General features: G+C 41.6%; 5 protein-coding genes and 2 non-coding genes across 11 annotated transcripts; 5 read left to right on the top strand and 2 right to left on the bottom strand.

The window, feature by feature from the left end:
- Nucleotides 1–301: 301 nt before the first annotated feature.
- Nucleotides 302–3547, top strand: rpl37 (ribosomal protein L37). Its single transcript, XM_053411576.1, has 4 exons — nucleotides 302–381; nucleotides 1410–1545; nucleotides 1784–1868; nucleotides 3437–3547. Exons 1-4 carry the CDS (start codon nucleotides 379–381, stop codon nucleotides 3504–3506), a joined length of 294 nt encoding a protein of 97 aa, XP_053267551.1. The 5' UTR covers nucleotides 302–378; the 3' UTR covers nucleotides 3507–3547.
- LOC128425412 (small nucleolar RNA SNORD72) lies at nucleotides 1259–1338 on the top strand. Its single transcript, XR_008333124.1, has one exon. It is a non-coding gene; the product is annotated as a small nucleolar RNA SNORD72 (small nucleolar RNA).
- LOC128425410 (small nucleolar RNA SNORD72) lies at nucleotides 2271–2347 on the top strand. The gene has a single exon (XR_008333123.1). It is a non-coding gene; the product is annotated as a small nucleolar RNA SNORD72 (small nucleolar RNA).
- Nucleotides 3548–6852: 3305 nt separating the features above from the next.
- On the top strand, nucleotides 6853–22306 carry pdcl (phosducin-like). Its single transcript, XM_053411741.1, has 15 exons — nucleotides 6853–7098; nucleotides 7255–7338; nucleotides 9109–9225; nucleotides 10152–10292; nucleotides 10379–10522; nucleotides 11295–11476; nucleotides 12617–12700; nucleotides 12884–13130; nucleotides 14045–14331; nucleotides 15115–15262; nucleotides 16525–16850; nucleotides 19924–19936; nucleotides 20081–20263; nucleotides 20565–20746; nucleotides 20939–22306. The coding sequence occupies exons 1-15, from the start codon at nucleotides 7092–7094 to the stop codon at nucleotides 21500–21502; spliced, it is 2709 nt and encodes a 902-aa protein (XP_053267716.1). The 5' UTR covers nucleotides 6853–7091; the 3' UTR covers nucleotides 21503–22306.
- A 4298-nt stretch (nucleotides 22307–26604) lies between these two features.
- rpl28 (ribosomal protein L28) lies at nucleotides 26605–29160 on the bottom strand. The gene is made up of 5 exons (XM_053411092.1): nucleotides 29095–29160; nucleotides 28547–28634; nucleotides 27327–27450; nucleotides 26882–27000; nucleotides 26605–26742 (listed from the first exon to the last, which is right to left on the bottom strand). The coding sequence occupies exons 2-5, from the start codon at nucleotides 28625–28627 to the stop codon at nucleotides 26653–26655; spliced, it is 414 nt and encodes a 137-aa protein (XP_053267067.1). The 5' UTR covers nucleotides 28628–28634; nucleotides 29095–29160; the 3' UTR covers nucleotides 26605–26652.
- Nucleotides 29161–29374: 214 nt separating this feature from the next.
- On the top strand, nucleotides 29375–32501 carry LOC128424673 (uncharacterized). 2 transcript variants are annotated; one of them, XM_053411002.1, is made up of 6 exons: nucleotides 29375–29744; nucleotides 29833–29947; nucleotides 30653–30765; nucleotides 30919–31018; nucleotides 31258–31376; nucleotides 31561–32501. In XM_053411002.1, the coding sequence occupies exons 1-6, from the start codon at nucleotides 29660–29662 to the stop codon at nucleotides 31668–31670; spliced, it is 642 nt and encodes a 213-aa protein (XP_053266977.1). In that variant the 5' UTR covers nucleotides 29375–29659; the 3' UTR covers nucleotides 31671–32501. The 2 variants fall into 2 exon arrangements, with proteins under 2 accessions (XP_053266977.1, XP_053266976.1); XM_053411001.1 differs by having other exon boundaries at nucleotides 30650–30765.
- A 4674-nt stretch (nucleotides 32502–37175) lies between these two features.
- On the bottom strand, nucleotides 37176–54997 carry sec16a (SEC16 homolog A, endoplasmic reticulum export factor). 4 transcript variants are annotated; one of them, XM_053447646.1, is made up of 32 exons: nucleotides 54858–54963; nucleotides 50990–53346; nucleotides 49781–50392; nucleotides 49545–49693; nucleotides 49301–49389; nucleotides 49047–49170; nucleotides 48499–48697; nucleotides 47532–47715; nucleotides 47297–47439; nucleotides 46942–47003; nucleotides 46325–46463; nucleotides 45967–46209; nucleotides 45778–45875; nucleotides 45586–45667; nucleotides 45334–45451; nucleotides 45117–45228; nucleotides 44918–45023; nucleotides 44567–44707; nucleotides 44337–44450; nucleotides 43526–43724; nucleotides 42953–43413; nucleotides 42817–42861; nucleotides 42234–42401; nucleotides 42059–42145; nucleotides 41910–41966; nucleotides 41683–41797; nucleotides 41383–41520; nucleotides 41153–41235; nucleotides 40651–40722; nucleotides 40157–40216; nucleotides 38824–38892; nucleotides 37176–38689 (listed from the first exon to the last, which is right to left on the bottom strand). In XM_053447646.1, exons 2-32 carry the CDS (start codon nucleotides 53270–53272, stop codon nucleotides 38615–38617), a joined length of 6627 nt encoding a protein of 2208 aa, XP_053303621.1. In that variant the 5' UTR covers nucleotides 53273–53346; nucleotides 54858–54963; the 3' UTR covers nucleotides 37176–38614. The 4 variants fall into 4 exon arrangements, with proteins under 4 accessions (XP_053303621.1, XP_053303619.1, XP_053303618.1 ...); XM_053447644.1 differs by having other exon boundaries at nucleotides 49781–53346; nucleotides 54898–54997; XM_053447643.1 differs by having other exon boundaries at nucleotides 49781–53346.
- Nucleotides 54998–61003: the final 6006 nt, after the last annotated feature.

Raw genomic sequence — 61003 nt, 5'->3', positions numbered from 1 at the left:
AGGGCCGTTTCAATATAGGATATGTCTCTAGCTGATTATCAACTATATTTTTGCTGTGACATCAAGCCTTCTAAATAAGCTCATGGTCAGTTCACATTAAATTTACACACCAGAATTACATTTTTATATTTTCATATAATGTCTTGCGTTTTAGAATATATTCAATTCAATGTTTTACGTTATTTAAATATAAATAGATATAATGCTTTGAGTGGGAACTTTTAAAGTCGGTGCGTTGGGAAATTAAGTTAATAATCTTTTTCCTGTGCAAAACAGTATGGGGGCGCATTTGAGTGTTACACCGGAAACAGCACGGATTTGATTTCATGCGGTGCCTGCTCCTCTTCCGGTCTCTTTTCCCCCAGCCCTCGGACGAAAATGGTGAGAAGCAACGCTGTCACACAGAAATCTGCAAACATCAGCTCAATGGGCCGTTAAGATGACACCGACTCAGGATGTTTCTCTACTGGATAAATACCGTCTCTGTTCGGATGATCTATTTTAGAGCCGAAGCTCCATTTTATTAAGAAAATAACGCTGTTCGTGTCGCTTCCGTCTAGCATCTACAGGCTCTCGTTAGCATCGAGGCTCGGTTTACAAATTCAGTTTGATTCACCCGGGACACGAGCGGCTTACGTTTAGGTTACCCTAAATGCTTTTGGTTGTATTGGCAAACAGTCAAAACTACCTATTATTTATCCTGTGAAGTTTTAAGCAGGCTGTGAGACGTCTAACTAGTTAGCTCCTCCATAGCGGTTAGCACAACCAGCTAGTTTCTCAATGTGCTTCATTTAGGTGAATCTGTACAAAGTAAATAGACCTGTAAAGTCGTTGGTATATGTTTGAAGCCTGTGTTTCTAGTGTTCATACATTATAAAGTAATTCACTGTGATTGTACAAGTCAACACCTTTCATTGATAGCATTTTAAACATTGCTTTAGCAAAACAGGCTTAAACAAACTGATAAAGTTCAAATATAAGGACCAGTGACGCATGATAAACAAATCCATAGCAGCAACAACCATTGAGCGTATTACAGTGTGTAACCAGGTGAAGAGCTCTACCTGCTCTACTTTGTTCATTTAACATCCACATACATTAAAATATCTCCAGCCAGAAGCAGTTGTGTATTGTTTTTCAGTGATTATCTACACAACACCGAACTGTATTTGATAGATCTTCTGTGTGAAACATTATTTACTGTCACATGCGTATGACATCCCCTACATGCATCAAGTGGTTGTCAGTGATCCTCTGAGTCTTGTCAGTGATGTTCTCAAACACAAATGTCTGAACAAATGATTTTCTGTGATTCACACGTTGTAACTGAGACAAGACCGCCGGAGCTCTGAACCTGTGCTCAAGTCTTTAGAGTTGTCGTTGACCTGTGGCGTCTCTTTCTTATTCAGACGAAGGGGACATCTTCGTTCGGTAAGCGCCGCAACAAGACGCACACCCTGTGCCGTCGCTGTGGCGCCAAGGCCTATCACCTGCAGAAGTCCAGCTGCGGCAAGTGTGGCTACCCTGAGAAGCGCAAGAGAAAGTGTAAGTGTGGCTTTATGAATGAATGACTTGGAAAGAACATGCAGGAGAATTGCCTGAGTGCTTGTTTAGTGTATCTACGGTTGTATCCTCTGAAGAGTGCTTTTCTCTTATGTACTTTATGTACTGTTGACAGAAATGGACTTTGTTTGTCCACTGTCTGTATATTAGTGCGTTATTCACCTCTACATTGGTGTGACTGTCCAGGCTGATTTGATGTATTGAAATATTTGTTTTGCAGACAACTGGAGCGCTAAGGCCAAGAGGAGGAACACCACTGGTACCGGCCGTCTGAGACACATGAAGGTTGTGTACCGCAGGTTCAGGTACGATCCACTTGAAGATGCAGATTTAGATGTGCTGCCACTTAGGTGCTAACTCTGCTATGAAAGCGAGTTTGCTCTCCGCGTCTCTGTTATTGGACTCCATGTCTGAAAGGTGACGTGATACAAATGATTAAATGTATAGTGATGCTTATAATTAAGTTGTATAACACTTTCTTAGTAATTCATTTTTAACTGGCATCTTGATTTACAATCACCGGATTTGCTTTAATATGTATATTGACATATTCCGTGATGGAAATAGAAGCAAGTTGACTTAAAACCACTTTTTTATTTCCCATATAGACATTTTAATCAAAGAAATGCTAGATTTTATAACCACATTATCTCCATCGTGGCTTTTGTTGAGGTAACATTATGAGAACTCTGGAGACTTGTCAATGTTGCTTACCAATGATGGTTGAAAAAAATGTCTGAACAAATGAAATCTAATGATATCAGTATTTTCTCTGAGGTAAGCTTCATTCCAAGACTCAAACAGTGACATAGAACTGGAAACTGCTGTTGCTTGATTGTGCAGTTTTCAACACACTTTTTATTCAGTTTGGCAGGAAACATTGTTTTGTGTGTGTTGTGAGAATATAGATGAGATTTTGTTCCTTTGGTGCCTGTCCAGTCACAAAGTTTGGCTTCATTACAGTAAATAAGCTCCAACTCTTCATCCACATAAGTTTGACTGGCAGAGTTAGTTGCTCTTGGATCCACTTAAAGTGACAAACTGCCAACCAAATGTCTTAACTTTATAATATCTAAGTTAAAACTCTGTTCATATTCCAGTTATTTTTCTGAAGTAGGGCTTATAAAGACTCCCTGTTTAATTATAGTTCGTATAACTTCAATATCTTTTAGGCAGTCGTACTGTAGTTTTCACCATCAGAGCTTACTTACCTTCGGCTCAGTGAATAATGATAAACAAACTGAACGATTGTGCAACGAAGTTTATTAAAGTTTGGAAATCTGTGGATCACAGATGAAGCCAGGTGATGAATGTTATTTAACATAGAAGTACAGGTCTTTCAGGGCAGATGTTTGGACATGTTCTCTCACTGCTGTCATTTCATCTACCTGTGCCAGTTTCCAAGATTTAATCATTGAACCTCTTATCCTGCTTTTACAAGTCAAAATGCCAACTCATGGTTTAGATAGCATCTCAATTGAAATTACATCTTCTGTTTGCGCAATAACCACCAGTATAACCTCCCCACTACTTGTGCCAAAATGCCACAGACTTAACTTGATGTTTAGCCTTCTGTCCAAACAAAACTGGGAGAAATAAATATGCAGTATTAATCATCAGATCACAACAGGTGAGGTAACAAGTTATTTACCCGTTCAGATGGTAAACCAGTCTGTAAACAGGAGACTGGAATTATCAAGTTAATTTGTTTATAAATGTGACTAAAACCTGAGTAAATTGTCAAGCATTTTTGTGAAATAAAAACTACTGTGACTCTGACTTTTCACCAGAGTTGGACTACTTCTACTTCTTGTGTATCAAACCATGTATAATTATTCATTCTTTAAAATTGATCTCATTCTTTATTTTCCAGGAATGGTTTCAGGGAAGGAACCGTCCCCAAACCCAGACGTGCTGCAGTGGCCGCCTCCAGCTCATCCTAAAAGACACATTTTTGGTTAAATAAATGTGATGTACAACAACAGTTTTGTTCTTGTCTCTTGATCTTTCACCCTCACTGTCTTATCCAGTGATTAAGGCCACAGACAGAGGCCATGTTTAGTGTCAATTAAACATGGAGATTCAACTCACTTTCTTCATTTGTGCAAATCTCAAATGTAAAGTATTCGATGTTAGAAAAACAAAAAAGACTGAAATAAAGTGTTTACCGAAACATGGGCCTTTTTGTATTAATACCGGACATGTTTAAGTTCATATTTTTCCTATTTAACAAATCAAATGTTTTGCTTACTGAAAGTAAACGCTTAGCTTTTTTAGTAGTTTTGTGAAACAAACCTTTTAATGGATAAGTTAAGATTCAACTTACATTAGTTTAAAATGTATTATAAAAACCTCATCAAGAGCAAATCTAAAAAATGTCCTTACCGAACCCTCTTTAAACATTTGTTTAATATTCATGTTTTATATTTCTTAAAGGCCTTTAGAAAATGTCATGCCGTAATGAGACCTAATGACAGATGCCACACAATGCATTTCACACAACCATCAATATAAGTGCACTTAATGACCAAAGGTAATTGACTCATATCTTTTGTTCTGCAACTTAAGCAATGACTTATGTTTATCATCTCCCATGTTAGTGGAGAAATATTTTTAATATAACATCTTTTAAAATCCAGAGTAGAGTTCTGAACACAGATTTTGTAACAGTCTGGAGATAGTTCTAACAACTCATTGAGACTCGTGCATCCACGACACTCGCGTGTATTCACTGGATTTGAGTTGGATTCATTTGCCCCAACTTGTAACATGTAATACAGACAATCCTACAGGGCTGTGTTCCATCTCACTTAGAAGTGCAGCTGGGATAAATTGAATCTGTAACTTTAATGGCAGCGCACAGCTTCCAAACATCCTCAACAACAAAACAAGTCTAAATATTTATCAGGGGCCAAACAATACCGAGCTTTCTTAGATGAAGAGTGGAGGGAGGTCTGTTTACAAATGACTCGAACCTTAAAATGTTATGGTTGCAGCTGGAAAATGTCAGGAGTCGGTCACAGTGAAGAAAAGCAGCAGAGAAGCGCGGTGGAAAAGTTTGGGTGTTGGAGTTGTATCGAATTACCAATCACAGATTTTTGGCTAAGTTATTAAATCCGTATTTGGGAATTCAACATGTTTTCCAGGAAGTTTTCTCCTGTAATATATTCCATAGTGTCTTCCAGTGAAACTCATCTGTCGGAGGATCTGGTTGAGTCAGGCATGATTTGCAGCCTCACACTTCGGTGGAGGAGCGCGGCTCCAGTCACAGAAAACATTCCTCTTGGTTGTGCAGCAGGGTTCTCCCCCTACGCGGCCAATATACTCTGTGGATGTGATTCTGTAGATTTACGATGTTGTTCCAGCTCTAATACAGCTTATTGGTTTATTTTCTACAGTGTTGGAGGTTGCCATGGACAGTGTTTAAATAGAAATATTACAAAAAATAAATAAAGTGAGGCTTTGGCTTTTTAAGATATATATTTGATTCCAGTTTAGTGCACACCGGCACATAGGGTTACTCATTTTTGGGGCCCAATCACTGAAAGGCAGTGAGGCCCTATTGAAATTGTAAGGATTATTATTATTTTTCAGGCAAATTTAATTTAAATTTTTTTATTTAATTTGACATAGTTTAAGGTATTGTGCAATGAATAGGTGGTTAAAGTCCTGCTAAATTAAGGGGTTCAGTATCTTCCCACTGACACTTAGGCATGCAGATGTGGAAGATTGGGTATCGAACCCCTAACATCCTTGTTGGAGAACAACTGCTCTACACCCTAGGCCACACAGCCTGCTCATTCCCATGACAAACTAAGGAGATCAAGAAGATGGATAAAGTATTGTGTGTCTGTGTTTCTATGCTTTTTTCAAATTTACTACATATATTTGACAGCCTTACTTAAAAGCTATTTTTATATTTTTGGATTTTAGATTCTGGATGATTTAATATGCTTTAAACACCTATTATTAGAGAATAACCCAGTAGTTTCCAACCTTGGCTTCTGACGCATTAAAATAATCACAGTGTGGGACACATTGCATTTTTATTTTAAAGGTAAAATTATGAAAAAGGAATCAGATATCTTTGATCTTGTTTCCTGGTGTGACCAACATAACTAAATAAAAGTGGAAGAAACTTGTTATAGTGATAGAAATGTACAAATATTGGCAAGAAAATTGTGATTTCTTGAGCAAAACTTAAAATGTATGGAGAGAAAATAGATTCAAAATCGGCGCAGATGTGTTTTAAATGAAAGTAAAAAATTTAGATTTACAGTTGTGAACAATAATTTGTGTGTAACTTTGGGTACTCCCAAATGCATGTTGAGATCCACATTCAAATACCAAGCGATTTAAAACAGTTTTACAAATGCACACATGCACAAAAAAACATATAAAAAAACAAGTAATTAATGTCCACTGATTCCTGTGTACATATGTCAAAGGATATTTGTTATATTTGATCAAAAGTGTACAACTTTTACAATATTAAAGTTTACACAGTGTAATGTAACTTTCACTGGCTTTTTAAAGTCCAACGTTGGAGTTGATATCTGTTACATCCACACAGCCATAGCAGAGCTGCTCCACTCTGGCCCTGGTTGTGTTTTCCTTCTCTGTGAGGTGAGTGTCTTTTGTGGAGTGATACCGCTCAAACAAACATCACACTGGCCAAAGAAACAAGCAGGAAGCTCCACTACGGTTCTCACAGTTTGAGTGTGATGATCTGTTCAAAAGAAGGAAGTGCTTTTTTTCCATGATAGCAATGAGATTCTGGGGATGATCGGAATATCTCCACAAATATTGGGTGGACTTCAGCAGTTCTGTTTGGTTATTGTGGCAGTGACCCAGGTCCCTGAACCTGAAGCAGTGTAATGGAATTCAGTGAGGCGGATTAATACACTGCTCCAACATATTAAGGGAACACTTAAATGACGTAACAAGGTTCAATCATCCAAACCAAAATCATTAACCCATTGAGGGCTGGATTCACAGACAAATAGATAGATAGACAGACAGATAGATAGATAGCTAGATAGATAGCTAGCTAGATAGATAGATAGATAGATAGATAGATAGATAGATAGATAGATAGATAGATGGATGGATAGAATAAAACATTAGATCATGTGGTTGCAGTCCGACTCTGATTTAACATCCAACTATAAAGGCAGGGAAATCAGCAGTGCACAAACGGCAGTAATGCCTTTACACCGACAGGGGGCGATACAGAGCAGGGGATTTGGGTGAAGTCACCGTCCCAAATTCTCTTCACTGAGGGTGTGTGAGTGTGTGTGTCTGTCTGTGAGGGCAGGTGAAGGCGCAGTGCGACGGAGCTGCAGCACCCAGAGGCAGCAGACTTTTCCCCTGTTGGGTCTGTTTCTCTCACACTGACCATCTGAAAGCATCTGGATCTCCTCCTCTACAGCTGTGGACCTGTCTGCATCTCTCTCCTCCGGATTATCCCACTTTATCTCCAGTTTTCAGGAGTTGGGAATGAGATTCTCCTGAACTGCGGCACTGTAATGAGATGTGAGTAGAGGCCTGGTGGCTGCTGCTTTGCTCTATACATAAAAGTGTGTGCGTGTGTGTGTGTGTGTGTGTGTGTGTGTGTGTGTGTGTGTGTGTGTGTGTGCCTCTCTGCTCCCCTGAAACACTTGAACTGACTCCAAACTTTTCCCTCTGAAGCCTCTGTCCTAGGACCAGTTTGTGCCCTGCTGCTGCTGCTTCGGGAGCCTGCATGCCTGGGAGATGAGGTTACCTCCAGCACAGGTAGGTGAGAGCTGGACCCACGACTGTTGTACCTGCGTTGTGATAACGTCACGAATGCTGTAGTCTGGTCATTTAATGGCTCTTACAGCTGCCAGAGGTCTGCTGAAGGGAAACGCGTGCACGAATCAGTGTGCCTGCACGCCCGGGTTTTCATTATACCTGAGGTTTACTCAGGTCTTCCTCTGAGGACACTGGATTTAAGCTGCCCACCAAGCTATTAGACATTCCTGTAATCACAGACAGGTCCTGACAGGCCTGGTAACAATGACATGACTTCATCAGCAAGTAGGAGATACTAATGAAATGATGATGTATATGATGTCATATTTAACACATTATTTATCTTCTAAAACTGATCATGATAATGAAAAAAATCACTGCAGAGCCTCATTTTGTAGTTTTCAGTGAATATTAGCTTGTTTCACGTCTTCTTGCATCTTGATGAGGCACTGCAGAAAAGATCAGAAATCATGTTGATAGAAATCATGTTTAACATTCTTTATATCTTCTAAAACAGATCATAATATGGACAAAAAAACAGATCATAATATGGACAAAATATCATAATAGGGCCTAATTTTGTATTTGTTAATTCATATTAGCTTGTCCTAGGCCTTATTGTCTCTTGAGGAGGCACGACAGAAATGTATCTCTTCACTGCATTAAAGACCAGATTTCAATATGCCCCACTAGATTTGTCCTTGAGTTTACACGTGTTTCTTGTAATGGAGACCCTGAACCGACTTTTCCTGCCCGACCTGTGGAGACATCCAGCCTGACCTGTGCAGTCACACCACCCCCCCCCCCACCCCCTGCCCGTGTCACACCTCCTAGCTACATACTGTTCTGCCCTCAGGCCAAGAGATCGCACTCACTCGTGAACAAAAACCTGCTCACTTCTTCTTCCTCTTTTTTTTAACATTTTTGCATCTGATTTCTGTTTCTACGAGCTCCAGGTCCTCTGGTTTCTCACGGTGATATTGTGTAATTTTCCCAGTAAAGGCCCATCACTGGAGGATTTACGTTCCAGGCTTTTTGAGATAAACTTTTCCCATCAACTGTCGACTCACAGACGGTGATTAATCCCCCAATCTGAATCTGAAGCAATAACTTCCGTAACTTCATCTGACCCGGTGATATCAGATAGTATCAGTGTGGGATTCTCGAGTGTGCTGCTGGTAGACAGAAAGGCCTCCGGGCTGTGTACGGACATGTTTAACCATCTAGTAGAGTGTTTATAAATTCACTGCTGCAAAGCTTCTCATTGCTCATTTTTTCTACAAGCAGTTATCAGGGAACCTACTCCCTGAGCTGTTAATCTAAGGATAAAGGAATGTCTGATACAAACAGTCGTAACTCTCTCCGGGACCGCTTAGAGAAATCGTTTGGTAATATGTGGCAATAAACTCAACTCAAATGAACATCCCACAAAATTCCTTTCAGGTACCATGATATTTTAAAGTCCTTTTTTATTAGTTTTTTTTTTAATAAGTTCTGACAGTATTTCCCACAAAATTCCTGGAAAACTGAGAGGAAGAAGTGCACTAGGGGAATACAAATGGAATAACCTCACAGGCAGATGTTGTTTTAAATAATAGAAAGTCCTAAAGGATTTATCCGAGAAGAAGTGGTGATCCAATCCCAAAGAGATGTTAAGGTGGGCGGATAAACTACTGTCCAAGCCACAGTTATATTTTATGATAGTCAGCATAATGTTTGATCTCTTTTCCACTTTCTCTCACAGTGTCTTCCCCTCCTTGTTTTCCGCAGTGAACCCGTGCTGCTATTTCCCCTGCCAGCACTGGGGTGTGTGTGTCAGGTATGCTGAGGACAAATACGAGTGTGACTGCACCCGCACCGGCTTCCAAGGGGAAAACTGCACCGTCCGTGAGTGAGAGCAGCTTTTGGGGGAATTTGAAATATCCTCTCATTCCTTTGTGTGCGAGCTGGAAGGGGTCGGGGTTGTCGGACGATGACAGGGCTTTCATTTTTGTTGTTGTTAAAACAGGAAATAGTGCAACAGAGCCCGGCTCACCAGAGTCAGGGCTTCTTGTCTAGACCCAAATATTTGGAGAAAAAATTGGAGAAAAAACAGGAGCCACGGCCAGAAAGAGAGCAGCTGGAGGAGGGCTGCTGGTGCTAATCTTGCCGCTTCACTTCTCCTCAACAAGGAGAGCTCACACACAGCGGACATTTATCACATGTGACGTGTCTGGCTGAAAGTTATTCAGTTGCGTCACATTCACTGGGCATAAGGACAATAAACCATCACTTTGATTGTGAAAGATAGAGGGAGAGAGAAGCAACGTCAAACAGGTTAAGGGAAATGGGAATGGAGAATTAGTGGATGGTGATGGATTGATATTTAATCTCGTCTATTGATAGTTTTATGTTGTTTACTTTCTTGTGGTCAAATTGAGATATTTGTTGCTTGGAAAACGAAATGAGTCAGCAAATAATGATATATTATTATATACCCAGTAGAGTTCATACCTCCGCCAAGACCCAACAAGAATCTTAATTAAATTCACTAGATTTTTTATATATTTGGATCTGCACCAAATTACTCACAGTCATAAATATCAGTCCCCTAAACATGCCTGATGCCTGGTCCATTAATATACCCTTTTCAAAGCAGCCATTTCTTTCATTAAGGCTCTATCTTAATAGGGCAGAACCTTAATGCATGCACATGTTTACCTAGTATTTCATGTCATAATGGTCTGACTTTGTCAATGTCTAGTATAAACTCCCAGATACTCCTGATTTCTTATATTACAAAGAATGTTTTTTCCCATATCTATTCCCTGCAGCCGAGTTTTGGACCAGAGTGCGTCTGTTCATCAAGCCCAGCCCAGATGTGATGCATTATATTCTCACCCATTTCCATTGGCTCTGGGACATCATCAATAACACCTTCCTGCGGGAGGTCCTCATGCGGCTGGTCCTCACAGGTTGGGAGTCACTAAAAGAAAGTCATTCCGGGATCTCACAAATTCAAATTCATCTGATGAGCTGATTTATTTTTTTGTATGAACAGTCAGGGCCAACTTAATACCCAGCCCTCCTACCTTCAACTCAAAGTACGGCTACCTCAGCTGGGAATCCTACTATAACGTGAGCTACTACACTCGGCTGCTGCCCCCGGTACCAGAGGATTGTCCTACACCTATGGGGGTCAAAGGTTAGCCACTCAACATCATTGAATTTTACGTTAGAGTTTAATGTAAGAGCATTTATGCAACGCCACTTACCAATATAGTAGAAGTAGTAGTAGTAGTAGCTTTATTGTCAATTTCTTCACATGTTCAAGACATATATATTGTTGTTCTATTGTTGTATTTATATTGTTGTTTGTACAGTGCACCAACCACACCAAGGCAATTTCCTGTATGTGCAAATATACATGGCGATAAAAATAATTCTGATTCTGATTCTGATACAGGGAATCGATAGGACGTTTCCCACTCTCCCACGGTGAAACATATAAAGTGCACAGGCACAACAGATAAGATATGCTTATATCATGACCATAGACTGTATTTAAAGATGGACAAAGGCTCCTTAACATTTAAGCCAAAGCGTCTAGATCACTATCTGGTGGCTGACAGCTTCATGTTATTGGATGGGACATGAACTCAAGTCAAAGTAATCATCAAACAATATTTTCTCAAAGTATCTGCAATTTTAGGTAGTTCTTATCGCACTGACATTTCTTCAAGCGTTCATCTTTCTTGATAAGTTTTATTTGAATGTGTTGATATGATATAAAAACAGGGTGAAGCGTCATGATTACAATGCATGCAGATTATTGACCTTGAATGGTTCAGACGTGCAGTGGGATGTGTTCACTTTGTCCGCACTGTTTTCACAAACAGACTTTCTCGGTGTTATGACTAGAGGTGGGATGTCTGTGTGCCGTGTGCTGTGTGTGACGTTGTCCTGTCTCTCCTCAGGCAAGGCTTTGCTGCCTGACCCTGAGCTGCTGGTGGAGAAGCTGCTGAAGAGAAGGACGTTCAGACCCGACCCCCAGGGCTCCAACCTCATGTTCGCTTTCTTCGCACAGCACTTCACCCACCAGTTCTTTAAGACCTACAATCGCATGGGCCTGGGCTTCACTAAGGCTCTCTCACATGGGGTTAGTGCGGTTACAGCTTCTATCCTGCTAAATAATAACACAATTTACTTGATTAGCAGTCATCTTAATGGGGAGAAGGTAGTCAAAAGAAATTAAATAATAAAACAAAAGGACATGATACTGTTATGATTAGATAAAAACATAAAATAACAAAGTTGTGTTTTTATCTTCTGACTGAGGGGAAGCATGTAAGTTGTAAACATCAGTGGGCTGAGAATTGATTCTTGGAGCGCACCACAATTGCACTGACCACAACAGAACACAAATCTGCTAACACAACAAGACGAGGCACTTCTTGAGAGATACAAATGTGAAAGGTTTGAAGCAATCTTCTTAAAAGGAAGTACAAGTCATTTGCTCTCTGGTTTAAAGTTAAATGTGTGTGTCTTACAACTGGAAACAGATGCCTGGCTCAATCCAAACATTAAAAACACCTCTGGGATCCTCTAAAGTCCATAAATTAACATTTTATATAAAATGTGTTACGGTAAGAACCAGTTTATTCAGTTTTTTTATCTGATTTAACAAATAAGCTGTAACATGATCATTTATTAACTTTATAGGTGCTAGTAGGAAGATTTTGTGACAGGAAAGCTCCTCTGTTTTCAGTTGTCGAGCTTGTGCAAAGCCACATTACCGGCTGCTGGTGGTAGCTTCATATTTATAATGTTTTACAGTTATGTTAACCTTGACCTTACACTTAAATCAGCTCCAAAAGTTAATTATCTGGCGCTACCCTCTCCTGTAATATAAATACCACATTTGGTGAAAATACATCCATGCATTGCTGATTTATATTTTCTCTTACAGACAAAAATTTGCACATGGTCTGATAAGGGGTTATGGTTGCTTATGTGAGAATTATGGAAATGTTTTTTTCTAAATGGGGGTTAGGGTTAGTGTGGCCAATGCCAGAGGGGAAGCAGTTATTGACAGTTTATTGACATTTATTGAACAAAGTTAATTATTCATTGGGATTTCATGACAGTTTAAGTGAAAGTAGAATAAGCCTCACATAATTTGCCCCCCATGTTTTACACCTATGTTTTGTACATTTGTATTTATGCATTTAATGTCAATTTTTAATGAAACCAATTGTTTTTAATATGATTATTTTCTTTTTTTTGTCATGTGGTCCAGGTGGATGCAGGGCACATTTATGGAGACAATCTGAAGCGTCAACTGAAGCTCAGGCTTCATAAGGATGGAAAGCTCAAGTATCAGGTGAAAGAGAAAACATATCCAAAGACTTTAATTTCAATACGTTGAGCAGAAATAGGATTGATGTAAATGTGTTGACTTCTCAAATGTCATGTTCTAGGAATATAATCTCAGATGAAGGGGAAAGAATATTTTGCAATGAGGTGTTTTGTATAATTCATTAACATTATTATTTTCCCCCATTAGTTAATTGACGGCGAGCTATACCCTCCTACTGTAGCTGATGCACCAGTGAGGATGAGCTACCCCCCCGGGGTCCCCCCTGAGCATCAGATAGCTATTGGTCAGGAAGTGTTTGGACTCCTCCCTGGTTTGGGAATGTTTGCCACACTGTGGCTGAGAGAACATAACCGAGTCTGTGAAATCCTGAAGGCGGAACATCCCACCTGGGACGACGAGCAGCTGTTCCAGACCTCACGTCTCATCATCATTGGTGAGCTGGACATTATCTTAAAGGAATAGTTTGACATTCCGGGTAAAACTGTGTGTTGATTTGTTTTCTTGCTGAGTTACATAAGATCAGGGATACCACTCTCACATCTGCATGCTAAATTTAAGGCTACCTCCAGCACCTGATTAGCTTAGCTTAGCTGTCCAATGCTTATATAATCTGCAACCTCTATAGCTCACTAAATAACAAGTTATATCTGATTAACTGTTGATGTGGTTATGGGGGATCTGTTGATCTGTTGTGTTGTATAAAAAAAGTAGTATATGCTCCAGGTAGTCGACAGTTCATAATACATATAAAGACTAAAATGTCACTGAGCACATACTTTGTTTGTGACCAAATTGCACACATTTCAGTATATAATATACAAACAGTAATAATGATTATAATCTTAGTTTTTATATTTGGTAAAGGTGCAGTCATTCTCAGGGCTATGGTTGATTGCTCATCGTGATGCCAAGACTCCATGAAGTCTCTGCACTCAGCCAAGAGAAAACACCTCATAAAACCCACTTATTGTCGGCTCTGCACTGTGTAATGTAACGTGTTCATGCATGAGCCTTTGAGGAGCCAGACGATGGTGCCTATTTCCCTTTTGTCAGCCTTTATGATAAAATAGCTGACAGACTTTTTTTTTATTTCATCTGAAGCTCGGCTAGCAAAATGTTTATTCCCCAATGTATTGTTGAAGTTTTCAAGTTTTTATCTTGTTTGCTTTGTGATTGTTCACTTGATTTCTTCAATAGCAGTGTATGTTAGCACATCTCCACATAAGCCCATGCATGGATGTCCCAAACCCAAACTTTGTTGCAGTTTGAACCAGTCCAGTTGTGACCCAGTATCAGGTTGGTGAGCTTCCCTCATCCCTTTGCCCCCTCCCTTTTTGTCTCTCTCAGGTGAGACCATCAAAATCGTGATAGAGGAGTACGTGCAGCACCTCAGTGGATACCTGCTGAAGCTGAAGTTCGATCCCACCATGCTGTTTAGCTCCCAGTTTCAGTACAGCAACCGCATTGCTCTGGAGTTCAGCCAGCTCTACCACTGGCACCCCTTGATGCCCGACAGCTTCTTTATTAATGGAGACGAGCTGTTGTACCCACAGTTCCTCTTCAACACGTCTGTCCTCACACACTACGGCGTCGAGAAGCTGGTGGATTCTTTCTCTCGGCAGGTTGCCGGACAGGTAACCAACCAAAACCATTTAAACTTATATACAAAGATAAATACTGTATAATGCTATGACTAAGCGTTCAACTCATAGAATATGCATTATTGCGTCACACGTTTTTTTGACACTCATGCTTACTCTTCCTGTTTCCTATATGAATTTGGTTTACATAAGTACTTGGCATGATTGCAAATTACTATGTTTGTGTGTTTAACTGAGGTTGGTGGAGATTGTTGGAATGTATTTATGCTGATGTTGGACTGAACTCAGAGAAACAGAATATAATGATTTATTTTTCTTTTCTTGGAGCTGTATACTGAAATGTATATGGTGGAAATAATTCATATTTAATAATGATAGTCCTCGCGTAGATGAATACATTTGCAAGCCTACAGGAACTCACACACTTTTTTAACTCGGTCTCCAGACAGATCAATACACATCAACACAAGCTGCATTGAAGTAAAAAACAGTGAATATCTTTAAACTAATTTAATTATTCTAACCATCATTTGGATTAAACATTTTGTAGAGTCAAAAACATCATGATGGTTCAGTTTATGTGTGAAGGAAGAGCATTATTTTGTACATAAAGATTCTGTACAAACGTCTTTCAGGGGAAAACATGTAAAAAAAATACAGAAAAATGTATGTGTAACAGGAAGTGATTTGTGAGTGTTTAATGTTTCTTGTAATGCACATTTCATCCAGGATGTTATGTTCATCCAAGATACCGTCTGCCAGAGTTTGAAACCTCTGTTCATATTGTATTTTCTACGATGTTCTTTTATCGTACAGATCGGCGGCGGCCATAACATCAATGCTGTGGTGACCCGAGTGGCAGTGGGAGCCATAAAGGAGTCCCGCCTACTCCGCATTCAGTCCTTCAACGAGTACAGGAAGCGGTTCAACCTGAAACCGTACACGTCCTTCAGACAATTCAATGGTGAGAGAAAACTGTTCTGTGTCCAAACCACACAGAGCCAAGAGCCTGAGATTAACGACTTCAGAGAGTCCATGAGATCAGCTGAACATGTACTTTCTTGAAATACGTGGCATCAACTCAATTTCTTGTTAGGTTCTTAAGAATATTACTTATTGTAATTGCATGTTTTCTTATGACCGCTATTTTGTGAGGGGAAACCACGGAAAACCTTTTCAACCCGGTCCTCGGTTGTTGATGTATTCTGCATTGCTTCACATACACTGCACGATATGCCCGTGGATAATTCGATGTATTTTATGTTGTATGTTGACTTTTATCAAGTCCTTGTCTGCAGATTAGACATGCATCAAACTAAAAAGTCAAAATATCCAACATATGAAATTACTTTTCATTAATGACGGTTTCTGTCATTTTTTTTAAGTTCTTATCCCACTGGTGTTTGGTTTTGTGCTGACACCACAATAACTACTGCACAGTCTCCGGCTCTAACTGATGGGTCGACAGGTCGTCCATCTTTATGTATAGTCTGTGGTCCTCATTGACAATGTTATTATGATCTCTAGCAATTGTATGTTTACCACATTCACAATATCGACTTTAACATGCTACATTTGCTAATTTGTACTGAACACAAAGTTCAGCCCAGGCTATTGGGAGTTTCTATGGTACATAAACAAGGGAAATTGAGGGGTCATGGAAGTTGCTGTGGAGGAAAATTCCACTGACCAGTGTCTAAGGTTGTGGAAATCCCCTGACTAGGTGTCTCACTGCTGTGACCTTGGCAAACAGGGAGTTTGCTACAGTGGACGGACACAGCAGATTGACACAGAGGAGGATATCATGTCTTTTTTTCATATTGTCTTGTGAAACGCCCCTTTGTATAAGTCCTGGCTTTTTTGAACTTGCGGCCAGTTGGTCCATTTTGAGCACCCGTGCTTGTTGTGTAAACTCTGCAGAGCTAATTATTATAAAGACTCAAAAGCAACTCCAGTCAGAGAATTTCATTATTTCAAATCTCAAGATGAATTTCCATCACATTGCTGTGATTAATCCAGAGGGGGGGACATCAATGTGTGTTTCATGATTCCAATATATTTACCATCTGTCCGATAGTTGTTCAAGTTCTTCAGAAAAAAATAAAAAAGGTCAACCTGGCGGATCAATGCTAGGCAATACTAGCGAGACAAAATAATCTATAATAAATACCTTCACTTATGTATATGCTAGCATTAACTGTTCTCTACTTGTGATTACCTTTGCAGATAACGAAGAGATAGCCAGTCTGCTTGAAGAATACTACGGGGACATCGATGCTCTTGAATTTTATCCCGGTTTGCTGTTGGAGAGAACACGACAGAACGCCATATTTGGAGAGAGCATGGTGGAGATGGGTGCCCCCTTCTCCCTCAAGGGGCTTCTGGGAAACCCCTTATGTTCTCCAAATTACTGGAAGCCCAGCACCTTCGGAGGCAGCGTCGGCTTTGACATAGTGAACTCTGCCACGCTAAAGAAGCTGGTCTGCCTGAATACCAGGACGTGTCCTTATGTGGCATTTAGAGTTCCGACAGAGGAGAAAAGTGATAGTAAAGTATCTGATGAGCTATGACAGACACCAGACGTAGAGCAAACATAACGATAGAAGAGGCTGCTGCTAAAACACAAACAAGCCTTGGAGATGCGTTGCGTGGAGAACTTACAGTCGTGCTTGTTTGATCAACACTGGAGAATCACACGGGACACAGACACACATAGGCATATGATTTGTGTTAGATGCTTAGTGTCTGAAAGCTGAAATACTATCATCACTATGTGTTCACACTGTCCAGTCATCTACGTTTGTACCGTCTGTAAGTTTATTTGAAAGTGGCTTTTTTTATGCAATGTGTACATTCATGGAAATAAAAACCATAGACACAAAGTGGGTTATTTTTGTTATCACTTTCCATTCATCTGCACCTTCTCATGATGTCAGTGTTTCTTTTGGCCGGACACCAAATACTAATGGCAACAGAAGAGAGAGTCTCCCAAACACATATAAAACTAAAGCAATAGTTATCTCTTAGCTAAAAACATTTATGTTAGGTAAACTTTGGTCACATTTGGGTTTATTTAATGTCGAAAACCAGCAAGATAAAACAAACCCAAAGAGTGTGAACCCATATTCTAGTACTGGTATAATCTATGGTACCATATATGTATAATTTTTTACATAAAAATGTATCATATGATTTTTAAGGAATGGGAATATTATGTAGATGCAGACTACAACTAGTAGTAGAACAAGTATGTCTCATAATTATACTGCCCTCCAGTTTTGAAGGTTGGAACTGCATACTTCCAGCATCTTCTGTGTGTGTCTGCAAACCAGATCCAGGCCCAAATAGCTGGGGCAGCTCAAACAGGAGTAGCAACAAGTAGTAAAATGAAAATCCTCTCTAGGATGATTATCACCAGGACAATGGGAATTAAATGAAAAGGTTTGACAACATATGAAATTGCACTCGTTTGCCATTTCAGACCTACGTTTACTAGAAACAAAGCAAAATACCAGTGAACACATGGAGCCCAGTACGTAATTTCATACAAGGGGAGTTTGCCAGTTTTAAGCTAATTGTCAGAATCTTTCTCTAGTTCACATTTAAAATCATCAAAAAATGTTTTTAGTAAATACATTTCAAAGTCCATAAAGATTGTTTTGTTTTATGGCTTTAGAGCACGTTGGGTATTTGACGGCACCGGCATATTCACAAAGTTTAATTCTTAAAAATAGGAATGAGAGGTTTAGGTTTTAACCAATTTTGCATTTCTGGATGTGGTATTTACCAAGTGACAATAATAGACGGTTCACAAAGAAGTTTCAATCTTCAGATCAGCCATAACAAAGAAAACATCCCAAATCAAAATCAAAAATCTGCAATGATGGGATCTTTGTTGTTTTTTATCTGTATGTGAACAACTAAAGATAAAAAATGACAGATTATATCATGACGGAAGTATTTAAAGCTTTAGCTTTAAAGCTTAAAGCTTTAAATCAAGTTCAACTCCAGTCATTTTATGAGGAAAAGACAAAAGGAAAAGAGACATTTGTATAAATATGCTAAATGTTCTGCGTCAATGGGACAGACCATATTTGCATGTTGCCTTTACGTACCCTCGGTAAAGTCCATGTGTTTACTTAAGTAACAATGAAACGAAGCTCAGGTGTGCTCATTTGAGGCTAAATATGTGCTGCTGTAACATATTACATTATTCTGCCGTCACTAGTTACTTAAGTGGATTTCAGTGGGGATCCTGCCGAAGTCGCACCTCTGTGAAAAAACGTGGGCTGTCTTTGCATTTATGTTTCATATTTACGACAGCTCTGTGGGACCTGAAGGCAGCACTGTCCAGGGAGAGTGGCTTGCGTCGGCTAAAGCTAGCATTAGCCCGAGCGAGCGAGTGAACGGTGGGAGCAGGTGATTAACTACTAGCACCGGTTGGCAATACAATACAGGTAAGATTCAAAACAAACAGCGAATATTTGACATCCATTTATTGCAGTGTGTAGTATCGTCATCGAGTTATATTCAATTGTCGGCTCGCTGACCCGTAGCTGGAGTTTACGAGGCAGCGTTAGCTAGGTGAGTCGGCTAACGCTAACTTAGCTCACTTTCGCACTGCCGGTGTCTTACTCAATAAGCAGGATAATTGGATTGGTCTCTATCCTCTGCACAGTGGCGTTCAGATACGCGAGGGAACCACGGTGACAGGTAACAGTTTGCTAATGTTGAGTAGCTGTCCCGTCAGGAACCATAGCAGTGACTGTAGCTGCTAACCCCAGCCCCTCGTCTCCACTGTTTATTTGTGTTTGAGGATTTATATGCAAAGGTGGGGCATGTATATTGTTGTTCCTTGTCACCCGATGGCAGTCAAATTAAACAAAGGCGCTGTGCACAGTTATATGACATAATATGTTATTATAAAGCCTGATAGGTATTAAAGTAAGTGTGAGAGGGTGATTCAGCTTCCTGGTCTCTCCATCTGTGCATATGACCTGGTTTATCCACGGCTCAGTGCCCCATTAAAGGCCCTTTAGGCTCGAGGTTTATACACCGACACACTTAGGTCCAAGCTTCGCATAGTGTGAATGTCCTAGTTCTGAAATAAGCTCTTTCTGACCCATGACAATTTGGATGGCTGTCAACTGGATTATAACGCTTCACTGATTCATGTGCTGTAGTCTGAATTGATGTGATAGGACTGCTGATAATCTGTAGAGATTCTGCAACACAGTTAACACTGACTCAATTGTTAAAGGGAAATGGTAGTTGTGTCTGTGTCAGGACTGCAACTATTGATTATTTACCATATCCAGCGTTCTATTATCAATATCCATCATAACTTACTATAGCACAAATGAATGTTCTTAACTTCCTTGTTTGTGCGCCCAGCGGTCCAAACCCATTAAAAATACTTAATTTACTATCAAACATCAGAAAAAAATAGTTTTAAATCCTCATATTCTAGCAAACATTTGGTATTTTTGCTTGATAAATAAAGACAAATGATTTTAGAATAGTCTGATTACACAAGAATTCTGAGTTAGCCTTGTTTCCAGGGGAAAATGCATGAGATTAGTTCACATTATTCATTTTGCTTAATACTCGCACTTTCCCTTGCAGGTAGTTCAAGGATGTAGGATTAGCTTTCAGTCATGTTGATAATTAGAATAAACATTAACTTAATAATACCATTTTATATGGAAGCAGTCACAATTGTTTCAGAGACTTGTATCACTGTCCTGTTTCACACATGTATTAACTCTTTTACTCAGGTGAGCTGCTGTCATGACGACTCTGGACGATAAGATCCTGGGAGAGAAGCTGCAGTACTACTACAGCAGCAGTGAGGATGAGGGCAGTGACAACGAGGAGGAGGAAGGGGCGAACAAGACCATCAGGGACGCTAACGTGGTTGAGCCAGAGATCGACTACAGCGCTGATGGAAGTGCTGTTAACACAGGTATCACCTATTAGAAATACAGACCAGAGGTTAAACTAATGATTATTTTGTTTTTAGTATATAGAATTTGTTTCATGTATTGTCCAATACTCTAACATATATGCAGGTTACAGTGATTTAAAACAGGAAAAAAAATACTACGCTTCGTATAATTCTCGTAATGTCAACAAAATCAATACTCATGCTTTCATCAATGCTGATCATGCATTTATCATTTATATGGACATCATATTTATTTACAATATGGTTCATATTTAATGTAGTTAGTATGATGACAGTGTCACCGGCTCTTCCTTCACAGGACCGAAGGGCGTGATCAATGACTGGAGGAAATACAAGCAGCTGGAGGTGGAGCAGAAACAAGAGCAGAAGAAGGAGATGGAGAGACTGATCAAGAAACTGTCGCTGACCTGCCGCTCTGACCTTGACCTGGAAAAGGACAGCGACAAACAAAAAGAGCTGCAGGACAAAATTAAAGGCAAAGTAAGTAGGATGGGGAAGAGATACAAACATGTGAAAGAAATGCTTGTTGAGAGTGTAAATGTGTTACTTTTGGACCGAACCACACTGGTTGTGTTGTCCCAGTTGTCTCTGTTAAACTGTTGCGAACAAGAATATTTCATGAAATGTGAAACAATTACTTGAACTAATCACTAATCTTTTTCTACTCTACAGATGACAATGCAGGAGTACAATATGCTCCAGGAAGGCGAGGATGATGAAGATTTCCTCCAGCATTACCGTATGCAGCGCATTGAAGAGATGCGGCGCCAGCTCTGCCGTGGCAAACGCTTCGAGCAGGTCCAGGAGCTCATCTGCGGCGAGGACTTCCTGGAAGCTTTAGACGAAGAGGATAAAAGCACGCTGGTCATGATCCACATCTACGAGCCGGAGGTCCCGGGCTGTGAGGCCATGAGGGGCAGCCTGATGTGTCTGGCCCAGGAATACCCACTGGTGAAGTTCTGCAGCGTCCGCAGCTCGGCCATCAGCACCAGCGCACTGTTCAGAGACAGTGCTCTGCCCGCTCTGCTTGTATACAAAGGAGGAGACCTGATCGGCAACTTTGTACGGCTCACAGACCAGCTCGGGGAAGATTTCTTTGCTGTGGACCTGGAAGCCCTGTTGCAGGAGTACGGCCTGCTGCCTGACAAGCCCCAGATGGTCCCCAAGACGGTTCGCAATGGAGCCATCATACAGACCATTGGGAGTGATGAGGACTCTGACCTTGATATAGACTAAAGCCATGATATCTTAAATATGTTGTATGCTTGGGAATAGTGTACCTACAGTCTGCATGGACAATACGTCATTCATACATATTTATGCGGACCCCATGTGATAAGGGACTGAGCCAGGTTTGTCGTTTATTCTTCCCACTGCAACATACTAGAAACACTGAAGCAGAGTGAAGAGTAAATGCACAGAAATCATGGTCCAGTGGGCGTTAATCATTCCATGGTAAATATGATTTATATTTAATGATAGTAACAATAGCCATTATTATTATCAAGGACCTGTTAAGCACGGTGTGAATGCTGAATATGTAGGTTAAATATTTTGTTTGAGCTCTGACTGTCAACTATTTATTTGTTGTGTTAAGGAACCTGTGTGTAGGATTTAGTGGCCTCTAGTGGTGGGGTTCCAGATTACAACCACCTGAGTACACCTCTAATCCCCCCTTCAAAACGCTAGAGCCATTGTTAGACTTGACCTCTCTGGGCTACTGTAGAATGTGGTGGTACAACATGGTGGTGGTACAACACAAGAGGACTCTCTCTTTATGTGGACTTATTCTATTTTTCAAGTGGTCTTGCACAAAAAAAACCTTATAATTTATTCTTAGATCCCCCTAAATTCTTTCACACTGGTCCTTTAAAACACACTTCCCTGTTTTTGATCCACGTGCATCCACTTTGTATCATCTGTGTCACTCTGTCGAATACAAAACATTCAACGATCCTCTGACTTTAAGTTCATTTTATAACTTTTATATGTGCTGTAACATTTCAAATACTAAGAATAATAAAGTGTAAAGTCTTTGGACTCACTGCCTGTTGCATCTTCATTATCAGAGTTGTGAAATAATGCTTGAATAATAAAACAAAAGCAACTGCAATGAATGTGTCATGTGAACGGTCATAGTAAAGAAACCACTTCTTCAGACTTTTTTAGCTCCATTTCTTCCTGGTGGTGTTTCAACACAACTGTCAATTTCAGCGTCCGTTTCTGCATAAATATTCGTAAGTTGCTCTTCTCTTGCACATCCACTATACAAACTTCATCATTTGAGATTATTGTCATAGCTTCTCCTGCTGCCCCCATGTGGCAAAAAAATTATATCCACCATGAGTGGTCAGTTAATTCAACAACGTGTGAATGAACAAAAGAAGTAACACACAGAGCTGCCTGATTTTGTAGCCATTTATTGTATTCACAGATCAGTTCAAATCAATAATAGTATCTACACTTTTAAAGCATTGGTTCTCTTTGCTTGTTGATAATTATAAATTGCAACTTTCTCATTAAGTTGCAATTTTACTCCACATATCAGGACCTTGTTCTCAAAGTCTCAGCTTCATTTGTTCAATATAACCCTTATGCTCTGTCACACGAGACAGCGGAAATAAGAGGCCTTAATTTCTACTAAATATAATATATATATATAAAAAGCAGCAGTCTGAGATACAAAATTATCTTCTATGATTGATTCCCTTTATCATCACTATCATAGCAAAAACACTGAGTGAAAGCATGATTTGAAAAAATCCCCTGGCCTCATAAGCACAATGGGAATAATGGAATGAGACTCAGGGTTTAACCTGCTGCGATTCAGCTTCTGCGATGACACATCAGCATCAACAGGCTCCAACTCTCCTACTCCAGGTAATTTGCCAGAGGTGTTTTGGCTCATGCAGGTTGTGGAAAGGTCGACTCATCCAATCCGGCCCGCTCAGTAATCAGGAGCGGGAAGAGCCAGAGTCAGCACTAATCTCTGCAACAATATCACAACTCATCCCTCCGCTATTTTCAAAATGACCCCGCTGTAGTTCTGCTCTCACACCCACTGGGCAATGAGGAGCGACACCGGGCTCAGGCGGCCTACACACAGCTCAGCAGCAGCAGGGCGAGGCAGGTTAATGTCAGCAGCAGGAGGGTGGTCTCCTCGTGGAGGGAGGGAGACGCTGAGCCGTGCAGGTCGTGTCCACAAAAGACGTGTTCCAGCAGGAGATGGGTTTCTGCACTGACGCCTGAGAGGGAGAGAAACAGTCACATCAGCTCATTAGGGGCTTTAGCTTTACTTTCCAATGGGCAACAAACATTCAATTCAAACATAACATTCATATTTATCAAGGCCTTTTACATAGTGAGGTGGAGAAGAGGGAATATAAGAGGGGGGGGGGGGGCAGGAAGAGCTGGGTAACTGTCATATTAGGGTGGTTGTTGTAAGCACAATAATAAGAGTGATATTTTTAGATGTAATAATGCTATTAATGATAGCAGCATCAGTTAATGATACCAATAGTACTAGTATTAGGAAGATGAAGAAGAAGATGAAGAGGAAGAATGGATCCTGCAGCTCTGGAGTCATAGAACCTGCAGAATGAGGAAGAGAGTAAGAAAGAGAGAGAGAGAGCAAAAGAGAGTCAGAGAGAGAGAGAGAGAGAGAGAGAGAGAGCATGTCTCTGCTTGAAGCCTCATCAGGCCCTTGCTGATTAACAAATCATTTCATTATCCCTCTGGTGCTAACATGACCCGTTGAGTCAAGCTGCAGCCCACATCCTCAGGAAATCAATGCCAACTAATGGTGTGGCCTCTGCCACAACTTGTGCACTCGATGCTGTTAATCTGCTGGAAGCTTTTCACAACTGGTGTCAGTCCTCGGTGGATCCAGTGAACTGTTCCTCAGCGATACGCACCGTGTTGAGACCACTCGTCCCACATGTGCTGGGCGTCCTCGTCGTGAGGCTCGTGGGGTTCGTGATGATCTGCGTCTTCAGTAAAAACACACAGAAAACTGATGTTGTTGTCACATGGCAGACGGAAGCATGTCAAACAAAGGACCAGAATCCTGCGAGGGTAATTCATTCCTCAGTCTGACGTCACACAACATTAAACCTTAGTGAATCCCTGAGTATGTTGGGAGAATGTGAACAAATAAAAAGCAGCAAAGAGAGGATTAAGGAGGAAACAGACTGGACACCAACAGGAAATGAAAGAAAGGGGAATGCTTACAATGAAAGAAAAAAAGGTTTTTTGACCTTGGGGACCAAACACTATAAGCCCTGCAGAGGCGTCGCCAGAGAGAAGGAAGAGCGATCGTCTGGTCCCATGAGAACGGTGGGTTACGCAAGTCCACAACAACAACAACCTTGTGAGAACACCCTGAAATTCTGTCAACATCTGTGTACAGGAGCCGAGAACAACACCATGGTCAGACACCCCCTCACTAGATTTGAATAATAATACAATTGTTTGCAGTTGGATGTATGCAATGATGCAATGTATTAATAACAATACATTGATTTATGTTGAACTTTTATCAATGATCAGTAATACTTTACATGGGTTTTATAAAGCAGAAGCAGTTAAAAGCCAGTCATACGAATACACTGTGTCCTCAGATTAAATCTATTTTAGTAAAAGTTATTCAATCTGGTTCAAAGGGTTTATTTGGACGAACATGTGTAGTGAACACAGTGTATCACTCTATAAAATGAAGCAACTGTATGTACGAATAATAAAGTTCAATAACTAAAAACAGAAACATGAAGTGAAAAGATTTTAAAGATTTTTGAAATTATTTTCATGATTATGCCTAAACATTTTCATTCTGCCTTTATTTTTAAAGTTCAGTTTTCGAATAAGCTGCTAATAATGAGTGAACTTGCATACATTTTTATAATTACACATTATTTTTAAATTATTACATAATTTGAACCTTATATTTTCAGTTGCTCATTTAATGAATGTAGTGAGTCCCACGAGAAGGCAGTATCAACATACCATAAACAATAGTAGTGTTCATAATTGGAGCCCAAAAAAGAGGTTCCCATGGACCCCTGTTCCCACCTCCTTTCTAAAAGTACCATTTGGGTGATTCCAGAGCATGCGCTTGAGTTCCCTGAGGGCCTGGGTGAGGTTCTCCAGCTGATCATGGAGGTGGATGTTCTCCTCTATCAGCAAGTGGATGGTGTCCTGCAGCTCAAAGCTCTGAGCGTCCTGGACCAGCAGGGCCAGCGGCAGCAACACAAACACCAGCCTCAGTCCTCTCATAGCGTCCGCAGCTCCTCCTATCTCATCTTCACAGACAATGCCTCACCCTGTGATGTACCACACTCGGTGTAGCACACGCTATCAGCTTAAACACAAGGGGAGGTGACTGCAGTTTGTTCTTTCTGTCCAAAGCCATGAGTGGAAAGCTGCCAGTGGGCTGTGCTTTAAATCCATCCAATGTTTCTGCACCAGTGGGCACAGTGACTGCAGCGAGAGGCCTTAATATGCATCAGCTGACAATGTTATGCTTTATACTTTTTACATCTGGGTTTACAGCTCTCAAGAAATATATTTGAAATGCCCAGAAACACAGAATGACTCTGGCCCTGATATGGACTAAAAAGGAAGCATCATCCTAACAGGAAATACAGACACCTGGGTGTTATTTGAATGAGCTGCAGCTCCTTTCTGTCCTATGCTGTAGTCTGTTCATCATCATTGGTACATCAGGGCACCGAACTCAGCAGAGGGGAACACCACAAGATGTTCTCGGGTCACTTGTATATAATATCTTGAAAATACCTGATGTACTATAAACTGCATTGCTGTACTGAGTGTCAGAATAATTATGCAAATCTGCACTAAACTCTAAACAGCTTGAAGAAGCTGACCTGGTTACTGAACCATTTCTATTCATAAGGGGAAAAAGATTTGTTTAGTGCAGAACAAGTGAACAAAAGATTAATGGGATTCAACTCTACAGAAACTGCTGTAGGAATCATGTTTTCGAGCTGGAACTGATAAAATAAAACATCTCTATTTTTTCTATGTCTTTCAGATTCAAACATTACTGAAGTAACTTCCATCAAATTGCATAGCCAGAAGATTCAACTAAGTTTTTTAGCCAATTCGGATAAACATGTGGACCCAGGAACTTTTATTTCCCCCCTTCTTTAACATGCCAAGATGTGTCATTAGACTTGGAGTTAAGAGCCTTCCAAGCTCCTGTATCAAGACCATCGCTGACCCTACTGGGAGGTCTGCTCATTTCCATACTTCCACAAGTATTAATAGCTCTGTATGACACTGCAATAATTATGTGGGACAAACTAAGACTCAGGAGAATGTAGTTTTTTTCCAAACAAAAAGTTTATTTATTTGTCATGTGTTTTCATTTATGCGGTCTTGGTAGTCCTGGTACGCTTCTTCCTGACCACAACGGGCTTCTGACTCTTCAGAATAGCACTGGCACGACGCAGGGCAGCCTGGGGAAACAAATTACAACATAGGTTGTTGAAAGCATTTAAATACCAACTTCAAATGGAGTACAAACTTAAAACCACCACATAAACGCAATGTGGTGACTACATCGGACATTTTGCCGTTAAACTATACAAAGTTCACCATGCGCAGGTCCTTCCTGTAGTTGTTCTTGCGAATGATGTGCCTCAGGCTATTGAGGGTGGCACGGGAGTTCTTGTTGATGGTGATCTTCTCGTAAGAACCGGCAGGTTTGTGCTGGCCTGTGCAACAAGAGGAAAGGAGTTAAAATGTAATCTCAGGGATCCAAAAATATCTACCTTAAGAGTATTCCAGATATGAGTGAGTGAAGAGGTAAAGCTATTAAAAAGGCATGAAACTCCTGCTTGTGACCAGCACACTAAAAGAACATAAGCGAAGTCTAATTTGAATCACTTGGCTGGAAACAGTCACCCAAGAATAAGCTTAAGAAACAAATTCTTTGGTTCTTTTCAGTCAAGGGCCACATTCAGGCTAAACAGGTTAACATTTCATTGAGTTATGTTTAAAGTATTTGCTCTCTACAAAAACACATCCATCAAGAATTTACCTCTGCGCTTCTTCAGCACGACGACGACACCCTTCCCATCGGCCGCTGGCTGAACACCAACAGTCTTCTTGTGCACCAAACCATTGAAGCGGAAAGAGTTCCTGGACTTCAGGTTGTTGGGCTCCTGTTATGTAAATAGATCAAATTGAGATTAGTCCACTGAACAGCTTGTGTCATCAAAGTTTCCTACTAAACGCTAAAAGTATTTTGCTGTTAATATGCAAGAATTCAGTGTCCACTATAAAAACCCATACAGTGTGTGATAAGACACTAACAATTCAACAGATTATCTTTCACAGCTTTCAAATTATAACAAAAACCTTCAAGGTGAAGCTGTGAGAATATCCCCCCATTACTTTTGAGGGTTGAATTACTAGACAAGAGTCAGGAATGTCTTCTGATTATTCATGCTGCTGTCTCATACATAGTTTATCATCGCTTGGATTTAGTCCATTGTTTATAGGCTTATTATAAGTTATATTATATTTAAGAAACTTCACTGTGTATTCTAGTACTTTAATGTGTATCACTTACCGAGAGAGTATGTATAGTTTTGTATTATTAGGTTTATAAAATTGTATTTCGAGCTATTTTTTAAATTCTTCTAAACTGTTTAATTGCCACTTCTGTGTGCAATGCCCTTGACAGGTTGCTGTAACACAATTATTTCCCAATTTGGGATCAATAAAGTCCTTTCTTTATACACTGGTAGCCACGGCTAAGGCCGATTTGTTTTCTTCCAGAAGGGGGTCCTGTCATAGGAGTCATCGAAGGCTACATCGTGACCGAACAGGACCAATTTCTGCCCGTCCAGCGTAAAACACAGGCTTGCCATTTTTCAACAGCATTTCAAACCTTCTGAGGTTTAGCTGTTGTAAAACTCCAGAGTAGTGTAGACGCATAGTAAATCTTAGGGAGAGTTGTTGTGGTGGTGGGGAAGTCGCATGAGGAATTAACAGAGCTGCAACAATTACTCAACATTAAACAATCGGAGAAGTCCTGAAGTTTGAATAAACAAACAATTGTGTCATTGTTGAGGAAAACAGGCAAAAACTTTCTATTTTTCATATAATCGGAAATATAAAAACCTTTTCTGTAAACCTTATTACTGCTATTTGAATACTTTGGGGGGTTTAAAGGTTGATACAACATAAGATATTGGTAGAGATCACGTTTGACACAGATTAGGTACATATGAATAGATATGTTTGACCACTCACAGTGCTGTAGGTCTGTCCGTTCCTCTTGATAAGGAAGCTGGAGCAGTTCCTGATGACCATCCACTGCAAATGGGCCGACATGATGAGTCTGGACACAACAGAACCACGTGTTAGTCGAGATACATCTGACAGGTTTCAAACGGTGTGACACCATTTTAACTGAAGTTAGCCTCGTATTAGCCTAGCTTCACATTTACATGTAGTGAGTCAACCACCAGTGAGTAGGAAGCCAGTTTAGATAATTGTACAGAATATTAACAGTTTTGATTGGTTTTCATTTCAAGTACAGAACGCTAAGCTGTAGTTTCCCCACAGTTCAGTTTGCTAGCGCTAGCTCCACAGCTCCGCACGATGAGGCCCGGCCGGGGCGACGCGTTCATTACAGTTTCTCTACATTTCTAAAAACTCAGACGGGCTTTGCCTTCAGATTCTAATGTGTAACAAACAACACAACGATGAGCTTTGGTTCATTTGGGAGAAAACAGGCATGGAAACGAGACAAACCCACTTAAATAATCTGCTGTTAGCGGCAGAAGCGACCACGTTACCTTTTAGCGGAGGAAAAGGGCCGGAGAGACCGGAAACCGCTTTACGGAACCTCTATCCGAGATCGCTGCGCCCATGAAGCCACCTTCTGTATAAAGCATTTAACCCTAAACCAGTTTTTTAACATACTTAAAACACTTAGATTAGAGGTTAATTGTATTCTAATGAATTTTCTCTTTTTTTCCCGTGGATTTATCTTTAATTGTGAGTATCTATGAAGTACTATTTTTTCTCAAACCCAGCGGACGAATATGTCCCCGCATCTCTCGGCTAAATCCTGACGTCATTACTGTGCGCCCGGTGTTTACAGGAAACCGTCAAAAAAACACCAGACACCAAACAGCAGCTGTTTTAAACCTTGAAACAGGAGAGTTGTTTTTTATTTTATGACGAATGCATGTCCGGGTATTAAGAGGATCATGTCATTAAACACCTGCAGTCTGGGGCGTCGATTTTGTGGTTGACTGCTCGTGTGATTGGAAGATGTGGAGGTTGTTAGGAAGTGAAAATCAGCTGGAGAGCAGCTTGTTTTAAAGCCACACGCCGGGTTGAAAGTGTCTCGATGTGATGGATGAAGCTCTGGAGACGCTTGGTGAGCAGCTGTACACCAGGATCTACTCCAAACACAAAGAGGCTGCTGGGAAACTCACAGGTGAGCTGACTTTTACAAACCAGCAGGATCCAGCACTGGAAACAGCACCTAACTCTCCCGAGCCTGTGTGTGTGTGTGTGTGTTGCAGGTATGTTGCTGGAGCTGCCAGGTCCTGTGCTGAGGCAGATGCTGCAGGATGAGGCCATGCTGACCGCTGCTGTGGAGAAAGCCCTCAGAGCCCTGCAGCTGGAACAGGAGCCAAGGTACAGGAACAGGCAGGAGGGGTTTGCACATGATCTCCCTCCTCCAGTGTGGGGGAGTATGGGGGTCCTCACAAGTCTGCATCTCTGAGCCAGATGCATTCCCATCACAGGAGTGAGGTAGTCTATAGATGCAGAAGGCATATACTGTTATGTGCAGCTGTGGGTCAGGAGGTAAAACAGGTCGTCCACTTACCAGGGGAGACTGTTACTTACCAAAGCAACAGTCTCCCCTAGTCCCTATGCCGAAGTGTCCTTGGGCAAGATACTGTGTGGGAATGACACAAACGGCAGTGTAAACTACTTTGAGTAATCTAGAAATAAATATATCAATAGAAATAATTTACCATTTATCTTTTACAAGATAAGATAAACTTTACTGATCCCGCACTGGTGAAATTCACTTACAGCATCAGAAAGTCAAAATGAGGTAGACAAGAGAACATGTGAAAGTATAAAATAGGCAATAAATTCAAAAAATATGTTCATAATATGCACCTTTCACTTCAGACAGAGATATTTATTGTAGTGAAGCATACTTGAATAAAGAACATTGGTACAGGATGATTTCATGAGGATCTATAGTTTTTTTGTGCATTATGTATAAGGATATATTGAAACAAACATACGTGTGTATGCATAAAAATGACACATCATGTATTTGTGCATGAACCACTTTTAAAATGGTGTTTTCTCATTTCTTAGCAGCAGGGTATCGTGTAAGGAGGAGGACAATGTGTCAGCGTCCTCTGACTCTCTCGGGGAGCAGCTATTTGAGTTGGTGGATGTCTACAACACTGGTTACTCTCAGAAAATCACAGGTAGGAGACTTGTCCTCAGACTCAACAAACACTGAATGCTATGGGGTAAGATACCAATTAGTAATGAAATGGATAATCAGTTATTTTTTAGAACATTGTACATCTCTGCCCTCTTATAATTTACATAAACATAAAATATTTGTTTTACCACAGGGATGCTTCTGGAGCAGCACAAAGAAGCAGTTTCAAACCTTCTGTCAGATCCCAAACTGCTGGAGGAGCAGGTGCACGTCGCTCTGGAGACACTAAAGGAGTATGTGACCTTTTCCTGTTCATGGAGCATAGTCATGTGTGCAAACAAGGCCATAATCACACATTCACATCTAACTTTGTTTCCCATGTTAAAGCACATTTCTTATATGCGCACCCCAGACACAAATCCATAATTCACTACAATCCACAAAATACAAACCTAAATAAGAGTCTGTATAAATAAATACATTTCTGTGAAACCCAGCGCTTCGTAATAACGTTCCTGCTGCTGCTCTTCAGGCAGAACGAGGAGACAGACTTCAGCGACGTGTCTGACGCCGACGACACAGAGAAACTGGGAGAGAGGCTCTTCTCACTGGTGGAGGAGATGGATTCTCTTCATGCAAATGATATTACAGGTGAGCTGAGGCTTTAATTGACATTCGAGGTAAATATGATGATTGATCTTACTAGATTTAATATGTACCAATTGTTTCACTGTATAGACACTTAGGATGAAGTTTATTATATGTATACGGACATTATCATACCACTAATGATATTTATTTTCTCTGTAATCCATGGGTCTATCTTTCCGTGTAGGGATGCTACTGGAGATGGAGCCAGCTGTTCTCCGACAGCTGCTCAGCGACCACACGATGCTGGAGGCTGCTGTTGGGAAAGCACAATCGGTTCTGGACACTGGACAATGACATTTAACACGCAGAAGAACAAATTAATCAATGAGTGACCTGGATGAACTCTGATCACGTATCCAGGCTGTGATCAGGAAGTTGAATCGTGGAGGGTTGAGGTTTGACTGGACCAACTGTAAATAACCGTTAAACCTCTCTTCAGCTGAAACAAAGCCAATTTTGCCACTTTCTAATACGGGTGCTCTCTTTGCCAACACTTTTATTTCTGAGATAAAAAAGACTCAACAAAAGTGCCACACAAGTGTCAAATGAAAACTATTTATCAGAGGAAAACATTTGCTGTATGAAAGGATTTACTTGTGTGGTTTTAAGATAAAGTGCTTATCTTAGTGGTGCCAACTCTGGTATTAGAGATGACAGTGTTTTTGTTTGGATTTTTCAACTTGGTGAAATGTCTGTTTCCAACAGAAATACAGAAGATAGTTCTGCATTTGATCAGTGCAGCTGTGTAATGTGGTTTTAGTTCAGACTGAACTATGGAACCATTGGAAAGATTGACATGTGTAGACGTTCATGTTCCCCAGAGGATAAATGCTACTGACTTTGTTAATCCCCTGAATTTTTTCTGCACACAATGTTGATGAATCTGACTAACTTGGTGATCACTCAACTTCTGAATCAAGTGCCATCCTCAAGTGAAAATGTCTAATTCTGTTGTTTTATGATGAAATAACAGAAACTAATGGAATGCCCCTCCCCCTCAGCTGTCCTAACGTTAATTAGCTGCTGTTAGCATGCTAAAACACATAAATGGTGAAAATGCAGTAACATTGGAACTTTAATAAAATGTCTATTTTATCAAATTTAGTAAAAAATATGTTTTTCTCATGCAGTGAACTGAGTATTTTGTTACTCAAAGCTACATTAAGGGGTTTTCAAATATTGCTGAGTGTTAATAATCTTTTAAGCAAACGGATGAACTATTGTTACTCAAATACACAACTTAAACTGGGACCAGTTACTGGTTAACTCGGTCACACCAGTGCTTTTTACATGAAGAGATGTGAATACAGTGAAAATGAAAATGTGACTGCAAATCCCCCTCCACCACGTCACATCCAACATCTCACAATAATAAATGAATATCTCTGTCATCTTTAATAATGTGCTTATTGTCATCATAATATCAGTTATTGATCATAAATAAGCTATTTAGGGCGAGCACCGAATGGTAAGAGGCCCTATTGAAATTGTAAGGATCATCTTATCATTGTGACGAAACTGAATTCGCTTTTTGAGGGCTTTAACATGCTAAACCTCTTACGAAACTTTGCCAACCAGCAGTAATTGTGGATTCACAGTTTTATTTCATTGTCTTAAACAATGTGAGTCAAAATATTTATTTTACATTTCCACTGATTTCACAGAGAATAATTTATGGATCTTGATGAGAATAATAATAAATTTAGGGGAGTGCCGAAATCCACGATTATTAATCTAGATTTTTGCATTTTGTGATGAAATATGACGATTGAAAGGAAACATGTAAAAATAAAGAAATCAAGGAATAAATGGAATGTTCCGGAAGAAGAGAATTGGCGGCCATTTATGCATGTGCTCCCCCACTCTCTGTGTTCCCCTTTAACAACAAAGCCTATGTCCTATAAAAATAAAACAACATAAAGGTTATAAAACGACCCAAAAATACATGCAAAGGAAAAGGACTCATTAAGATCACAAGCACGTTTAATGTTAAAGATTAAAGACATGTTCAATGTCCTATATATCGAAGGCTCATGCTCCTTTATCTTAAAGGTTCCATTGATAGGTCCTTTATAGCAAAATAAGACTAAGGGAATAAATTTTAACTTATTCAGAAATCTCTCCATAATAATTCTAACTTTCTATTTAAAACTAATAGATTAAACTAGTGATGGAAGGTTTTTTTCAACAAAGCGTGGGGACTATTCAAGGCCCAGCAACGATTCTGCAGAACTCTATTTGTATGTCTCAACAAATAAGGCACCTCATAGACCTGCTGGCCAAGAAGGACACCGAGTTCCAGGAGGAGAAGACTAAAAAGAACCTTCTCCAAGAAGAGCTGGATAAGCTAAAAACTTCTCATCAGGAGGTCTGTCGAAGTCATGCAAACAACCAGGAGGAGTTCAACAGAGATCTTCAGGAGGAGAAGATGAAAAAGAACATTCTCCAAGAAGAGCTGGAGAAGCTCAAAGCTTCTTATCATAAGGTCTGGCAAAGTCATACAACCAACCAGGAGAAGTTGAAAACCGAGCTCCAGGAGGAGAAGAGGATGAAGAACATTCTCCAAGAAGAGCTGGATAAACTCAAAGCTTCTTTTCACGAGGTCTACCAAAGTCATGCAACCAATCAGGAGAAGTTCAACACCGAGCTCCAGGAGGAGAAGAGGATGAAGAACATTCTCCAAGAAGAGCTTGAGAATCTCAAAGCTTCTTGTCAAGAGGTCAGGCAAAGAGTTGCAAACAACCAGGAGAAGTTCAACACCGAGCTCCAGGAGGAGAAGAGGATGAACAACTCTCTCCAAGAAGAGCTGGAGAATCTCAAAACTTCTCACCACGAGGTCTGGCAAAGAGTTGCAACCAATCAGGAGAAGTTCAACACCGAGCTCCAGGAGGAGAAGAGGATGAAGAACATTCTCCAAGAAGAGCTGGATAAACTCAAAGCTTCTTATCACGAGGTCTGCGAAAGTCATACAACCAACCAGGAGAAATTGAAAACCGAGCTCCAGGAGGAGAATAATAAGAAGAACGATTTCCAAGAAGAGCTGGAGAAGCTCAAAGCTTCTTATCACCAGGTCTGTCAAAGTCATGCAAACAGCCAGGAGAAGTTAAACACCGAACTCCAGAAGGAGAAGATGAAGGAGAACGTTCTCCAAGACGAGTTGGAGAAGCTCAAAACTTCTCACCACGAGGTCTGCAAAAGTCATGCAACCAATCAGGAGAAGTTCATCACCGAGCTCCAGGAGCAGAAGAAGAAGAAGAACAATCTCCAAGAAGAGCTGGAGAAGCTCAAAGCTTCTTATCACGAGGTCTGCCAAAGTCATGCAGCCAACCAGGAGAAGTTTAACAGCGAGCTCCAGGAGGAGAAGAAGAAGAAGAATGTTCTCCTAAAAAATCTGGAGAAGTTCAGGGTTACTTCTGATGAGGTCTTTCAAAGATATAAACCTTATGTTTCCAGAACTGAGCTCACTGAGGAAGAGGTTCTATCCAATGTTCTCCCTGATCCCAAACCCAAGGAGACAGGGCGGCCTGAGAAGACAGAGAAACCTAAGAAGGCTTCATTGTGTAAGAGAGTCCGTCACCTTTTGGGGTTGTGCAGGAAGCAGAAGAAGTCAGCGGCGCCAACATCCCCCAGCAACTGAGCTGACTTTACCTTCTTCACCTGCTGTGAGGACTGTCAAGGTTAATGGAGGGATTTACAATTTGATTTAAAAAAATCCTAAAAACAAATAATGTCCTCACAATGATAGTATTGCACCAAATAAAACGATAAAAAACAAAGTGTCTTGCACATGTTGATGTATATAAGATAAGGTAAGATAAGATGTACCTTAATTTATCCTCCATAGAGGAAATTCACAAATGACAAAGTAGCACAAGAAAGTGTATCAGATACATCCTCCTGCAGAGCCGGAGAATGGTTCCAGATGTACACATGCAAGAGTCATGGAACCACAGTTTAGGCCTGTGCATGCACCACCAGTTTGGTTCTCGTGGTTTTCCAGGTATGCATATGTCAGACTCTATCACATTTTATTCTCTTCTATAAAATGTTTGTGGATACAGATTTTTTTATCAATTTAAATGTTTATGAAGTTTACACAGCCATATCCCTACATAAAATACATTAATCAGCTGTATGCCTGCACACATGCAAATACAAATATACAGACACTGATATCTACATCTATATCTACATAGATAGCGTTTTTTTTAATTCATACAGATTTTGTGTTTTTCAAGGAAACATAAACTTGAAGAATTTTTGTTGACCTTTGTTTAGGCACAGCCATGGAAATCTGAGTGGAGATATAGAGTGCTCCTTAAAGCTGTTCACTATGCAACCAGTATATTTATTTGTCTGTGATAGAGTGCTGGAATTAATATTCTGCCTCTGATGATGTTAGAATGAATACTAGATGTTCAGTTTACTTCTCTTAGCGGGTTTGGAACTCGTGCATGCGTAGGTCTAAAAAGGTTTAGAACAGGGGCTCTCCATCTCTGCAGGTCGATGTTAATAAAGAAAGTAGCAGCTCAAGTGTAAAATATAGTATAACAAAAAATATGAGTAAATATAGAAATATATACAAAGTAGGGATAATTATATGTATACACAAGGCTATTTAAAAAAGGTGACAGTAACTACGATGGCGGCTGAAAACTACAGATATTGTTTGTCAATCTTGTTGTTGAGTCAAACCCCATGACGACTAAAGGGATACGGGACTTGTATCTCCATATTATCTCTATCCTCATATTTTCTCTCCATCCTTGCTGCTTTTGATCATTGTCTCCTAACTTCCCCGATAGCAGATTCGACGCAAAAAGGGCCGTCACGGAAATCAAGACGAGCACTTTCTACACAAATTCTCACCGAAATAAGAGCAGAGGATGATAAACAGAAATATTATGATTAGGGCCCAAGCAATGAAACGTGGGAGGCCCTATTGAAATTTAAAGATTTAGACATGCTCAAAAAGTAATGAAACTTTTCAGGAAATTCAAGGTCTAGGGATAGTTTAGTATTCTGGATTAATTTGAATTGGGCGTGGCAAAATGGCTCAACAGCGCCCCCTGGAACCAGCCCCTAGGTTTCCCTTTGACCGATCTTCACCAAAATCGGAACACAGGTGTATCGCGACCAGTCATAAAAAAAAAGTCTCAAGGGGTATTATGAAAAACACCACAGGAAGCCGGCCATTTTCCCATATAGTGGCCATTTTGACCATATTCACCATTTTTACTTTAACATACTTGTCCCAGGGCTTTCATCAGATCAATTTCAAATTGAGATGAATGTCATCACAACAAGATGGAGATAAAAACTGATTTAAAGATCCTTTGTCGTCACTCCGTGGTGTGGCGTCAAAGTTTGATTAAACACCATCAAAACACGAGCTTCTGTATCTAAACTAAACTAGACATGTAAGTCAAGAGTCCCGGCTTGATGACATTTACACAGAAATTATGACTCGAAAACACAGCGCTCCCTGGTGGCTACAGGAAGGCACATGTTTGATGAACTGCTCCTGGCTGCTTTACAATATACTGCTCAAAAGAGCTCAGGCAAATCATTGGATCATGGTCAGACTTGTGCTTGTTCATCGATCGCCCTCTCCACCGACCGCAAAAGGCTTCAACGTGAGGGTGCTCGGACCCGTCAGTGCTACAACGTAGCCCTAGTTGATAGAACATCTGCACAAAAAGAGCCTGCCCATTGTTTGGATCACAACTGGTAGAATTTACCCAGGTGCAGATATATAATTCCTTTAAAAATAAAGTTCAGTGACGAAACAAGTACACATTTATTCCATGGTGCTACAGAGCACAAAATACCTTTATTACCATTTTGTTTTCATCTTTTTCTATTCACGGTTTTGTCAATAATTGAACACGAGGAACTCTGAAACAAAAGGGGACCTTTTGAAATCAGAAGTGGATTTCTAAAAAAAAATTTAAATAACGAAAGATCAACGATCCAAAACACTTGGGAAGAAAAATGATTTGAGTTGAAAAGAAAAACACGTCAATAAATTGAAATGACAAGGAAAGTCTTCAGAGTGCAATTAGATCGCGATTCACAATTTAGATAAAGATTTATTTGTCTGCAGAAGTGGCCAATACAAATGATCAGAATATGAATCCATGTCATCTCCGGTCAATCATAAATGCATTTTGTCAAAGCTATTCGGAAAAAATTAGTTGCTCTACACACATACACACTCACACAAACCGTCTTGCCTACAGCCCATAAATACAATCAATCTGATATACAAATATTTGGATAGATTTACTTTTATTTAAGCGATAATTAAAATGCAGGTTTAATCCAGATTCCTCCTCTTCTGAAGACCACCCCCTGTTTTTCGTTGATACTGTCAAAGTTTCTCGGGAAGAGAAACCGTAGCCTGACTCGGACGAAAGCCCCTGACTCAGCTGTAAAAATGAAGAGTCGATGTTGGGCGGGAGGACATTTAAATAAATATCTGCAATGAGCAGCATCCTAGCACTGCACACGTCCTCCAACTCTCTGGTTGTGAAGCAGGTTTGAGTCTTCGTTTCCTGGATCATTCAACAATCCTTCCTTCGCTGGAGGGTGACTGAGGGAAAGCACACGACACAGCAGACGACGCACTATAGACACAAATCATTCTCACGCAAACTGCAAACTGCAGCAGACGAAGAGCTGCAGATGCACAAACGAGTTCAACGTGACAGTATGAAATTAAAAAAAGGTGCCACTTCTTTTCTATTCATCAAAGTCAATCAAGCAAACATGGACGTTCGGACTTAAGACACAAACTAAAACAGGACCGGGGTTGATCATTCTGTGTTGTATTTGAGGGGAAGCTAGACCGCTTTGAGGGGAAACATGTTGATGGTACATCAAATTATGCCTTGTGAATACATCCTAGGAAACTATTCTATGTTCATTAAAACCCTTGATACGACGTTCTGCCATCTGTTCGGATGCAGCAAAAAGCCCTTCGTGGAGACGCCATGCCTTTTAGAATACTCCAGTGACAATTACTGAACAACAGAGACGACAGAGTGGTTGAGCTGTTTGACGAAGACTGGCGAAGACTAACAAGATGGAGACACCTTACGATCTTCTAAGGCGTGGGCAAAATGAAAAAGGTCCTTAAGACAGAGAGCAGTACGTCCATGTGCTTCATTTCATTCCAGGTCGGATATCACTCTATCCAACAAAGTCCGTTTACGTAATCTCTCTGCAGGATGATGTTACTTCATCACCGGGTACTGGCGCTGACCGGTCAACCGCCCAGGACGAACTCCACCGCCTGGTGCTGCACTTGGCTGGGAAAAAGGAGTTAAAGCAACAAAAAGGAAAGACGGTTTATGAAGTGGAAAAGACGAAACACGAGAGGTGCTTTTATAGGGCCTCACGATACTGGTCCATTCTGGTAGTTATTTTCTTTTTACATCCTTACCTGTGCAAACTGTGCAGGGTTATAAAAGGTGACGCCTCCTGCGGGTGCAGCTCCCTGAGGAGGATGACTCTGCAAGGCACAAATGGAGTTAGTACAGTGTGTGCATTTACTCTCACTACTGCTAAAGGCACAGAGAGGAGGTTACTCTCCAAATGCCACTGAATGTTTTGACATTATAAAACAGACACAAAGTGGAAAAGTGATGGCAAAGCTCTACCCGTGAGGCAGCTTTACGAACCACAAGTCACTGATATTAGTAAGCATGCATGCTATATGATGGGTTAATGAAGCACTGTGCTCCCATGACCACGAACAGGGGAGTCGTCCTGCAGCCGTCTCCAGCATGTTTCACTCTCTGTCTGACGTCAATATGACCAAGACTCTGCTGGCAGCTCTGTGACGTATGACGGCGTATAAGGGAAATTTAAAGGGGGAAAACAATCGGAGAGTCGTAAGTCGTAAATTTGCAAGAATAGAGTCACAATTTGAGGCTTTGTGTCATATTAGAATGAGGATGTCACAAGATCACCCTGTCGCCTGCGTTTAAATGAGGAATCTGGAGCGTCTTATTAAGTTATACTTTAGTACATTTTTTTTTAAATAACACTCATATTTTGTCACATCAGTTCCACATTATCATAGGTTTCACTGTATAAGGCTCAAGATTCTGGATCCAGAAGAAGTGAAACTCTGTCAAGCAGGGGTTCTCATTGTTGCATATTTGGTATATTTGTATAAATTGGTAAATTACGACTTTATTATCGTAATATTGTGACTTTTTCGCATTAAAATAGAACTCAATTCTCGTAATTACTTTTTTTCTTGTTAAATTAAGATTTCATCTTCGTACTATTATGACATTTCTCTCATTAAATTAGGACTCTGTTCTTGTAGTTTTACGAATGTATTCTCAAAACCTCCGAATTGTATTTTCTTCATATGGCCCCATACATACAATATGGTGGTATTCGAGGATGTCCCATTAGGATCCATCTTCTGGTGAATATTAATGTCTACACCAAAATGTTGTGCCAAGCCATGGTATAGATATTGAGGTACAAAAAAGGCAATGGCATGGCAATCCATGGAAAGATTTTTGGCTGCACGAATTGCTAATATATTAAATGTGTTGACCATTTGCCAGTCTGGGTTTATCATCACACATAGAGAAGTTAACAACACTGGAGACAGCCGGCAGATGAGCGGGCAGACGTCCTGGGTTTGATGGTTCAGCGGTGAAGCAGCAGTGAAGAGTGCTGCTAGTGATGTAGTGAGCTGGGTGGGTGAGCAGGCAGGGGTGAGTGGGAACCATTTGAGGCCCAGCTAGAGGTACCTGATTTAAATGCTGACTCACTTCGCGTGATAAGGAGCTCATTGAGCTAGAACGTGAGAGCTGAAGACAGTAGGAGGGAAATTAACAGTAGAAAGAAAACCAAGACACAAACCACAAGCCCATATTAACAATGACCCATGAATTGGATTAGAACTATTTCCCCTCGGCCACCAGTTCAGAGTGAAAACAAATAAAGCATTAGATTATTTATGATTGTTGAAAAAACTAAAATGGACAAAATTTGATTGTATAAGCAAATGGAACAGATTTGTTTTTTTTAAATCAAGACTGCATTTAGCATGATTACCAGGAAAGATTATCAGTTGACATGCAGGCATTCTGATGTTCTCTCAACCCTTTATCCATTAACTTACATTCATACAAATAAGCAAACTGCGCGCACTGGCTGTTAGGTGATGAGCAACATGGGTCAGTGGTGGCATGATGGTACTATGGCAGCTACAGTGAGATCTGACAGGGACAGTTTGTCTTACCTCCCCGGACTGTGAGCCATCAGGCACAGGAGCTCCCTCTGGGGCAGGTGGCAACAACGTTGGGTTGAACATCTGAACAGATTAAAGAACAAAAGGAAGAGAATGTGGATGAGGAGAGCTTCAGCTTTGTACTTCATTTCTACTGGCTTACCCGGAATGTCCTCATTTCCCATGACCTTTTTTAGAGATAGTGCACAATTAAATGTGCTTTATTGAGCTGTAAACTAAAATATATTAGTTTTCTTTGATGACATACATTAATGCTGTTTTTAACATAAACAAAATATTATATATATATATCGTATTAATCACCAAATATGTTAAATAAAATCTGCATTTATTGGTTGAACATGGCTCATAACACCACTAAGTCTTTCAAACCAGGGACAGAGCCAAGGGGGAATCACTTATTATCACTTGTTATACATATTTGAATCTACAATACATTTTCTGCATAAGAGCAACAACGAGAGTTTTTTTAAACATTAGATGTCAGGTTTACCTGAGGAGCAGTGCTGGTGTTCGGTGAATTCTGCTCCTGATATCCTCCTTCACTGCCCTCTAGAGGTTGTTGATCGTCAGGCGCTATAGCAGTAATTTAGAAAGATTATTGAATCTCTTCCTCTGAAGCCATCATCTCGCTTGTGAGTTAACTGGTACGTTCATCAACTAAGAATGCCTTTTTAAGAATTTTACATGATTTCATATATTTAAAATATACATAACTCCCACCTGAACTAGGCACAAATAGGTTGGCAGGCATGGCCATCGGTGCCAGAGGAGCAAAGATGTCCGCTGGAGCAGGGGCTGATCCACTTGGTTTAGCTGATCTACTGGGGTTCAGAACGTCCACATATCTGCTCCTGGGGCCTGAGAAGAGGGGAAAACAACCCAAGTGGCAAGAAACTGAGTAAACAGTGACTCATCTGATAGTCATTACATTTTTTGCTTCCATACCAGTTAAAAAAATTATGCAAGGTCATATATGGTATTTGTAGAGCCAAAGGCCACAGGGGATAACCCTCATCTCACCTGCCTTCCTCGAGAACATATTGACAGGCGGACCGCCACTGTTTGGAGGTCCCGCAGGGCCGGGCATTGTGGGCATCTTGGGGAAGCCAGAGGGAGGAGGCGGAGGAGGCTTACGCTAACAGATATAAAAAAAAAGAAGACACAAATCAGATTTAAGTGTCAGTCTACTTCAATAACAATCTGTTGTATATCTGACTTGTGGACCAATTTAAAAGATGATAGCAGACCTCCTCTTCAGGCTCGTTCAAGTCGACCCATTTCTGCTTCTGTTCATCCCACACAATCTGACAATTGAGAACAACGGGCTCTTATCAGTTATTGCTGATATAGAGAAAATGTTGAAATCAGACATGTACATGTTCCAGCTGTAACTTACAGATGGGTTTTTGTCATCTGGCAAGTGAGCCTCATTCTTCCCCATCCCTAACCACCTCTTCAGCAAGCTAACACCACCACCACCGCTCTGTGTATGAAAAGAAAGAAGACATATTGAAATGACCATTAGGGAACACTGTGGGTGCACTCATTTTGAATCAGAAGGGAATATGAACCTGTTTTGGGGGGTCTTTCTTGACTTTCTTGGCCTCTTCTTTGCGCGGCTGTTCAGGAATTGAAGGCGGCGGTAGAGAGATCTGCCTGACAACTGAGTCTCTGCGCTCTCGTCCACCACCAGAGTGATTGGACGACTCAGAGGTGGTGCGTGAGCGTCGCCCTGAAACCTGAAGTCAGAAAATACAGGGAAGAGTAAGAGGACAACACACACCTCTCTTTCAAGACTCTTGAACGGAGCTTCTTTTGGACAGGCTTCCTTTTTGCCATGTCCTCCAATCATGACCATTTATAATTACTGAACTGATATAGAGTTCTTATTTTGCAGACATATGCTGATAAGTTACCCCTGTAAACAGATTCTGTATGTAAACATGCAGAATCTTTAGAGACAAGAGACAGGAAGCGTCAGACACTAGCTGCGAGATCGGCTGATAATTGATGAGGGATTATTCATCTCACTGTTAGACAAGTAAAACTGTTTAAAACGTAACAAATTCTAATAATTCAAAGAAATTTTTGATAAGCTGTGCATCACTTCATTGAAAGCTTTTTGTCTGATAGAAACATGACACACAAACCCACCATGTGCATTGATGATTGTGAAGTAGTCCTCGATCTCCCAGGACCCTGCAGCACCAGGAAAGACAATAGGGTTAACATTTTGTGTAAGATTTGAACAACAACACAACAGCAATCACAACTGTCTGGAGAAACCGACCATGTGAGCCATGTGGTCATAGAAGTCCATCCGAGGTGTGAAGGAGTTTCTGGTTGGGGAGGATGGTATTGCCTGAGTAGTCTGCATCTCTGGTTGGGGTTGGTATGGGTACTCGACAGGCGGCATATGCCCAGGGGAAGGGGGCATGTGCTGAGGCATCTGGGGCAGTGGGGGGTTCATCTGCACAGGTGAATGTGGCACTTGAGGAAGCATGTGTGGTGACATTTGGCCCACTTGAGGAGGTGGGTGAAACGGCTGCTGATGGGATCCTGGATACATCTCTGTCTGCTCAGGTTGAGGCTGGAAGGGAGGGGGGGCAAAGCCGGGATCCTGTGGAGGGTAGCCTGGGACAGACATCTGACCTGGTGGTCCACTGGGAGGTACTGGGTAGAAATGGGGCACATCACCGGGGGGTAAATGCTGAGGTGGGGCCATCCCCTCTTGGAGAATGGAGGTAGGGGCTGAAAAAAAGTAGATTGCATTTTGAATAGGCTGACAGTCAAGAGAGGTTAAAAAAAGGAGACAACAAGAGTATTATTGTACGAGTACACATATACATTTACACAAACCCACCTGGAGGCATCAGCTGTACTCCCTGTGGTGGAGGCCCAGGTAGTAATGAGCTCATTAGTGGGTTGTCAGGAGTTGGGCCATCAACCTCCAGTGGCATGCTGTATGGTTCAGGTGGACTGGGCTGGTCCAAGTCAGATGGGCTGCTGCAGTCGAACTGTTGAGGAGTTGTTCTGTCTGTACTGTAAGTAATCACCCCAGTCTGAAATGTTGGTATTAAAGGAAAATTGTTGAATGGGTACAAATTACCAGGAAAGTTTAAAATACAATGAAAATAGGATTAATTTCAACAAGTTCCACATCAAAATAAACAGTCATATCTTCACTTATTATTAATATTATAATTATTTGAATTGTCATCATCATGGAAATTTGAGTTTAGAGACAAAAAAGGTAGTTTTTCATTAAAAAACCCTCACCCTTTGTGTGTTGCTTTGTATAAAAGTGTAAATAAGTTAAATACCACTGATATAAGAAAGATTACACAAAAACAAAAAAGCTAATTCCCATGAAACGTATTGGAAGGATGTGGTATAGGTCAGGGAGCAACCTGGGAAATTTTGGTGCAAATCAAGGAATTTTGTATCACTTTCTTTCACACTGCATTTAGGGCACTTTTCTACTTTTCCTGGATCTTGAAGAAAAAAATCTGGCACATTTAGGGAACTGATATCTGAGAGTGTCTGAAAGTTGATACAGCTAGATCTAAATGAATTAGACTGTTGATCCATGGGCAGTGGTATACGCGTCAATGAGTGCAATTCTAGTTGTTAATATAGCATCTATTACTACAAATATGTGTCTGCCTCCTCACCCGGATCTGTCCATCCAACTGTCTGAGATGAATCAGCCAATCAGGCTCATTGAACAGCTCCTGCTCAGGCTTCTCCTTCAGTTGAGGATCGAAGAACCGCAGCTTTTCCGACATCTGTCAACAAATAGCATAATATGGTATTTGTCAGAATGCTAAGCCTAATGCACGTCTGTGACGACTGAATAAATGAGGAACCAAAGGGAAAGACAGGGAAGCGAGTGAGTGCATACCTGTATGATTTGGCTAATAAAGACAGGAGAGAAGTAGGGAGGGTCCATGAGCACTGTCTTGGAGATAACTTCACAGTAATGGAAGGCCTGAGCACTCAGGCCTGCTTCAGCCAGACGACATGCATAGATCAACTTGAACACCTTGTAGGAGACAATAAAGCAGAGAACAGTTTGTTAATCTTCAGTAATAACACCACAGTGGACATATTTGTTATGTGGTGAGCGACAGATATACAGACACACAAACAAGACTGTTTCTTAAAATGTCTGCAGAGGCCTCAGCGCATCAATCACTAGGATACATGTGAAGGAGACAGCTCATTGATTAATCAGTAACAGCAAAAAACCTACCTGGAAATTGGGCAGTGTGCTGGGGTGGGAGCCAAGTGATTGAGCATACTCATAGGCCTCAGTCCTCTGAATAGCTTCGTTGGTTGCAAATTGGTAAAAGGGAAAACTAAAGTGAAGAGACAAAGATGTGGGTAAATGTTTGGCTTTTTGTTTTTTAAGAAGACACCCATTTCGTTTATATGCAATTTATATTTCAAACCTGTGATTGGAGCCAATCAGAACCATCTTGGTGCTCTTCTTTGTGAAGACTCCCAAACTGACTTGTGCCATCATGTAGCAGAAGTGTGCAGCATCGATCAGCCCCTTGGAAGCTGCCACCCCACAAAATGAGAACAGATAGAATGTGAGCTATTGTCTGAAAAATCCATTTTGATTTAGAAGCCGTGAGTATCTGCTTTCTCTTTATGCAGTCCTACCCAGAGTGTCTCCCATGGTGGTGATTGTGCGGGTATCAAGGTCCATGGTATGTGTGAGGTTGGAAAGCACCATGGCCAGGTGAGGGCGCCAGTCACCCCATTTCTCCTCTCCACAGCACTACATGAACAAAAAATAGGGCTTATTTGTGAATAAAAGTTAAAATTTAAAACCCCACAAATTACTACATAAACAAAAAACTATTTACTCAAAACAATGAGGTGTTAAAGAGAGGAAGCCAAATTAGTACTTACAGTGGCTGAGGCCGGCATCCTCCCGGACATCAGCTGGTACACTGTCTGCAGAGGGTCATTGATGGGCAGACTGTTGGCAAACCTAAACAACAAAGACAAACGTATTGAATGTTTTATTGAATTCAAATAAGGGCAGGATAAATATGCTAATTATTTCATGAGCCACAACCTTTTATATCGCTGCCACTTTACCTTGTCATGACACGTGCATGTGTCCTGCTGTCCATCTTACTGGCCAACAACAAGGCATGGCCCCAGAGACCTCCCTTCATGGCTGCCTCTAGTGCATCCTATTCCACAGACAGAGCAGAGCACATGTCAGGTTGCGGAAGATAAAAACTAAATGACAATAATACAATTAAAGAGGACACTTTTCTTTACCTTCTTGCGGCCAAACAGAAGCAGCTCCCTGAAGCGCTCAGTTTCTTTGCCAACGTTCTCTGGGACCATCATGAAGGTGTCAGAAAGGAGGGAGAGTGGTCCGGCTCCCGGCTCTTCCTCAGCTCGTGCCAGTGGTTCGTTGTTAAAATCAATCAGGTTGGCTTGATTCGGACTCTTTCCCGGCAGCCAAACAGATCGATGCTCTTTCAGCAAGAGGTCAGCGATGTCTGTGCCCACGACAGTCTTGAGAAACGAATGAGGAAGATGAAAAAAATATTGTTTCATGCAGAAAAGCTTAAACATTTTCACTTTTAATTCTCTTTCTGACAGTTTTCGAGTCACGTCTGCGCAGTCTTACCCCATTCTGTCTACAGAGCAGCATGATGAAGTCCCAGAGCAGACAGGCAGAGTCCCTGTCCAAGAGGTTGTTGTCACGAGAACACTCCATGGCTTTGTTCTGGGAGAACTTTATCACATCCACCTTATGGGTCTCCTCCCTGATGGACAGAATGAAAGAAGTGACATGGATTGGAAGTCAATAAGAGTATTAAATTATATTCTTTAATATAATTTTTTTGTCATCTTATTGCATTATAAGTATTGCAAAAGCTTGAGATGGTTCAAGAATTCTCCTTCAGAACAAAAACTGGATACTGAAGTTTTCTTGAACCAATCCCACACTCTTTCCTACTGCTGTAAATAATGCAACATCTGTAGCTAAAAAAATTGTCCGACTTATAAGTCTTGTTTAGGTATGTTTGCTATAAATTGCCCCAACTATTTTAGGGAATTAAAGATGAGACATTTCTAGTGCAGGCTTGGGAAGTCTATAAGTGTCAAGAGATTCAACTAATGCATTGCTGGTTTGAGTCTTTCATTGGATTTGTTAACAAGAGAATGCTGCCAGCCTCACCCCATAAAATGGTAGTGTCTCTGGCATGTTTGTAATACATACAAAGGGTTGAGTAGACTTACTTAACAAGAGGTCCAGGGAAGGCTCGTAGTTCTGCCTGATCCGGGGTATCCTGCAGCATTGTCTGCAAACACAAATGTGGTTTGGGATTTGACGTATTTAAACATTGTGCAAATGCTGAAGTGTCTGAGGTTAAGTCAAGCTAATTCCGTATCAGTAACATTTTTAGGACAAGTCTGTAGTTTTGGGGAACCCTCTTCTTCTCTGTTTTTCCCTGTGCAGATACCTAAACTGTTATGATACCTCACAACATATGACATCAAATCCTGATAACATTTGCACCCTGTCCATTCGTGGATGGAGAAAAATTCCCAGACTACACCGAAGATGCTGAAATATAACCTGTTAACTACGTACCTCCATGTTGTGAATATCAACGAGAGCGGGCTGTCCAGCTGAGGGGAGATTGGGCAGAACTTGAACCAGGTGACCACCAGGTCCAAAGCGGGCACAGCGGTGGGGTATGCTAAACTTCTCTGGGGTTGCAGGACGAAGGGGGGCTACGGGGAAAACAAGAGTCAGACTGTGAGTGTTAATATTTAGAGACAGGTTAAGCTTAAAAAGGCTGAGTACGTGAAAAGGTTCCCCTTACGTTGCTCAGGGCTGATCCATGTGCTGTCTGCAGTGTACTCTGAGGGATAGAGGTACTGGCTGTAGTTCTGTGTGGCATCAGTTTGGTTTGGGTACTGTGCATAGGAGTAGTCCGGAGCCAGAGTGGAGGCTGTGGTGTCATAGGCAGCTGACACTAAGTCAGGCTGGCTCCTGTATACCTGGCTCTACAGTAAGGGAAGACGAAGAGAGACCATAATGGGTTAGTCTGGAACATAACGCAGCCGTTATCAGACAACCTACTTCCCTGAACACAAGCGACACATAGATAACAATCCTAAAATTGTCAAGGATGTGTTATGAATGAAGCAACTGATAAGCAGGAGGGATCATGAGACCGCTTACAAGCATAGCTAATAGTACAGATTAGATGCTTCCAGGGGCTGAAGAACAAATCTAGGAAAAGAAATGTCTAAACTGTTCTTCCGGCAGAAAAAAAAAATGAGATTTTGGCATTTTAATGTGTTACTGGCAGTCTATACAATGTTGTTTTTCTCCTTTTCTGAGGAATCCGCAGCCTGCCCCATTTGATGATGATGCTTCTAACATGCGACAGATGCAAAAATGAAAATACAAAAAGAAAACAAATATCTCCCGGTGAAAAAGTGGTGTCAAAACTGTAGAAGACACTGACGAAGATATCAAGAGAGTTTGTGGTGATAAGAGCTGACGACGGTGTCGGGTGCTGTGAATAAAATCACGTGATCTCTGCAGCGGAGTTAATTCATCACTTCCTGCCCCTGCCTGCTACCTCTTGCCTCAATGCGGAGGATTTCTTGCTGTTTTGAACGCATCTGTGCAGAAAACCTCCCGCTGTGTTGTGTATGTGTGAAAGAAAAACTCTGGGTAAACTCTGTAGCCAATTTTCCGGATTTGACTTGGAGGTCATGTCTGAAAAGGGCACAAGATAATAAAAACAGGTAATAATACTTTCACAAGAAGACTTTTACCTGTTGCGACCTTGAGCTGAAGCTGCTTCGTCTGCTGTGGTGGCTTTGAGAGCTGTGCACACTGTGTGCCGACTGCTCGCTGTGGACACTGCGTCGATCAAACTCATCGCCATAAATTTCTCCGCGTCGTTGGTAATCGTCATCAAAGCTGGGATCGTAGCCAGGATAGTACTGCCACTGGTTTTCAAAGCCTTCTTTCCTATAAGTGGAGTGTTAAGTGTTAGTGAATCAATAAACATCCTGTGAAAACCACAAGTTGCTAGGTAGCATGCAATAAATATAAAAATCCTAAGTGTAACAACCATAAACATTTCAAGTCCAAAACTGCCTATCATCAAACAGACTTGATAAGCATAGAATTCTGTTTGAAATCTGTTTTTAGTCAGACAGACATATATATATATATACATTTTAACCGAATATAAATCACAAATAAATGACAAGTATAACAACACTTTTAACAGCTACATCAACTTCTTACATAGCTCTACATAGTTATTGACTTAATGTAATAGTGGCCACTGTGAGTGGTGCTTCTCTCTGCATACCTGGCAGGATACACTTGTTGATTATAGTAGTTTTCTCTGGCTCTGTAGTTTTCATCGTAATTTGCCCAGTAGGCCTGATCATAGTATCCTCTGTATCGAGGGTCATACTGTCCATAGTTGTATCCTTTACACAGAATTTATGGAGAGGATAAAAAAGAGATTCACATAAGGAAAATTGTTTAATGCACAGTGATTCATCTTTTATATTTTTACAACATCTTCATTTAAGGATTCACACAGTTTTCAACTCATACCTCTGTAATCGTAGTTTTTGGGGTATTCTGCATAATATTCACCATAGGCACTGCGGTTAGCTCTCTGGTAATCTTCAGGATAGCCTTGTCTTTGGGAGAAAGTAAACAAAAGAGAAGAGTTTATACCTAGTTCACATAAGTAAGTAACTTGGAATCTGCAAAAACAAATGAATGACCAAAATGAAAATATTGTGGTTTTATATCCAGTGCATCAAATGTAAAACTGAGGAACAGTTTCACTGACCTGGATGAGGGCCTGTCAGAATACTGACTAGCCCTGGAGCTGGGTCGCTCTGGCTGAGGCTCTCTGTACTGATTTGGATCCCGATAAGCTTGGGTCTGCGCATCATACCTGCCATACCAAGGATCAGCTTGGGTCCTGTATTGACCATCCTGAGAGAAAAGAAAACGCAACGTAGTGCATCTTCACATAGCTGAATACATTCAGAAGCCAGCGTAGATGTAAGTCGTTTCACATACTTGATAATATTGCTGTGCTCTAGGATCCCCAAGTGGTGCTCTAGGATCCCCAGGTGGTGCTCTAGGGTCCCCAGGTGGTGCTCTAGGGTCCCCAGGTGGTGCTCTAGGGTCCCCAGGTGGTGGTGGGTACTGGCCAGGAGGATAAGGTGCTCTGCTATCCGGGTATTCCCCATGATAACCATAGTAGCCACTGTACATCTGTCCTGGCTGTGGAGGAGGGGGCCCGTAGCCCTGCTGGCTGCCTGCAGCTGAAGGTGGTCGTGGTGGCTCTGCAGAAGCTGGATGGGAAGCCCCTGGATGTCCTGGTCCTAGAGGCCCTGGGGGGTATGCAGCAGCAGGGGGAGGAGCACTCCCTGCAGCAGGCCCCTGTGCAGGAGCTGGATACTGACCACGGAAAGGTTGTGCTCCACTAGGTGGAACACGAGAAGCATCAGCCTGTCCCTGCAACGCAGGCTGAGGATCTGATGTCCTCAGAGGTTCTATTGGTGGCGGCTCTGTGTTTGCAGCTGCTTGGGAGGGTGCTGGCAGTACCTGTGGGGTGGATGAAGAGGCTGGGGTCTGGATAGGGGCATTCCCTTCTATTCTTACCCCTTGCTGAGCATCTTTGGTTACCTGTAGGTAAAATCCATTACTAGACTGTGGAGAGTCATGTAGAGAGGAAGGATGGCCAGATGCTTGATTTTGGCTTTGTGATTGGTGCATAGAAAAATCAAGCAGTTCATAATTTGAAGGCGGATTATGATTAGAAACGGGAGGAGTCATGAGAGAAGCCTGTGCATTAACTTGGAGAGCAGAGTGGTTTTCTGGTTGGCCCCTTGAAAGAGGAGGGCGGACTGGCTGAGACAGTGGCGGAGCTGTGATTTCTGATGTTGCTGCCTCTGTGTTGTCTCGGGTCAAATTGAGTGGACCCTGGTTAGAGGCTGAAGAATTGTAGCTTACTGGTCCAGGGGCAAACAGTGGATTTGGATTGAAGGCTACTAAAAGTGATTGGGGGGTACTGGCACCTTGCCCCTGTGCGAGTGATCTCACAGGTGGGGTAGTTTCCCTAAGGCTACTTTGACTGGCTGCGTGAGTCGGGGTACTGGGGGAAATCACACTATAATTGGACACAGGCGGAGCAATCAAAACAGGTTGGTGGAGTGAATCAGCCACCAGGAGAGACGCATATCCCATGTTGCCTTGAGAGTCAGCTGACTCTGCGTCACTCACCTTTGGAGGGTTCTCTAGGTTCTCTGAGTGCTGCTGTGAGGTTGGCTGAACTCGGTGGAGGTCCAGGGGACCATCCTCTGGAGGTTGGATAACATCAGCACTGGGCTCTCGTAAAGGAGCAAGAACCATTGGGGCGGCAGGGGCTAAAAGGATGTTAGCACCCAAGCTAGCAGGATCATGCTGTGCCCACAGAGTAGTGGCAGGGCTCTCACAGGGCTGACTCGCCCCATAAGCACGTGATGAAGGTCGCGAGTGAGAAAGAACCACTGGGTGTGTCGGGGGAGGTACACCTACTCCAGTCCCAGGAGGCAAGGGATGTCCTGGGCCATAAATATTTTCCATATTATCTGGTGGCTGCTCCAGGTTGCCTGGTGTAGAATCTGCACCTCCCTCTGCTACAATATTAGCCATATCAACTTCAGCAGGACGCACCCCAACACCATGGGAGCGAACAGGTTCAAAAGAGCTGTTAGCACTTGCCTGAAAGATGCCAGTTGGTTTGGGAGGGCTTGGTGTGGGTTGCCACATCTGCTCCAGTGAGCTCTGTCTCGCACCCATATCCACAGCCGGAGAAGTGTCAATCTGCTCAAAGTAACCTCCAGTGGCAGCAGTCAGGTTACCATCATCAGTGAGACGAGGGCTTTCCTGCTGAATAAAGGTACCTACTACTCCATGGTGCCGGCGAGTGCCAGTCCCGCTTCCATGACTCATATTGCTGTAGTTGGATGACACACTGGCAGATCTCATTGGTCTTGGAACAGAATCTGGAGTCTCCAGGTTAGGCCCGGTTTCGAACTGGTCAACATTAAGCACTGCAGTAGCAGCAGGACTACCATGAGTTTCACTGGGTAATACTTCCTGATTCGGAACACACTCTAAATTCTCCATATGGTCGTAGTGAGAATCCGGGGGCCTCTGTGATGCATGACTGCCATCATTCATGTACGGTACATGTGAATGATCCTGAAGAGAAGCTCCTTGATAATCCATAGGGGCATCTGTGTGGCCACTTTGGGTTGGTGGGCTGTTGTGATACTGAAAGGAAGCAGGAATACCATTCACTACCTTATTTCTGTCTCCAGCCAGTGTTTCCTCATTTTCCACATCATTGTCTTTGAAGAACATTGAGAGTGAACCAGACTCCTGAGAGTATGGTACTGGGGGAGGGGCAGAACTAGGCCCAGGCTCAAAACTGGCCACATGTTGAGATCCACCAGCGTCAGGTGTGGGCTGAGAATGGCCAGAGCCAGTCCCCATTTGGTGGTAGCCTGAATCCTGTGTGGGTTGGTTGAACCAAGAGTCTTGGGGGGAAAAGTAGCTTTGAGATTGGAAGTGTGAATTATGCTGCTGGGGTGCGCTTGGGTCAGGCCATTGAGAACTAGGGGGCCTTACGAGGTTCTGAGGAGGAAGATGAGCCTGGATGTGGGGATGTACAGGTTGTGATGGAGGGGTTGGGGTGTGTTGATGGGGCAAGGGGGCTTGGGACGGGAACATCTGGGGCTGTGGAGGTATATTAAAAGGTTGTGGTGGAGGTGTTGGGGTGCTTTGATGGGGCGATGGGGCATGGGATGGGTACATCTGGGGCTGTGGAGGTATATTAAAAGGTTGTGGTGGAGGGTCACTTGTAGGCTGGAAGTAGTTCTGAACTGATGGAGGGCGACTTCCATGATCAGGGGCCCAGTGGGAAGAGGAGGTGGTGGGAGGAACTGGCTGGAAGGGCACGGGCTGAGGAGTTGGCTGTCCTTGAAAATCCATGTTAAATTGTGTCTGAGTTGGCGCTGGGGCTGAGAAGACAGGCAGCGGCTCTGTGGCTGTGGATGGTGTGTGTTCTCTTGAATTAAAATAGCTCTGCTCTGTATGCGACGATGCATATCCTGCAGGACTTGGAACTGGGAAAACAACAGGGGATGCTGTACTGTGAGGGTTGAACAGCGTCACCCCTGGCACAGAGGATGGTGGGGGACCATATGGAGCAGCCGGGACATCCTCCAATGTCTGTGGTTGTGGAGGCAAACCTCCACCAGCTTGAGAGTACATGGCGTTAGGTGGGGCTTGCATGGGTGGAGGGTTACTGCTCTGTACTGTTGGGAGACCCCCTGCAGCCATAGGAGGGGGAGCTCTGACAAAAGCAAAAGGGTCTGTCATGGGTTGAGTCGCAGGTGGCATTGTGGCAGTAGCTGCTGCTGCTGTATGCTTGTAAGGCCTGGTCCTGCGGAACATATTGGGCCCAGACGGAGGAGGGCCGGTGGCTCCTTGAGGTCCAGTCCGCGGAGGGGGCTGCATGGCTGCAGAGCTCACAGGTCCGAGGACCAGGTCACTCTAGTGGATGTCACTGAAGAGACTGAAGTCAGGCGAAGCTGGTTAGATGGAAAGAAAGAGGGAGTGTTAAACAAAAAGCTCTTTGATGGACTTCACCACACCTTTATTTGTATAATAAGCCAAGATCCTATTAAGATGAACAGTACAACGTGGCAATATCTACAACACCTGTTATACTTTCTTAGAGATAAATACATTAAGTACTTTACTGGGCAGAACACAATTGACAAATTGTATGAATGCCAACTTTGACTGTAAGACACACAATGAGTCATATGCTATTACCTCAAATGCTTTCTACTTATCTTACTCAAGCAATTAGAAGAGATAAATAGATGTGAACCTTTAAGTAAATCTAATGAAAAGTTTATCGAAAAATGTCACAAATGAGGAAAAAATACTGCCTCCAAATCATGCATTTCAAAATTACGATATCACATTTTAGGTTAATACAATTGAAATAGACGCAGTTGTTTTGCACCAAGGTTATTTATAAAATCATTGAGGACAATCCGAACTCAAAAATCAAATCAGAATTTCTTCGCATAACTAAATAGCACCTTCATTTTGATAATAGACAGCTCTAAGAGGGGAGGTTGAATGTGGGGGCTTCTGTTTAGCTTATTGGATTTTGTAAAAACATCTCACAATGTCAGAGATTAAGCAAACAATGTCCAAACAGGAACTTGCTGATGTTACATGTGACAGAACAAACGTGCCTCAGCCCTTTTGTTTTCGTAGGGGTAACGTTAGTTGTTGGTCAGACTTCAATAAGCAAGCAGCACACACAAAACACACGAGACGGTCTGACAGCTGACTGTCACACCAGCACTGTGGATCTGTCACAGTGGAGCTAACGCCGGCGGAAAATGATCATTTGACAAGTCAGGAAAGGGACATCGGCAGCAGAGAGTGCCGGGTGACAGGCAAGCCTTGACCGGATGGACTCTCCCGACGTGATCGCGGGGCTTATCAAGCGCTCTGGGTTATAATTTAACCGACAACCGCTGCACTACCTGGAGCTAACGTTAGCATAGCCGATGTCCCAGCTCACTGACAGGTCAACACGAAGCGAGGCTCGCAGCGTTAGCACAGAGAGAAACAAGACACAGACTTCTGCTCATCGTGCGACACTTGTTGGAAAACGAATTAGGTCCGCTGCGTCTTTAAGTTCAGGCTACACTTGCTATGAGGAAAGGTCCAGAGTGCTAACGGTAGAGCTACACTGCTCTGCCAGACCCAGCAAAACAGACACCCAGTCGCCTGCTCGTAGCCGAAGCCAGGACTCCTGCAGACCCCCTGACAACCGGTAACTTATCATTTCACACACATTCAACAGGGACACGAGCAGTTACACGTTACTGGCCCCTCGTCGGGCACATTTCCACCGGTTCGAAGACTGCTAGCGTTAGCAACACCGCTTAGTTAGCATCGCCGGCTAACTAGCCTAATGCTAACTCCAAGGATAACAGTTCCAGGTCGGCCGAGGACACCAGATTAAAGCAGCGAGAGCCAAACCGTGTTCGTGACGGTGCATATTTACTCTTACCCGGTGCCGGGAATGTGTACAGGTATAAATCAATTCTTACAAATGTGCAGCAGGGTGAGTCTGACACGGCGCCACCATCTTCAATGAACACATCCTACTAGGCTACGTGTAACAAGCCGCGTCACGGGCCAAACAACCACGGTGTCATCGCAGGGCGGAGCTTCGGAAAAGGGTTCATTCACTGTATTTATCTTCAATTTATGTGCCACCCCCGAGCCTATGTATTTCCACTATGGGTGCACTTTATTAGGAACCACATGCCGATAATGATGATGGTTCCTCTTTGCTCTCAGACTCAGTTCTTCATGCAGTGGATTCTGAAAACATAGATTATTAACCCGTGATATATATTGCCCCATATCATGCACAGCTATCATCCTGTCAAAGGCTTGTTAAATCTGGCATGCCAACAAGTGAGTAAAAGATAACTACGGTTCGTTTACGTCGGCAATCCTTAGTAAAGATTTCTTCTTTGATACTAGAGCTAAATTATCTAGCTTGGGATTTGCATGTAATCCTTATTTAGTGTAATGGTTATGAATAAATATCACTTAGTGGTAATTTCCAAGATAATTAATTTTGCTAAAAAAATGTTTATAGTCCACTCTCGAAAAATGCTATTTTTTGTTTATCTCTCCCAAAGTTGTCATGGATGCAGGGAGACTGTGCCTTCACCGGACAAGGGTTAAATGTCCCAGGAAAGGTTGGACCGAAGAACCAGTTCCCAGCTTCCTTATTTGTTAAAAAATTTGGGGGGGGGGGATTTTTCATTAACGTTGCCCTGTAATCAATTTGATCTCAAGGTTGAGAAATCTTGGATGTGGATCCCTTATATTACCTGAAAGGATGGGAAATATTACAAAAATATCACCTGTACATGTAAAAGCTTGCAAAGTTGTATTACTAGATGATTTACGGCCAGCAAAAAATAGTCACTAAACATTGGATAGCTTTAATACTCTGGGATTGTCCCGACCCTTCTTTGACCTTGTACAGGTGATGAAGGTCATTTAGGACACACTAGACTGTTGAGCATAAAGAGGGCTCATCTGTGTAACCTGACTCGTTGTGTCAGCTTCAACCCCTCTGCCCTTTTTCCTCTGTCCTCTCTTATCGAAAAAGTCAACACAACTGCTTTTCACTGGATGTTTTCCTCTGCCACTCTCTGTAAAAACACTACATTGTGTGTGAAAATTCCAGGAGATCAGCCGTGGTAGAAACACTCAAACCAGCCTATCTGCCACCAACAGTGCCAAAACAAGTCAGCGAGATCACAGTTTTTCAAAAGTTTAATGTGAACATTAAATGAAGATCCCACCTGTGTGACCTATAATTCATGATTTTATGCCTTGAATGGCTGCCACATTATTGGCCATGTGATTAAATTGCACGAATAAGTGTGGGTACAGATTCATATTTTCCAAATAAAACGCTAATACTAAATTTCCTCTCACTGGCTCCCACTAGGTTTTGTATTCTCTCCAATCGCTCACTGATAACTTTGGAGGCCCTTTATGGCGTTTCACTCCGTTTCAAAACATTTAATGAGGTCTTTCTCCACTGGGGGGCAGTATGGTGTCATGCACATACTATACCATCTACTATCTCAAACCATGTTTTAACCAACTTTAACCAAATATAAATCTAAGATGCTCTTCAAAACTATAACTTTGATTTATAGTGAAGTTAAGTAATGCAAAGTGCAATATGTTGCACCTTGAAAATAATGGATTGTATGGAGTATGTTTTTAAATACAACCTGCACCAACTTTCCAACTCAACAGGTCCATTGTTAAATAAAGAACATGGCAACAGTCATATAGGAGTTCATAATTTTGACGTTTATTGAAATATGGGGTGAAACAAAAAAGCAAATGGTTCTGAGGAAAACAACTCCTAAAAAACTAACCCCTAACCCTAACCCTAACCTTTTAAAAAAAAAAAAATGTTGTGGAAGTAAATACTGTGAATACTTAATTATGTTGAGTAGGCTGTAATTTGTCTAAAATCAAGAGATAACACAGCTACATGTTGAAACTGGACAAAGGAGGGGATGGTGAGGATGAGAAGATCTAAATGGTCTTGATTATTTTTTAAATATTTTGTGATAATAAATAAAATACATTCCACCTGTGTTATACATGATATATTTTAGCATGGAGCCATAAATCCCTCACCATGGGCACTCTACATAAGGCTTTGAGCTACACTAGGAGTCTTTTCAAAACAAACTTATAAACGTAATCCTCTCCGTCAAAGATAACGAAAAACTGGTAAAATGATGGAAGGCACATGCCGTCAGGGCACAATTCAAACAGCCACAATACGTACATCTATGACTTGTTCGGACGCCTGCTCTTCCTCAACTTTCGCTCAGGCTTGTCAACCGAAACCTCCCCTCCCAACAGACTGCGTGTGGAGAATATAGGCTGCGGGGCAGGTTTGAACAGACCACGTTTGCACCTAAAACCCAGTGGCCTCTCTTTTCCGTGCAGGAAGTGGCTGTTGAGAAATCTCGAGCTCTGTCTGCGTGTGAAACCCTCTGGCTAATGATGATGTGCCGACTTGTTTCAATGTACAGTATCTCTGTAAGAACAAGAGGAACATGTCATACATACTGGTGATTTAATAAATTGTTAAATTCACAGCAGTTCCTTCAATGCCTTATTTGGATCAGCGCCACAATGAAAAAAAAAAACCCTGATCCAGATCTTGACAAACAAAATTGGGTTGTTTTTTTATTAATATCACATCTTTCATCAAAGTTTCGTGGAAATCCGTCAAGTAGATTTAGTGTAATCCTGTTAACTATCACAGAGCCAAAGTTGACAAAAACATTTGGCGGAGGTAATAATACAAGAAATGATTCTAAATATGCTGTTAGTTAATGACACGTTGAATTGATCCTTAATCGATATTCATCAGCTCATGTAATAATGTGATATTACATAATGCTATCGGCCAACATTTCATGGGAGGTCATGTTAATGGAGCATCAGTGTTTACATGTTGACAAATTTCTGCACAAAACAAAACATTCAATAATTCAAACTTTATTGGGACATTTAAAGAGATTAACGCAAGAAAAACAAGTGCTTCACACAGAAATGATAACACATACATAGCCCCATCCCCACTGTTTAGCATGTTTTAACCAGTAAATAGATATCTAATACATAGATTGCACAATATATATAAGGGAAGGCTAGTGTATGAACACACAATTACTGAAAATGTAGTAAAGGAGAGTTGTAATTTTATGAAATATGTCTTCATATGAAAAGTTATAATGTTGTGCTTTTGTGGTTATGCTTTTTGTGGTGTGACTCAGGATGTCGAGCTGCAGCTGAAGTTTCCCTTTTTCACATGCATGTGCAGTATAGTCATATGCACACACACACACACACACACACACACACACACACACACACACACACACACACACACACACACACACACACACACACACACACACACACACAATGTCTGCACCATATGGTATAGATGTACACTACAAACACACACTTAACAGTTTTCATTTTGTGTTTCAATAGGAGACATGTTTATCCAATGAGAGCAGGGATAGAGAATAAAGTGATAACAGATGTGGAATTTAGTCAATGACAAGTTTCCATAACTAGTATAATAAGATTTATCCATGAGAAACCGATCCCTGTCATTTTCATTTGTATATCCTATTTAATTGAGTGAAAATTCTTATGAGGCCAATACTAATTATCAGGTTTGATACCTAAATGAAAGCTGGAAGCTTTAACTCAAGAAGTAATTGCTCAATCAGCAGCATCTGTGGCCTGCATCATTTCCTGAGGGTATTTCCTGAGTGTTTGTGACACTCACAGAGTTTGTCCTCAGAGGCTCCGTCTGCCTTGTCATTAAGGCCATGTTTACAGGAAAGCCAAGAGAGTGGTTAATGTTTGGTGAACCACTGTTTAAACGCCTGATAAGCCCCTGAATATCCACCTGAGCCCCGTGTTTTTTTATAAATACCAAAGGATCTCTGAACAATGGTCCCAGAGTGAGATCAATCTTGCTGAGGCACATACGCCTACACTTATCTGACGAATGTGGCAGGTATGTGATGACTGCGATAGAAACTCACCATGACATGGAGATTTAAAAAAAAAAAATGTATTTGAATAGAGAAGGAAATGATAGATCTAGATCCTGGCCTTTGCCTCCCCCAATCTCAGTCTATCTACACACACATACACACACACACACAAACCCACAGAGTGATAGAAAAGATTATTCAGGCAGGTGTGGTCCTGATTCTGCACCACAGGATGCAAAGATTGACGGCAGATAATCTCTCACCTCTCTTCATTATATACTAGTGTTCAAGTTTGATCCCTGTCATGATCCTTCGTACATATTTGTATGTTCATATCACAGAAAGATATCATAAAAACTACTGAACGAACATTGGTGGAAGGATGTGGTATGGGTCAGGGAAGAAGTCATTGAATTTTGTTGCCAATCCAGATTGGGGCAGATCCTGGATTTTTCCCAGGGAACTAGAATAGCTCTCAGTAAGCACATACATATAAAATCACACATTCTCCTTCCCTAACATAACAGATTTTATTATTTAATCAAGATCCATTTTCCATTATTCCCTCTGAAAACGCTGGACCTATAGTACAGCACTTGAGTAAATGTCCTATTTACATCCCAGCACTGCATAGGAGACTTCTCTAATGTTTATGATATTATCGTGGAAATCTTTGTGGATCTACATATTGACACATTAGTCAAGTACATTTTATTTATAGCCCAGTATCATGAATTTGCCTCATGGGGCTTTACAACGGAATCTCAATTAGAAGCTGTGGTGTCATCAAGCCTTGTCAAAGTGACAGCTTTTCTCTCATGAGACCTGCGGGTATACGGTTTATGTATGATTCTCATCTTCTCAAGAACTAGAACAGCACTGAAGCATCTGCAGCAGCAATCAAAAGCAGCGATATTGGTGTTTTTCCTCAGCATACGCCTTTTTACTTTGGAAGTAAAGGTGTATTTTGCCACTTATGACATCAACAGTGGCTCCATCAGCCTGTGAGCCAACATACACGAAACCACGACTGCACCAGGGAATCAAATAAAGTTGTTATTGAAGCATTTCGGCTGAAAAACTGACTATTCCACAAAAAAAGGATGCTGACATGTTACTGAGGGAAGAGAATTGATCAGTGAGCGGCCAATCTACACACCCCCCCTCCCCCCCCCCCCCTCATGAGATCGAAAACGCCACCAGATGGGGGCGTTGTTGCTTGAATGATCAGTCATAAGACAAAAGGTGACTTCAGTTAACTTGCCTGGAGACTTACAGATGAAAAGTACCAGGAAGAATTCCTCATATTAAACGTGCTGATACCAAATTACGTTTGCCTTTCACAAAGAGTGGGAGAAATTCACTTTATATGAATGTGTTGATCTAGCTGGTTTTGTTGTACGTGTTTGAGTGTGTACATTTACTGAATGTGTAAAACCAGTGCTGGGAGCAAATTTAAATGACATATTGAAGAGCACTTACAATATTACTCTCGGGGTCTTGTATTACATCAGCTGGGACTGGATGCAATTATCGTGTTACAAATTTACTGATAATTTTGTTTTCGTGTTATTAAGCGCCAGTTATGGCACAAGCGATGGAGGTAGAAAGCAATGTTTTTACTTGTGGAAGATGGATTGTTTTACAAGCGGCAGAGGGATAGACTGAGGGTGGGAGGGACAGGCCGAGCGGAGGAGTGTAGACGTCACATCTGTTCCTGCCACTCCCTAGGGGGCCTGGGAGCATGGGAACATTCGGCAGCTCCACTGGTTGCAGCAGTCTTCCAAAAGTGCAGTTCATTTATCAATTTAAAAGGTAAATTAAGCTTTTCATGGGTGTGAATGTGTTGCATTTGTGGGGTAAGAGAGACGGATACTTAGCAGAGTTCAACTCCCGTTCCACCCATCATACAGTTGTGAGATAAAAATAAACTTGGCATTGTTGATGTTTGGGGTTGGCAGGGGAAATCAAAGCATCTGTCGTCAGTATTTCATGCACGCAGCGTGTCCTGTCTGCGTGAACACATCCAATAAAAGTATCTCCTGAATCTCTGGCTTCCTGTCTGCGGCTTGTG

Source organism: Pleuronectes platessa, chromosome 19 (genome assembly GCF_947347685.1).
Source record: "Pleuronectes platessa chromosome 19, fPlePla1.1, whole genome shotgun sequence".
Classification (NCBI taxonomy): Eukaryota; Metazoa; Chordata; class Actinopteri; order Pleuronectiformes; family Pleuronectidae; genus Pleuronectes; species Pleuronectes platessa.
This window is presented reverse-complemented; position numbering and strand designations above follow the sequence as displayed.

What these genes read in the sequence shown, in the direction of transcription:
- rpl37 (XM_053411576.1), top strand. An exon ending in TGAGAAGCGCAAGAGAAAGT is followed by an intron (nt 1,546 to 1,783) that starts GTAAGTGTGGCT and finishes TTTGTTTTGCAG; the next exon opens with ACAACTGGAGCGCTAAGGCC. An exon ending in GTTGTGTACCGCAGGTTCAG is followed by an intron (nt 1,869 to 3,436) that starts GTACGATCCACT and finishes TTTATTTTCCAG; the next exon opens with GAATGGTTTCAGGGAAGGAA.
- pdcl (XM_053411741.1), top strand. An exon ending in CATGCGGCTGGTCCTCACAG is followed by an intron (nt 10,293 to 10,378) that starts GTTGGGAGTCAC and finishes TTGTATGAACAG; the next exon opens with TCAGGGCCAACTTAATACCC. An exon ending in TGGAAGTGCTGTTAACACAG is followed by an intron (nt 20,264 to 20,564) that starts GTATCACCTATT and finishes CTTCCTTCACAG; the next exon opens with GACCGAAGGGCGTGATCAAT.
- rpl28 (XM_053411092.1), bottom strand. Translation starts at nt 28,627, where the DNA reads ATGTCGGCCCATTTGCAGTGGATGGTCATCAGGAACTGCTCCAGCTTC. An exon ending in ACGGACAGACCTACAGCACT is followed by an intron (nt 27,451 to 28,546) that starts GTGAGTGGTCAA and finishes TTTACATAACAG; the next exon opens with GAGCCCAACAACCTGAAGTC. An exon ending in ACAGGAAGGACCTGCGCATG is followed by an intron (nt 26,743 to 26,881) that starts GTGAACTTTGTA and finishes TTGTTTCCCCAG; the next exon opens with GCTGCCCTGCGTCGTGCCAG.
- LOC128424673 (XM_053411001.1), top strand. Translation starts at nt 29,660, where the DNA reads ATGGATGAAGCTCTGGAGACGCTTGGTGAGCAGCTGTACACCAGGATC. An exon ending in TTACTCTCAGAAAATCACAG is followed by an intron (nt 30,766 to 30,918) that starts GTAGGAGACTTG and finishes GTTTTACCACAG; the next exon opens with GGATGCTTCTGGAGCAGCAC. An exon ending in TCATGCAAATGATATTACAG is followed by an intron (nt 31,377 to 31,560) that starts GTGAGCTGAGGC and finishes CTTTCCGTGTAG; the next exon opens with GGATGCTACTGGAGATGGAG.
- sec16a (XM_053447644.1), bottom strand. Translation starts at nt 53,272, where the DNA reads ATGCAGCCCCCTCCGCGGACTGGACCTCAAGGAGCCACCGGCCCTCCT. An exon ending in GCACACTGCCCAATTTCCAG is followed by an intron (nt 44,708 to 44,917) that starts GTAGGTTTTTTG and finishes GTCTCCTACAAG; the next exon opens with GTGTTCAAGTTGATCTATGC. An exon ending in ACCCTGCACAGTTTGCACAG is followed by an intron (nt 38,690 to 38,823) that starts GTAAGGATGTAA and finishes CCTTTTTCCCAG; the next exon opens with CCAAGTGCAGCACCAGGCGG.